Source organism: Lytechinus pictus, chromosome 11 (assembly GCF_037042905.1).
Source record: "Lytechinus pictus isolate F3 Inbred chromosome 11, Lp3.0, whole genome shotgun sequence".
Taxonomy (NCBI): Eukaryota; Metazoa; Echinodermata; class Echinoidea; order Temnopleuroida; family Toxopneustidae; genus Lytechinus; species Lytechinus pictus.
This window is the reverse complement of record NC_087255.1, coordinates 25,047,632-25,108,579: the sequence shown is the minus strand read 5'-3', so window position 1 is coordinate 25,108,579 and position 60,948 is coordinate 25,047,632. Positions and strand designations below refer to the sequence as shown.

At 36.0% G+C, this 60,948-nt stretch overlaps 1 protein-coding gene across 1 annotated transcript; it reads left to right on the top strand.

Annotated features, from left to right (window-relative positions):
- Positions 1-386: 386 nt before the first annotated feature.
- LOC129272016 (protein wntless homolog) lies at positions 387-23,526 on the top strand. Its single transcript, XM_064106203.1, has 11 exons — positions 387-646; positions 9,589-9,855; positions 11,286-11,416; positions 11,921-12,106; positions 13,394-13,530; positions 14,228-14,268; positions 15,460-15,587; positions 17,085-17,182; positions 17,724-17,787; positions 20,484-20,627; positions 21,407-23,526. The coding sequence occupies exons 1-11, from the start codon at positions 541-543 to the stop codon at positions 21,656-21,658; spliced, it is 1,554 nt and encodes a 517-aa protein (XP_063962273.1). The 5' UTR covers positions 387-540; the 3' UTR covers positions 21,659-23,526.
- The last annotated feature ends 37,422 nt before the right edge of the window (positions 23,527-60,948 follow it).

Here is a 60,948-nt window from a genome sequence, read left to right as displayed (position 1 = left end):
CAGGATGTGAATATAACTGTTTTGTGAAGCGAAAATTTAAAATGTCATAACTTTCTTATTTTGCATCCGATGTTGATGGATTTTTTTAGCGTATGCTAGTTGGATTTTTCTCTTTTATTCGAATCAACTTTTTGTTTTAAGGAGTAAATTATTTGATACTATGTTGGTATTGTGGAAACTTGTGTACAATGACAAACTAAAAGATATTGAATCAATGAAATTCAATGGAAATTTTTGAATGATTGACCAAAATCCGACTTTTGTTAACCGTGCAATTTTACACATTAAATTCAACAATTATCATGATTATATCATGTATAGGCCCTATAGGAGCAACAACCGAAATCAGATTCGTGGAAAAAAAATCCGAATTGTCGTAGAGGGCAGACATCCAATTGAATTGCCCGTCTTCATATCTCGAGCGGTCTGCTGATGTCTGAATTCACCCCCATTTAATTCCGAATTGTACTTTCTCCTTTCCAAAATCTGACAGTGAAATTGCCTGAGATCAGAGTGTTGGATAATACCTGAAGTTTCGTCATGGCGGGTGTTGTGATTGAAAACCTCAGCACAAAGAAATTGATGGGAATTGTTGTTCTCCTTCTGCTGCTGCAAATCATCTGTTTTCTTGTGGGTGGTCTTATCGGTGAGTCTATGCCGACGTTTCGGCCTGGATGCCTCGGTGTGTGTGTTGGCAGTTCACCCGCAGTTCTGCCATGCAAGTCTCTGTGCTGTGCAGCTGTAGTGGAACGGTCATTGACTTGTTTTGTCCATGTGTGGTGGTTTGCCAAGCGGAGCGTGAGTCACTGTTCTTACTTGGAATGAGTTCAGTTAGATTTGATGTGTGCTCTTTGTTAATTTCGAGACGTTCCAACGCTCACTTGAATTCTAATTTTTTTAAATAAAACATTTTTTTCTTTTGACTTTTGTTTTGAAACAAATGTTGATTAGGCTGTGGATGGAAGGATGCAAAGGTCAAGTCCACCCCAAGAAAATGTTCATTTGAAATTGAATAAATAGAGAAAATCGAAATAGCATAACGCTAAAAATTTCATCAAAATCAGATGTGAAGTAAGAAGACATTTTAAAGTTTCGCTTATTTTTCACAAAACAGTGATATGCAGAACACAGCGACATGCAAATGAGACAGTCGATGATGTCCCTCACTCACTATTTCTTTTGTTTTTTATTGTTTGAATTATACAATATTTCATTTTTTTACAGATTTGACAATGAGGACCAACTTGACTGAACCATATAGTATTAAACAATGCTAATTCCACATTTTCAGGGAGGAATTAATCGTTTCACTTGACAATCACAATGAGGGGAAAATTAGAATATTTCATATTTCAAATAATAAAATCCAAAAGAAATAGTGAGTGGATGACGTCATCAGTCTCCTCATTTGCATACCGACCAGGATGTCCATATAACTGTTTTGTGAAATTAAGCGAAACTTTAAAATGTCATAACTTATTTTACAACCGATTTTGATGAAATTTTCAGTGTTACTGTTATGCTTGTTGGATTTTTCTCTTTTTATTCAAATAAACTTCTTGCTTGGGTGGACTTGTCCTTTAAATTTCAAAGACAGTTGAAAGTGAGAGAGTGAAATGACCGAGCAATCTTGACATTAGGGTGCTTAAAGTGAAAAAGGATTTCGTGCACACTTTGGTGAATTTTGTAAAAAGTTTAAGTTACAAAATGTATGTTTTCAAAAATTTTAGGGGGCAATTGCCCCCTGGCCCTGCCACCCCCTTCCTGCGTATGGCCATATCTCTGTAATTATGAAAGCCTGTCATTAGCTTCATGGTAAATTCACACAAGTCTGTCACTACATGTACTCCAATAAATGGCTTACTTGATACATGTAGCATAATTTGAAAGTGGTGGATGTGATTTGACAACTGCATTTTGCAGGACTTATTTTGTGATTTTACATGAAAATTTATTTTGATCAGGTGTGTAATAAAAGTGATCTGTGTTTTTCTGTGTAGTATGAAATCTATTCCAAATATCAGCCAGATATATTTCTTTATAGTTTCCTACTTGTAATGTAAATCACTATTTTTTAAAAGGTAAATTGTCAAAGAGCCCCGTTTTACAAAAGAAATATAAAAAAAAAACATTGCAGAAGATGGTGCTAGAGTCTAGGCTAAAATACATACATGAATTTTAAGGAAAAAGAATGTAGTGGCTTCTAACATGTTCATGATCTTCAGTTTAATTTGCATTATTGATCCATCATCAAAGCTTTAGCTTTGATGATGGATCAGTAATTGGGTATCAGAGTTGCTTTTTGTTGCATTGATTGTTCATCGATGAAATTTGATGATGGATAAGTAATTTTGATAATTAATATGCAATGAGTTAATATTACAATCAAATTATCAAAATGTTTAAATTAAAAGAGATAGAGAAAAGTTTTCCATGGTCCCAAACTTGTAGCTTTTGAAAGCTCCTTGATTGATACGTGTATGTAAAACAGTAAGGGTTTATTTCCAATTCGTCTAATGCCAATTCGTCCAATTGCCAACTCGTCTACTATCATTTGGTCTACCATCAGTTCATCCACTCACCACATGGTCTACTTTATTAATGCCATTCCGTCTATTAAACAGTTGGAAAGTCAAAAGGGGCCTAAGCTTTCGATCCTAGCAGAATCTTCCTCGGAGGCAAAATGACAAACATATAAAGTGGAACAACCTTAAACAGTTGTTCCAATAGTCATTTGGTCCATATACCATGTGGTCTAATTAATCTAAAGTGTTAATTGTGCATGTAGCGGCATATTATGCATTATAGTATGGGAGTTAGAATTAGGACACTATTGTTTTAAGCACAGCATAGAGGCACGTGTATTATATGCATACCCCAAATTCCTGCACTCCAATGTTTACCAGTGTCTAATCAGGTATAAATATGTTTAGGTAGTGATAGATCCAATGACCAACGCAGTGACCAAGGGGGTAACTTTCTCATAATTCTCTTTGTGTGGAAGAAGATGCATTTATAGTGGGCTCAAGCAGGAGTATTATTCATTGTGTTCGAAGTCACTCTTAAGAGGAGAGGTTGGACTTAGAAAGAGAGAGCAATCCTGATTAAGCTGTTGTAAATAGGGTTCTAACAGTTGGTGAGTTATTTCATATTTATCTTTATGTATAAGAATTGTTACAGCACTATAGTTTATCAGAACTACTATAGAGTATAATTGAATACTTTTCTCATTTGTTATTGAGTTATATTAGGTATATTCATACTGTTTATTGATATTCATACATAATTATGTTTACCAAATTTAGATGGAGATACAGATAATTAAGATTTCATTTAGATATGTTGATAACAGTCAACTACATTAATTGCATTGGTATGAGTTGTATATAAATTGTATTTAATTGTTTACTCTGATATTTACTTAGTTGTTTATAATTAAGTACTAGTATCTTATTTCTTGTATTATATTCCATCTATCATTTATGTCATTTTCTCTGTTGTTTTCAGTCAAACCACTTGCGTTACACTTGAATTTCACTTGCACTACACTTGCTGAATTACACTGGCTGTAATAACATATTGGTGAAATCGTTGAGGTAGTCACAAGAGGTGATCTACAATTAAACGTTGTAAATACATCGCACATTTGGAACTGTTCAGTGTGTTTTGTAACTGTTCTCGCGTTGGCGAATGATTAGTGCGTTTGGCACCGAACCCCTAATGTTGAAGGATCAACATTAAAAAATGAATGAACAGAAAATGGGTATTAGACTATTAGACCAACTGGTTATTAGACAAAATGGTAATAGACGAACTGGTGATTAGATGAAGTGATGATTGGACCAAATAGTTGTTAGACGAAATGTTAATTTAATGGACGGAATGGCATTAGACTAAAATGAAGGTTGACCATGTGGTGAGTGGATGAGTTGGCAGTGGACGAATTGGCAATTTACCATATTTAAGTAATGCATGGAAGGGGGCAAAATCTTAAAATGATATCTTCATACATGTAGATAGTTTGATTGGATATTTTTTAGAATGTTGGTATGCAAAATATGCATTGTACATGTACATACATGTAGTCTGGAATCATGTGGCATATACATGTATAGTTCTTCATAATTCGCTATACATTATTCGTCCTTGGTGATTTTGTTGGACTCTGTTTCAGTATTAAATGGTCATTACCAAACAATAATTATTCTTTAATAAACACTATTCAAAGAATTGTGCAACTGGGTGATTCCATGCATGATCAGTCACATTACCCTTATCTGGTGAGCAGTTTTAAAAGAGTAAGACTTTCTGTCAAGTTTATACTGAGAATTCAACTTGACAATTACATGTATGTACTTGTACGGAAGCAAATCAAGCAATACATTGGTAAACGGCTGCTGTCTTTATTGTGAAAGCCACGGCAGTGGTCGCATTACTACACAAAAAGGACATGGCAAAAAGGCAAGTGATTACTCTTAAATGATTCTTTCAAATCAAAACTTTTTTTCTGATTTTATTACCAGTAAAAGATCGGACATTTCAATTTCGTATCACTGCAAATTTAATCCTTTCCACGCATACTTCACAACTAAATGTTAAACTTTTCTATGCCTACTCATGGTTTCATTAGTGACTTTCACAGCTTTGTTATCAGGGAACCAATTGGGCAAGCCTGGACATAGCCTATTGGGGCTCGTTGATGGTTATTACAATGTTGATGATGATGATGATTATAATTACAGTGTATGTATTATTATTATTATCATCACTATTATTTGTATTATTATTATTATTATTTATTATAATAATAATAATAATTATTATTATTATTATTGTTATTATATCCAATATCAAGACATCATGCACATGCTGGTACATATGCATGTATGCCTACAGGCTACAGTGTAAACTTGCAATACTACATTACACAAAGATGTTCACATGTACATGTACATACAGCAAAATAGCAAATACCACTGAAAATTACATCCCAGGGCCGCACACCCATACTTTTATGGTAGTTTGATGACAATGCCTTGTACTGAACCCCAATGAAAATGAACTACAAGGTCAAACCACTTAGCTCTACACAACTGCAAAATGGTTACTCTATACTGAAAGGAATAACTCTGATTGCCCAAAGGCAAGTCGATTTCCAATAATTGGAATCTCTGCACTTGAGGTTCAAGTTTATTACAAATACAATTGATTTTTGTTTGCGTAGAAATAGAGATACTTGTATGAACTTTTATATGTGTTATCAATTATTCCAAGCACAATATTGATGATTATTATTGGATAGAAAATGAAAGATAATGAAGGCATTGATGGTTGAAGTAATGATAATGATTAAAAATAAGATGAGAAATTAGGTTGGAATTTCAACTGTAAGCTTCAGTTTTATTGCACTGCAATTTCTTTTCAAAACAGTCGGTATTAAAGTATACTGCTTTTTACACTTATTCTGGTGGTGGAAAAAAGAGAGAGATGATGGTAAAGGATTTTTTTTCTTTTCTGATCAGGGGCTTCTATAGTTCTGTTCATATCATAATTATTATACTTTGTTACTAGTATGAACCTTAATATTAATAATCAAGGCGAAGTTTTTTCTTAGAAAATACATGTATGTGTACATGAAGGAGAACTGTTTGCATACAGGTGAAATCACAAAATTAAAGCTTTTATTCTTTGATGGAATTTTACCCAACTTTCATTGCTTCTCTATTTTTTCTCTGCTATATACAGTTACAGTATGGATGTACTTGTTACACGTTTAGGTAAATCTGAACTTCTGAAATAACTGATTGTCAGATTTTATAAATGAAAGTGAAAAACTTTGATGAAAATGCCTTAAATTCTTGAATTAATTGGATTGATCTATTGTGGATCGACTTATTCGTATTTATTTATTCATTCATTCATTCATTCTTTCATTCATTCATTCATTCATTTATTTATTTTTTATTTACAAATATATTTGATTGATTAATTGATATTGTATTTTGAATTCATCTATTGATTGTTACTCCATAATGTATTGTTGGAAATAGAAATCAGAAGTGTAAATCCTCCACAAACTATTTTTTGCCAATTTGAGGAATGCTAGGAGAATTAGTCTAAAAATACCTAATGAAAGCTGTGTACTTCTAGGCCTATATAGTGTGTGTTAATGCGATTCTGATAAAGAAAGTGTTGTACACACACTGTATCCCCTCAAATGAATCAAGCATTGAGAGACCCATCCCCACCAGCCCAAGTTTTCAAATCACAGTGCTCATGATTGACAAAATTATCCTGATCAGATCAATCCCAAAATGATTTGTTATTATCTTGAGATTGCAATCCTGAGTCAACGTTGGATTTTTTTCCTGGAAAATATACCCGGTAATGGTATTTAATGATAAGAATTTACAAATAATCATGGTAATTTATTCAATGGGACCATAGCACTTTATTCATGTTTCGCATTCCAAGGTCACATTCCAAGCTCAAGCGAGAATCCCTCCAGTTGAGTCAACGGAGATGTATTCTTGAAGGTTTGGGATCAATCCTACATATAAATCCTGCCGATTGGGTTTCACCTCAATAATTACTGGATATTAGCTGATATGCCCATTAGGCCCTACATATAATGCTCAAATTGGTATTAAATCCAATACATGTAGATCTAGAATATTGAGAAAAAAAGATTGAGAGGGAAGTGGATGAATAGCATTTCTGAATTTTGTAGAGTGGAGATATAGTCTTTCTAACACTCACATCTGCCATCAAGTGCACTTGTGGTTTGGTAGTAAAAGCATTCAAAGCTCTCTGCTGTGCTAACTAAGGGTGTGTAGCTCTTCCATTGCATAGAGAGAATCGGTGTTTCAATTGTCGTTTCAGAATGCTGATCGCAAACATGAGAGTGCTATTAAATGCTTAATTTTTTTAGGCGAAATTGTGATCTGCAGCTGGCATCGCATTTTGCCTTTATTGTGTTGAAATTGGATGGTCTGAGAATAGTAAATTTGTTATTAAACTTCATGTACATTTATGTAAGAAACCTGGCTGAATGTTCACTTTATCGGATATATGATGGTGGCTGGGCTTAATAGCAAGGAATATGGCAAGGAAACCGCGGCTGATGGAGCAGCAGTGAATAAAGCTGAGAGGGTTTACACACTAGGGGGGAAGTATTATTTCTGAGGACATGCCACAAGTAATACACTCTTCTTCTTTGATGTGCCGCTGATGGAGATCTGTAGTCTTCTCATTCAGACACAAGTAGTTCAAAATGGGATTCTGAGCTTGAAGGGTGCATGGGCTGGAGCCTGGATGACAATAGGGAGGGGGGGGGGGTCTTGCAAGTCTTTTGGGCTTTTGGAAAGTCAGATTTCTTCTAACAGACAAAATTGGACTAAATTGTATGCAGTGGTTTTGTCCATGCGATGCTACATGTAGACCTTTTTTAACGTAATAATGTAGCATGAAGTGCATGTAGGTGAATGTGGATAAAGTACAGCAGGGAGGGAGTGTGGCTATTGTAAAACGACCATTTAGCCGACATGGGTCCTCAGTTTTCAAATCGTGATGGTTAATAATAGGTGAATATATGGTTGTTGTGTTTCTTTTTGTCTGTCGTAAATATGTGTTCTTTCAAAACACAAATTGAAGTGCTGTAAAGGTGCTTTTGTATGTTCACTGAAAATGGTTTGAGAGCAACCGAGATCTTGATCATGATTTTGTTTCATCCCTACATTGGCCTGCTCCTGGCTTGGACGTTGGGTACCCTAGAGGTTGACCTTGATAAGTACATGTACATCCTAGGTCATGGTGCCCAAACGTTGCACAGTGGCATTTATAATGGGAAGGGGGATTAGATTAGAATTGAAAAAAAAATGGTTGAATGCTATCCTGCAGGAACAGTGTATTGAGTTGGCACTTATTTTGGTATTTTCTACATACCGAACATGTACATGTAGCTGACTGATATATATGAGAACACATTTTCCATAGACCTCCAGCCGCACATGAGTGGCAATGATGAATGATGAATTGCTATCATATCAGAATTGTGTTAAAGGCATTTTGATCTGTTGTACGTAGGCCCTACACATAATTCATCCCAGAGTCCTGCCAAAATGCTTCACACATTTTCCATTGATAGACCCCAAGCCTATTTCCTACATTTATGCCTACATTGGGAATCAGTATGTATAAAAAGTTGTTTTTATTCTGCTATCATCATACAGGAACTATTGTTGAGTTGGCATTTTAGTGTGTTATTCTTCATGTATCGATAGTGACCGCCTGATCATGCAACATATATATTTTCCAAAGACCCCAGGCTGCATACAATGTCAGTTATGCTTACAGTATAATGCAGGCTCAGTCACCAAGAAAGTTGGTTGTAAAAATGATATACAATATAATCCTGCATGTCTGGCAGTTGGCCACTATTGCGAGTCCTTCATAACACCAGTTGTACACTGTATGTCTCATCATAATTTGACAGATACTGTACTGTACTTGGATGATGATGGTACATCATACATTTTTGCCTACAGGTATATGTCCTTGTTGATATGTACATGTACACATCTAATACACATGTACATGCCCTGTAAATTCTGAAAGTGTGGAAAAAAGAAAAGGGCATAGACTGTGCAGTATGTAGTTTGCAAAATAAAGTTTCATTAAAGCATGACTGGCAGCAACTCGTACACCAATCAAGTTTTAATGGGTCAATTTCCTTTTGTTTGAAGTTGTTCCCTGCATATGCCAAAGGCGGTGTCGTGTGTAGCCTACTGTAGGACTTTCACATCGCATTTTATTCTATATAATGCTGCCCCCATCCCCGCCAGTTTTAACAGCTATCAGAGTGATTTTTTTTATTTTAATATTTTGCTCTTGGAGATTGACATCTGGTATTTGTCTACTGATGCCCATTGGATTTGGAGCTTTCACTTTATATTTTAGAACTTTAAAAAATATGCTGAATTTTTTAATTGAATACAGTACATGTATCTCTGCAGGGAAATGTATCATTTACACTTACATGTACTGGGGAAAAGTTTATGCATGGCTGGTCCATAAAAAGAGAACATAAAACGTGAAGTTATTGTGGGATTTCCACTTCAAGACAGTTTTATAGCATCTGAGTCATCTTGCATTGGAGGTCCAAATTAGAGCCTACTCAACTCTGTATTTGAAAATACACTACACTGCAGTGATTCGTGTACAAAAGCCTACAGGAGGATCTTTTCAGTTGTTAATGGGTTAAATCCTTGAAGTCTGTCAGGCAAATTGCAACTACTTATTTTGCTCATGTTACTCTACAAGTCTTATCCTACATATCACCTGCATTCAGCTTGTATATTAATGACAAAATACAGCATGAAATTTCAGTTTTATAAGGCATATAGTTAGCTGCATTGGTATTTCTCCGAATTCAACCAAATCTTATACATATTTTCTGTTTGCATAACATGAGCAGTCCATTACAAAGGGATAGTTCTCATGTTGCATAATAATAAAAATATTTAATGGCTCATGTCTGATACAAAATAATGTGATTCTTTTATTTTTTGTTTTATTTATACTGTGCAGCACCCTCGCCAACTTCTGCCCACACCCATCTGGCTACAAAGTGTGTTGACCCCGCCATCAGTCTTCAGAAGGCCTTTGTACCCCATGGACCCGATGCCTGCTCAAAGGTGTCCACATTCGCCGAGGCGACGGAAAAGAACATTGAGGCGGATTGGATCGTCTTTTCTATCCTGATGCCCCACCGTCCGAACAGGATGGACCGCAGTTTCCAGTACATGCTGGGTGTGATGTCGCTGGATATTGTTTATAAGGAGGATAATGATATGGGTAAGTTATGAGTAGTGCATAAAAAGAAACCGGGAAGAATGGTTGGGATGGAATGGAAAGGGATGACCTGGAAATGCAAAAAAAAATTTTTATTTTCATTAAAGTGGGGGGGGGGCAAAGCATTTTTATTTATCTGGTTGGGATTACTGTGAAGTCTCATTTCACCACTCAATTTGCTTTGTTTTATGCATTTTTTGGTAATAAGCCTGAACAGGGCCCCATGTTACAAAGAGTCACAATTGATCCAATCAACCTCAACTACTGGTGTATGGAAATCCATCAATGTCATATTTGTTTCTGCAGGAAACTTTGCACAATATTCTCTTAAAGGAGAATGAAACTCTTGGAGCAAGTTAGCTTTTGTGAAAGCAGAAAAATCAAAGAATAAGATCAACAAAAGTTTGAGTAAAATAGGACTAGCAATAGAAGAGTTATCCCAGCCATGGCGTAATTTCCTTCAGCAAGAAACTCATCCACATTGTGCTGCACTCAACCCAGGTGAGGTGAATGGGTACCCGGTAGGAAGAAATTCCTTGAATGCTTGAGCGCCTAGGCAGCTCAGCTATAAAAGCCGGGGTAATAATAATAGCAGGGCCTGCTGGTAGAACAGTTTTCGAAACTGAAGTGGCTACCCTGGGTAAATATACCTATATTATTATTATTATTATAGCATTTGAATGTCGAGATCACTAATGCTATGGAGATCCTCCTATTGGCAATGCGACCAAGATCTATGATGTCACAGATGAACAACTCTCCCCTTTTGGACACTGATAATATACCCCAAAACATCTCTTTTTGCTCATTCTAATCATATGACAAACGATTCATCAATGATATAATGTTGTGAAACCTCTGCTCTTGTCCTCTCATAAAGAGAACACCTCACTTTGTGATAGACTCTATAAAAGTGAAAATATAAGTGAAATAAGTACTAAAGTAATGAGGAGTTGTACGTGTGTGACATCACAGATCTTGGTCGCATTGCCATTGGGAGGATCTACATGGCATTAGTGATCTCAATATTCAAATGCTCATAACTTTCTTATTATTCATTCAATCTTCCTGAAACTTTCAACAATATGTTTCTTTGATTTTTCTCTTTGATATGGATTCAGCTGGTTTCAAAGGTTTCATTCTCCTTTAAACAAAGAGAAGCACACTTAATTTTCAAGAAAACAATGAATGTATGAATATAATTCATATCAAGAAGATATTTTGAAGAAACATGCAGTTTAAATGTTGACATTGCTTGATTTCCATATGGTTGATCGGACCAATCACAACTCTTTGTAAGACGAGGCCCCGAACTTCTGTATGCTGGTCAGGATTGTATGTCCCAACTCAAATTTCATCTCACCACACTCAATTCTGTTTTTGTATAATACCCCAAAGTTTCATTTCTTCCTGTGTGCTTTATTCATTTGAAGGTGACGAGCCTGAACTGACCCTCCTTGTTGAGATGATGTATAATAACAATGACAATGCTCAAGGTGAATGGAAAAAAATGTACAGTATCAATGAGACCAGGAAACTCAAGTGTGAATTCTATCATCAGAAGGTAAGTACTATATGGCTTGGAGGGGGTGGGGGCAGTGTGTGTGGGGGTTGGGGAGGGGTGGGTTGCAGGAACATACACCTGTTGTGATTCATTGCAAATATTTGTTATGAATTTACATATGCAGTAGGTTGGATTAAGTGATGCCAAGTCAATTCATACTTATACTCATGTTCAGCTTTAATAAGAAAAAGGCTCTTTTTCTCGATTAACTTGTATATCAGTCGTTGACAAGCATGCACTGAATAATTTACGAATATGAATGTAATGATGAATTTGGCAGATACAGTTGTGCTTGGCATAATAGTTACATATCTATCGCTCATTGTCAGAAATGTTGTTACTGTAGTGTTTTTTTAACTTTTGAAATAGAAAACTATTTTGATCAGCAGTGTGTATAAATGCAGAAGAAAGCGTTGAACTAAAAAAAAACAAGAATTAAAAAACCTTGGCTTAAAATGCTACATTTTGAGTGAATCTGTTTCCCCTTTCTTCTTTCACCCTTAGACTCCTGAAGCAGAAGGATATAGCTATGACTGTGAGCCCATCCCCCTCTTTGAGCTTGGTACAGTGCATCACAAGTACTACCTCCTCAACGTCAGGTTACCCGTCTGGGAAGTCGACCCTGATACACAGGAAGTCATCAGAGAACTCAACACCAATCTTGGAGCAGTCCAGGAACTCTCTGTTGTTGTGAGTAATTAGACATACGTTTTTTTTACAAGACCCACCTTAACAACATTAGGCTTTCCGTCTGCGAGGTAGACCCTGATATCAGAAAGTCATCAGAGAACTCAACACCAATCTTGGAGCAGTCCAGGAACTCTCTGTTGTTGTGAGTAATTAGACATAGGTTGTTATTACAAGTCCTCCCTTCTCGACATTAGATTTTCCATCTGGGATGTAGACCCTGATAACAGAAAGTCATCAGAGAGCTCAACACCAATCTTGGAGCGGTCCAGGAACTCTCTGTTGTTGTGAGTAAAATAGACATAGGTTGTTGTAGTTCTTCCTTCTTGACATTAGATTTTCTGTCTGCGAGGTAGACCCAGATACACATGAGGTCATCTGAGAACTCAGCACCAATCTTGGAGCAGTCTAGGAGGTGTCTGTTTTTGTAAGTAATTAAAATAGGCTGTTCTCACAAGTCCTGCCTTCTCAACATTAGGCTTTCTGTCTGCGAGGTAGACCCTGATTCACATGAGGTCATCTGAGAACCCAACACCAATCTTGGAGCAGTCTAGGAGGTGTCTGTTTTTGTAAGTAAGTATAGGTTGTTATTACAAGTCCTTCCTTTCTCGACATTAGATTTTCCATTCCGTGTGGGAGGTAGACCCTGATACACATGAGGTCATCAGAGAACTCAACACCTATCTTGGAGCAGTCCAGGAATTCTCTGTTGTTGTGAGTAATTAGACATAGGCTGTTTTCAGAAGTCCTTCCTTCTCGACATTAGATTTTCCTTTCTGTGTGGGAGGTAGACCCTGATACACATGAGGTCATCTGAGAACTCAACACCAATCATGGAGCAGTCCAGGAACTCTCTGTTGTTGTGAGTAATTAGACATATTTTGTTATTACAAGTCCTTTCTTCTCGACATTAGATTTTCCGTCTGGGAGGTAGACCCATATACACATGAGGTCATCAGAGAACTCAACACCCGTCTTGGAGCAGTCCAGGAACTCTCTGTTGTTGTACTTGTAAGTAATTAAGAATAGAAGGGTGGGAGTGAGACATATTCCATTTCCCTCACCTCTGGGATCATCGCATATGGTATAAAGTAATTGAGTGAAATCATTCAAGACTTTATAGATATTCATCATTCCATAAATGCTATGTATAGGTATCAAGAATATTTCTTATTGATTTTTACAATGATTTGGGCCACTTGGAACGCTTTGTGGAAAAGGGTGACAAAATATGAGATGAATCTGCTGATAAAATCTTTTGCCTCTTGGTTTCTACATGTATGCATTCAGGAGATTCATCAGAATGGTGGATTCACGCTGGTGTGGTTAACGTTGAAGACGGCCCTGTTCCCACTGGTTATCCTAGCTATGATCTGGTTCTGGAAGAGGATTGTTCAGCTGGCAAGGCCACCAGTGCTTCTTGAGAGGTAAGTTCATGTACAGTATCAAGCAGGCACGGATCTAGCCACCATAACCTTGGAGGGGGGACTATTGTGTTCAACCTGGCCATACATGTATCTGCCACTGGTATCAGGGAGGAAAAGAAATGTACTTTTCAAGGGCAATTTTCTTTCACTTTTGGGCGATTGCTGCATTATTTTTGCTATTTGTTTTACAGCCAGCAATTGTATGATGAATGTGAATATCCCTATTTCTGCCATATTTAGCTTATTGATCTTGTAATTATTCTTCAATAGATCTTGGGTTGAAGCTGGAAAAAATGGTCACCCCAAAGCATTCAATTTGGAGAAGTTTAGGGGTAATTTGGCTGTGATTAGGATGAAATAAACCATCCCCCTTTATTTCCGATACTGGAGGTATGTACAATGGTGCTAAAAAATTTAGTGAACATCACCAGAAAATGCACTACTTCATGCTGAGTGCTGAATGGAGAAAATAACACTACAATATTTGGCGAGCCCAGATAAATGAACTTTATTGTATGTAATACTTTATCAAATGACTTCATAATAAAACATCTTAAACATGGCAGAACTATGTTTTTTATTGGGCTCTTTTCATTGAGCAGAATGATGCTGGTGTCAACTTTGTTTTAATGTAGTCCCTGAAATATGTTCTTATATATTCATTTGTATTTTGTCTTCTTTTTTTTTCATTTTGTAGAACAATCCTAGCTCTGGCCATCACAATTAGCATTCTAAATTGTAAGTATACACACATGATATGACTACATTTCCCAATCCTTGTTATCCTGGAGGGTTGATCATAATGTATTGTCATCTCACTTTATGTATGTAGTCTTTGGCTAGACATAATATGGAGTTTTGGACAAGAACAGCATCTCAGTCCACTGATAATGTGTGTCCATGTAATTGAGTTGGCCTGTGGACTAGAGATGAATACATGTTAGATCTCACGGGAGGCATACAACCACCTTCTTTTGCCTTTGGCATATGTTTATTGTATAGCAACGTTTTACAGAGAGCAATATAGAAAACTGCACACAATCATTTCCTGGGAAGCATTTCATGATAGTCAGTGATTTTCAATGAATATTTTGATAAGTTACTGCAACTCTTTGCATCAGACTGGCTGTGAGCAAATTTTTCAGCGGAGATAAACAGTGTCAGACCTAGCCAAGGAGAATGCGCTCCACAAAACTAATGGCCCGAATTCACGAAGGTGGTTTTTGAAACAATCGGTTGAACCCATAGTTTATGCAGAGTTCCTGTATAAAGTACGTTTATTTACCACGTATATTAATAAATGTCCAATGCTGATGAGCCCTTTTGTCACAGTGCGTGAAATTGATGCCTGTTGCCATTGCTAAGTACGCTATTATATTAATGAGTCCTCTGTTTGAAGAGTGGACTCATTAATTCAAAACAGTGGACTCGGGAATAAAATAGCATGGATAATTTCGCACACTCTGACAAGAGCACACATCAACATTGGACATTTATCAATATACGCGGTAAATACATGTACTGTAATTCATACAGAAAATCTGCATAACCATGGGTTCAACCGATGGTTTTAAAAACCACCTTTGTGAATTTGGGCCATTGTGTCTGATCCTGCTAGACCTGTGCCTAAATATTAATGATAATGAAAGGCTCCACTGAACAACCAAAAAATAAATTACATTTATTCATGGTACATATATGCATTAGTTTGCAATTCATTGCAACACTATTCTTCTCACAAACACATTATTCTGGATAGTCCCATATTGCTTTGATATGTTTTATAACCGTAGTAGCTTTTTGTCCATAGTCCGAAAGATAAATAAATGTGTTCTTTATCCCTGTACTTTGTAAGTGGCTAATATTCTCTTACGGCATAGTATTGCAGATAGTCCTATATATGTATTACATTGTTATGTTTTCATACAGTACCTTTAGAGTGGCTAACATTCTTCCATGACATGCCCTATATGTTATTACTAAGTGACATCCGACAAGGGGCCTGCTATGCTATGCTCTTTTCATTCTGGATCATCTTTGTTGGAGAGCACATGATGGTAGGTCTACAGTGGGTGATTTCAAGTCCGGTGTTGACCTTTTGGTGTTGGTGTTAGGTCAATTTTTACACGATTTTAACACCAAACATAACATGAAGATGGTCCCGAAAAGTCACTCACTAGTTGTTGAGATGTCAATAATGGGATCTGGATCAGTTTTACAAAATCTGAATGAGTCTTGGAGCTAGGGGAAGCAATCCAAATTCCAACACTAACACCAACACCAAGGCCAACACCGGACTTGAAATCACCCAGTGTGTTTTCACCTTGTATGAAGGATGCATTGTTCACTAGTTACTTTCACAATAATTAATGAATAGGCATGCGCAATAGCTCAGACTGTAGACTTCTGGTTTTGCAATGTTGTTACTTGGGGACAATTCCTACTTGGTGTGCTAGACCCATTCGTTAAGGAAGCTATCCTCATTACCAGGTCTTTCTGGGAGTATCACTTTAAAACAAAACGAGTTGTAGTACAATTTATACAATGGATATGTGAACTTATGAATACGTGCCATCTGTTCCCATTAAAATAGGAATATTCCTATTATGGGGAAAGGAAAATTGCCATTTTAACCAGCTGGTTCCTATTTTTGCAAAAACATTTAGGTACAATTTGATTGGAGATTTAAAAATGTTCTTATTTCTGGAAAGTTTCTCAGTATCTATTTTCCTATTTCTTGACTCGTAGTTGGTAAGTATGTATTTTCCTTTTATATCTTCCAAAGAACTTAATTTTTCAAGCCAATCAATCTTTTGATATTTTTTTTCATCACAATTTTTAGTATAATTTAACTTTTTTCATTACTAAAAATATCATTTAATGTTTAATAATTATAAATAGTGATAATAATGGTATATTTACCCAGGTTAGCCACTTTAGTTCCAATACTATTCTCCCAGCTGGCCATGGTATTATTATTACCCTGGCTTTAGCTCGGCTAATTCAAGAAATTTCTTCCGACCGGGTACCGGTATCCATTAACCTCATCTGGGTTGAGTTCAGCACAATGTGGGTAAATCTCATGCTGAAGGAAAACATGCCATGGCTAGGAATAAAACCCATGTTCCTCAGATTGATAGACAAGAGTCATAACCACTAACAAATAAACGAAAGTATAAATTGAAAATAAATGATTCAATAGCCTATTCTTTGATAATTGTTGCCAGAAAATGTATTTTTGTGCCTGAAAGAATGACACATTTTTTTAATAGCCAGAATCTGATTCTGTCTCATTCACGTCTGACATTTGATGATGATGGTGGTGATGATGATGGTGATGATGATGATGATGATATGATGATGGTGATGATGATGAACAGCATTTGTATAGCAACATTTATCTGTAGTCTAGTGTTTATGACTGGTGTTTTGATGTTGAAAGGAAATAAATTTTTATTTGAAAATTGAAATTTTAATTGTTATTAATACTTTATACATTGCATGTCATGAAGAGAACCATATTCATTCCTTTTCTAACTTTTTTTCTCTTGTAGGATCAACAAGAGAGGAATCGATTGAAAGTTTACTGGAGACAAGTCGGTTCTATGACTCTGGGCTGCATGTGTCTCTTTGTTTTTGACGTTGTAGAAAGGTGAGCTTAAACATGGATCATTTGCAATTGTACTGGGTCAGGTTTGGGTCTCATGTCATCAAAGTGAATATGTATGACCCACAATGTACACCTTGTAACTGAAGTATCCTATTTTTCAAGTTGAGCAAAAGGGGCTCAAAATGTACATTGAAATGAATTATTATAATATTTATTCTTGGATCATTTTGCCAGAAATTTTATTTCAGTACCTATAAGAATGACACATTTTTGTTAACTTTGTCAGAATTTGATTCTGTCTCACTAAAGTCTTACAGTTACACATTGATTGCAGTTTGAATCAACTTGAAGTGATCTTTCAGAGGCAAGAAAAAAGGGATATTCTTCAGTTTCTTGGTAATTTTCAACCATCAAAATACTTTCAAGGAAATATGGATATTTAGTTGATGCAATTGTGTGCACTGTGAACTCTAAAGCAACATTTTATGAAATATTGGTTGGATTCTCTGAATATTCATTTCATAATTGTCAACTTCCGCTAGAATTTTATTTTTGTTTAATTTCATTTCCTTTGAAATTGTAGGGGTGTTCAGTTGACGAATCCTTTCTACTCTTTGTGGAACACTGAGACGGGCAGACGTCTAGCTGTATCCTTAAATCCACACCAATTTATTTGCAATGTGATTTCAAACGATTTTCGATGATAAGTGACATGAAATAGCATATGAAAAATACACATCATTGAGGCCATTAGTATGCGTTACAGGCTCGAGATAACTTTGGAATGGCATTTGGACTGTTTCAATGGTAACAAGTGTGGGTAATCATTCCAATGCCCAAGCAAAGTGATGTGTATGAATATATGTTTTATAAGATATTGATGTGAATCCTTGTTATTTGACATACCATCCTCATCTCAAAACCATGAATAGAACTAAGGGGAACCCAGCCAGGTCATAAATGTTATGTTGGAATGGAGAAAAATAGCTTAGACATAAGGGTGAAAATTTGAAAGAAATCGGACAAGCAACAAGAAAGTTATGGCTGTTTTAGAATTGAGATCCCTATAAGGCTATGTAGATATCAAATTGGAAACTCGGTAAGTAAAGTATGACAAGGGACAAGGACAACTTTCTCATAGGCCATGTACTTAATTATTAGGGATTTGTGTTTTTCTGCTGTACCTATACCCCTGGGGCCCGTTTCTCAACACCGTCATAAGTCTAACTTCTTGACTAAATCGGAGATAGTGAGCTACTTGTCCGCTAACCGTTTCACGAAGCCCTCTTTACCAAGATCGGGTACAACAACCTCACTAAATATTTATGACACCTCCGAACCTGTCATAACTTCTTTCTTAATGACGTAGTGGCATCACGTGGGTAGACTATGACATACAAAATTGCCTCGAAATTTGAAAATTGTAATCTTACGTAATCATTCATAGAAATTGAAATTACATTGCAAAACAGGTGTGATAGATCATTCAATAGTAATTGTTATGCACAGAAACTATCAAAACTGTTGGTAAAACGCAACAAAACCACTCATTTTAAAATAGTAAAGTAATTGAATCGATAAAGATTCTACCACGGCAGGTCATCCATAACTGGACTCGTATTCGTCGTTTTCAAACACTTATCAACATTTTTGATAAATTCTATCTCTAATTTATGCAAAGAATTTGTCAAATCGTGTGTTTCGGTATGTAAAAAAATTAAAAAAAATTAATTTAAACTATATTTTGATGATGTTTGGAACCATAAATAAACGTATAATTATCATTATTTTGCAAAGATAACAATTGTGGTTTACTTTCGTAAACTATCAAAATTTACTATCCCGGGGATACCCATCTCATTGTCCCCATGTGATTTTTTAGTCATGAAATGATATATTCATAATTTGATTTTCTCAGCAATTAGATGCTCAAGTCTTCATGGTTTAAGTATGCATGGTTCATATTTTGCCTCTGCTATTATTTTTATTAGATGTATTTCCAAATCAATCACAATAATTGCAGTTTTATCACATTTTTGCTTTTCAAAAATTATGCTATTTTGTGACTAAGGCTACGTCTCGTCTGCTCTTTCTACCGATAGTATCGATATCAAGGGATTCTAGTTAGGAAGCCCTTCGTGAAACGGGTTTAGTAAGATTGGAACTAACTCCGTGGTTGGTGGATAAAGATATGACTAACTTGTCCAGGTGTTGAGAAACGGGCCCCTGGGGCAGTAATAACCCAGTTAATATATTGTTTTATGTTCTCATGAAAGAAAAACACAATTTGAAGTAAAACGTTTGAATAAAATGACATTTTAGCCATTTCATGTATTGGAGTACATGGAAGAGCCGTCCTTGCCTTTAACTATGACATCACATATGCGGCCAATTTTAAGTCTCCATGTGTATAGTGATTACCAATATTTACAACTTTAAAAAGTTCAAAACTTATTGTTTGTCCAATATTGTTCAAACTTTCACCTACCAACTTGTCTGATTTTTCTTTTTCCTCTAGAAACAAAGTTTTTATTTTGGTGGGATTCTCCTTTAATACTACAAGTCATTAGCAAATTTGCCTACTTGCTGAAATAAATAACTGGTCACATGATATATATGTTTCTACCAATCATTTGATTAGTACCCATTTCGCCATTTTTTGATAAGGTTTATTTACTGCTTAAATGACATGGTACATGTAGATGACAAATACAACAAACATCATGAAGATGTACTGAGTATAAACATATTGTGCATAATATAGGCACAACATTGTTTCAATGATTACTTGAATTATAGAAGGTAGATTTACATAATGTATGCATAAATCATGGTATCTTGTGTTTCTGTACACTGAATTATTGTAAACAAAGCAGGGAATAGTTTCGCTCTACATCTTTGAATAGCATTTTTGGTCATTAGAGAAAAGCTCTGAACTAAGTAATGTACAGTCCTAAGTAAAAATATGCTATACAAAAGACTTTATGCATAGCAGTCTTTCAAAAATGTGGTGCAAATTGCAATGCGATACCAGGAAAATTATTCCCTGCGAAGCATCAAACAGTTGAACTTTTGGGGCTGCATTAAATTGACTTTACCCTACAAACATTTTACTTCAAACAATGACTTCATAATATTCATTTTTGGTACTTTCAGTGATAAAAATAAACTTCTTTCAAAATGCAAAAATTAAACCGAAGGGCGATTCTGAAGAAGCATGGCCATTAAATATTGATTGAATACAAAACAGATCCTAATCATGATTCTACAACAATTTCAAGACAACAGTCACAAGACTATTAAGAACAAACAGAAAAGCAATAACCTTGACCAAACTGATCAGATGATCTTTGTGGTACTTGCTGGTATCTGTGGCTTCCTATATACCATCTTCCTTGTCTTCATGGTCTGGGGTGTCTTCAAGAATATCAGCATGAAAAGAGCTGCCCTTCCACATATGGTAGCTGCTAGGAGACTGCATTATGAGGTAAGAGATGCGGATGTGCCTTGGAAAAGGGGGTTAGGGAGAGGGATGGGATTCTGGTTGTGATATCTTCTGTGTCTTCAAGAATGTCAATAGGGAGAGAGATGTTCTCCCACACATGGTGGCCACTAGGGGAATACATGTACTTAATGAGTTAAGAAATGCAGGATGTGCATATGAAAATGGGATGAGGGATTGGGGGTTGTGACATCTTCCTTGTATTCATGGTGTGGGGGGGAATCTTCAAGAATATCAGCATAAAAACAAGCAGCCCTTCCACATATGGTAGCTGCTAGGAGGCTGCATTATGAGGTAAATGATTGGGATGCACTGGGGGGAAAAAAGGGGTACATGTTGTGGAAGTTTGGGTGGGACAGCCATTTAATTATGCTGTTTATAGAGAGTCTTCAAAATAGAACTTTTCTCCCAAACATTGTGGCTGCTAGTAGATAAACATTAGGTAAATGATCAGGATGTATGAGGAGGAAGGTGGTAAGGAATTGGAAGGGGGGTGTAGTAAATGAGGTTGGGGTAGCAGTTGCATGATACTGTCCAATAGGTTTGTATAAGAACATCAGTATGCAAAGAGCTGCTCTCTCTCACATGCTAGTAATTAGGAGAGACTTATCTTTAAAATTCAATAACTTTGTTATTTTCAATCATATTTTGATGAAATTTTCAGCGTTTTGCTAAGTGAATTTTATTCCATTTATTTAGATATAATTATTTTGAGCTCGAAGTTCCAATTTAATAGCTTGTCTAATTTGTTTTATTCATGGCAGGGACTGATCTACCGTTTTCGCTTCTTCATGTTATTCACCCTCGTCTGCGCCGTCATGACGGCCATCTTCTTTATCTTCTCCCAAATCAATGAGGGCAACTGGAAGTGGGGGGAGGACAAGCACAACATCCAGTACAGTAGCGCTTTCTTCACAGGGGTGTACGGCATGTGGAACATCTACGTTCTGGCAGTGCTCATTCTCTATGCTCCGTCACACAAGAACAAACCTTTAAGTTTCCAGAATGGTAAGTGAGGCTTTAGCTGTTTGTTTGAAATCTTGGGGGGTGTTTCGTCGTCATCGTGCACCGACAACTGTCAGTTGACAAGGCTGATAATTGACTGAGAATGAATGGCTTCAGACCGTTACTATGACAACTGTCAGTGATTGACTATTTGTTAGTGCTCTCAATTTTCATAAAACAGTGCCCTGGGCTTCTTGGGATCCCTTCAATTCAAATTTACCCTATAAACAAGGTTTTTAAAAACATTTAGTTAAATAAAACAGACTTATTCAGTCAGCTTTTCATCAGTCATAAAAATAAACTTCTTTCAAAATGCAAATATCAAAGGCTGAACATTTTGGAAAGAGATTTTGCGGAAGGAGAAAGTGAATGAAACACAACAGAGGTCTTGGTCATTCTCCAACAGGACTTTTGGTTCAAACATGTATTGCATATACTACAAGGTTGACCTTGACTTCCAGGTTCAAGCTCCATTATCTGCATTGTGTGGTGGGTGGGCTTAAAAAAGAGGGAAAGACCTGAAACTGAACATCCTCCCCAATTAATCATGATTTGTGCGTTTATTTCATTGGTGATTCCCGTTTGTTATCTTAATCTAGACTAGTATACTTTAATAATGCACACCACCCCTGTATGCTGTGAGCAAGAAGAAATTGTAGGAAGAATGCCTACCTGTATAACTGGTATTTCTTATAGTATTGATAAAAGGGGAATCCATGTTTAGGAATAATATGGTGTGTATGAGAGGAAAATCAAAACATAGCCGTGGAAACTTTAAAGAAATTGCAAAAGTAATAATTAAGTTATGACTCAATTAGTATTGGATCACTAAGTCTTGATATATCAAATTGGCAACGTGGTAAGTAAGTAATGACAAGTGATAGGGATAAAATTCTTAATTGCTGTGTATTATCAGGAATTTACACCTTTCTCAGTTCCTATTCCCATTGGCCAGTAATCAACATGTATTAAAGTTTATGCTCTTGTAAATCAAAAATATTATTTGATGTGTAAATCATTGAACAAATGACTAACTGCTTGTCTTATTTGTCTCTATCCTCCCAAAACACCTTTCCATTTTGGTTGGATGGAAGTCTGAAGTCTCCCATAGGCATTTGAGAAAGAGCGCCATCTCTTGTTTATGCTAAGATAATACTAACTTGTTGTGCCTGGCACTTCTACACTGCTGCATAATAAGAAAAAAATTGAAGTAATTTGAATTCATCAAATACCAAACTGTTACTCAATTAAAATGCTGCTTCCTTTCTGACTACACCTGTTGAGTTGTAAACTTACATGTATTACCCCCATACATTTTTTTTAAAGGGATGATACATGTGTGAAACAGTCTGCCAGAAAAGGTACTTTAATACTGCTTCTTCAATGTATTTGAAGATAGACTTGATAAGCATTGGGAGACGATTGCCGATGATTATGAGTGATTTTTTTAAAAGTGATTTCATGTATTTTTTTAGTTTGCTTTTGCTGTCCACCGTACCCCTGCCACCCCTCCCTGCAAACACAGGTAGTACATTTAAAAGGAGAGCAGCAATGGACATTTCTACTTTGATCGGTCCTATGTAATAATAATAATGATAATGATAATGATAATGATAATGATAATGATAATGATAATGATAATGATAATGATAATGATAATGATATTGATATTGATAATGATAATATAGGATTCGTATAGTGCACATATCCACCTTGCTAGGTGCTCAGGGCGCTCCTATGATACCCTGGCTAAGCTAGTCTACCGATTTTGGTGCGCACAGCTTTTTGAGGAATGTACAATATGTACAACATTGTTGGAGTAAAGTAAAGTTAAGCAAAGTGAAGTAAGTAAGTAAGTAAAGTGAAGTAAAGTAAAGTGAAGAAAAGTAAGTAGAAATGACTTTGCCAATAGTAGAAAATTTACCCCTAATGGAAAGAGATTTATATACAATAGGAGGAGGGGTTAGGGGGTGTGGGGAGGAGAAGAGGAGGAAGAGGAGATTAAATCTTGTTCTGAGAAGCCCTGTTAAAATAGGTTGAAGGTACCTCACAAAACTAAAGAATTGCTGCCCCCTGCTGGCAGCTTTATACGAATTTATGTGGAATGGCTCCATTGTATGTGCGTTTTCCTCTGCTTTACTAGTCTAAACATCTTTTCCTTTTTTTCAGTTTTGTGTCCTTTTTGTCTCGATTTGCTGTTAATACTATAATGTTGTAAAACAAAACTTTGATTTTACCATTTGTAGGAGGGAAAAAGAGAGTTTAAAGAGGGAGAGTGAAAGAAAGAGAGTTACTGAAGCGATTGATAGATCAGAAAGAGAGAGAGAGAGATTTTAATATGGAAGGTGATGAAGGATATTTAGAAAAAAAAACACCTTGAAATGCAGCATGGCAAATGGGAGTATGTATGTGGAATGATAATGAGGAGAGAGAGGGAGAGAGTGAGAAAGGGGTGATGAGATGCAGAGGGGAAACAGGAAAGTAACACTACATGTACCTGTATTAAAGGCAACGAAAGACGGAGAGGGAGACAAAGAGAAAGAGGGAGAGGATAGAGGTACAGTAATGGTGGGTGACAGTTTTGTAAAGAGAGAATGCTAAAATGAAGCATGACAAATGGGGAAATGCAATCGGTCATCAGGAAAAGTGGACTGATAAATGGCTCTCCAAATTTATTGATTTGATGATGTTTGTATTCGGCCAGGCATACAGTTTGTGCTCCCATTCCATTTTCCATTGATATAATAGTTACCCCAAGCCTTCACAAATTTATTTGAGTTTCTGTTTTTTCTCAGCCTCCAGACATTTGATTGGGTCCCAGTTATTAGTTCATTCACAGCAAACCAAAAGGCACTCTGCTTCCAGCAATTTGATAGTAAAGACCATTGATTTTGTTTTATCTTTGGATGCCTACCCCGCTCACCTAAAGTTTAGTCTGCTGTGCAAACCCTTCATTAGAGTAAAGAGAGTCTGAATGTGCAGCCTACTATGACTTTTATATTGGAGGCCCTCTCACTCTGAAATTGAAACAGCAAGTTTTTTTAAGTGCTATTCTTTTCTGAAGACCCACTTGTTGATCAAAGTTTCAATCAGGGTTTGTTCCTGCAGACTAGCTTCAGTTTGCTTTTTACACTGTTGTCAATGCCTCAAGACAATTCATTGGTCAGTTTGTTTGGGACAGTAAACTTGGTTCAAGCAAATTTGATTTTAAAAAATCAATGCCTTCCTTGTAGATGAGATCTCTCTGTGAGCCTGAAGACTTATGTTTTCCAGAAATACAAAAGAAGAAAAAATACAAAGTGAGCAATCTAAAGTATTATATTGAAATTGTATATTTTAAAATTTCACAGTTGATATTGATAATCTTACTGTACATGTTTGTTGGCCAAATGTTGATATACAGTTAAGGAAATAATTTTCCTGGTATTGCATTCAATTTGCTCTACATTTTTGAAAGACTGCTATGCATAAAACTCTTTTGTATAGCATATTTTTACATAGGACTCTACATTACTTAGTTGAGAGCTTTTCTCTTTTGACCAAAAATGCTATTCAAATTTGTAAAGCAAAATTATTCCCTGCTATACATTTTGAATGATTTGATTTGCATGGACGGGAGTGACAATGATGGAGTTTGGTCAGGTCACAGGAGGTCATTTTTTTGAAAATATTAGATGTTATGTACATGTCATTTATTTGTGAAAATAATTTAGTTTGACAGTGGAAACCCCACTTAGTGTAGTGCAAACCAAATGACCATTATTCCAAATTGACAGCAGACTGATTACGGTAGATGTTAGACTATTAGAAGTAGACCAAATGCTTGTCAAGCAAAAAAAAAATTTTTTTTTTTGTATTCGGGAACTTTTTCAAAACTTACTGTCTATATATAGTCTGCAACATTTATAAGCTTTAACATTGAGATGAATGGAGATTTCTAGGGTTCCTTTATTAGATTCCAGGAGGCCGTTTCATAAAGCTGTTCGTAAGTTTTGAGAGACTTTAAGGACTGGTGATCCTTTCTTGTGGTAAATGATATTCACCATTAAATGTTCATTGGTGATTTAGTGCATAAGAAAGGTTCACCAGTCATTCTTAAAGTTGCTCTTACATGTAACTTACAAACAGCTTTATGAATCACCCACCCAGGGCCCGTTTCATAAAGAGTTACAACAGTTGCAACTTTGCCATTATGGCAACGACCATGGTAACAGGGCTCAACAGCCAATCAGAATCAAGGTTACCATGGTAGATGCCATAATGTCAAAGTTACAACAGTTGCAAACTTGTCCTTTATGAAACGGGGCCCCAGTGCTCTTTTTGAGCATTTTATGGGCTAAATCGCCCCCAGCCCCTGTGCTGCTTGTAGAGCAAGTGAATGTAACCGCTGGAGAGAGAACAAGATGAGTATGATGTGAGACAACTTGGGATGGCAATCACTGCTTATCACCTGGTGGGTGTTTCATAAAGCTGTTCGTAAGTTAAGAGCGACTTTAAGAACAACTGGTGATCCTTTCTTGTGGTGAATGGTATGCGTGAAAATGTTCATTGACCATGGTTTAGCGCATAAGAAAGGATCACCAGGGGCCTGTTGCATAAAACTTTTGACCTGAGAAAACTCTGGTAAAAACTGAAAACTAAGGTTAGTCTGATTTCTGCCATTGATTTTAACACAGGGCAAAAACTCAGGTAAAAACAACCTGAGTTTTCTCAGATAAAAAGTTATATGCAACGGGCCCCAGTCGTTCTTAAAGTCACTCTTAACTTACGAACAGCTTTATGAAACGGGCCCCTGTGCCGCTGCAGCAGATTACCAATGCGAGACTGCAGGTCGAGACTAGGTAAATGTCAACTGACCCTTTGTGGTGATTTTTCCTCTACTGGACCAACGAGGTGTCAGAGGATCAATACATGCCTGACCTAGTTCCAACAGTAGATTCTGAAATCATCTTAATGAGCCACTTGTGTTGATTGTATCAAGGATGGCTTCAGAGTGTGAAATGGATAGTGTGATCATCACACGTGCTAGGAAAGGGGGGGGGGTGGAGGTTCTTGATAGATTTGACCACCCAGTACAAAACCTACAATATTATGCATTTCACACTGCATTTTCTTAACTTCATACTATCCTTAACCCCGGACTATCCTTAACCCGGACTATCCTTAACCCCATACTGTCTTTTTTTGTTTGTTTCACACTCTTTTTCTTAACCCCGTACTATTTGCTGAGCTTGGTTGAGGATTTTCATCACGTTTCACACTGTACATGTACATGCCTTAACCCTGGACTATCGCAAAACTCATGAATATTGATGACTTAACCAATTATTTTCCCCATATATAATTGATTACCACTGTTTTACTGCGTTAATTTTTATTGATTGATTGATGAAAATATGGCTGATGATACATTTGTGAATTATAATTTTCATATTTTTTAGTATTTATCAACTAATTTTTTATGTTATCGATTTTTAATAATCACCTTTGCCTCGTAAGTTAGTCGTGAAATATAACGCCACATATTCATGTGTTACATACATGTAAAGCTATTAATTCTTTCAAAAAATTCTTTCAAAAAGCAGTGGCAAAAATATTCATTTTGGTTGCCAGCCAAACCAAACAAAGAAGAAGCTACATGTACATATTCATGACTTCCTGCCACATTTTCTGTGATTGTTTAATGCTTAATAGCCCAATTTTCTTTAGCCTGGTTTGGTTTCACACTGCAGCTCTTAGCAACGCGATTGCGGTGCTATCACAGCAATAAGCCAGCCAACCCTGCTTTGAAGCAGGGCCAGATAGTACTGTTCTGCATGTATTTTCCTTGCTAGCCCACTTTCATTAAATGTAGTGTGAAACCAAAGAGGGCTAAGCTTAACCCCGGAAAATAAGTGGGGCTAAGGGGAGTCTTAGCCCCATCTATTTTCCAGGGTTAAGGAAATTTGTGCAATGTGAAAAGCATATAAGTTGGCAAAAAACAAAATTTTGAATTTTTAAAAAAAAAAACCTGGTTCCATTAAAGCAAAAGAATGATTTAGGGAGAGATTCATAGAATTTGGAGAAAAAGGAGGTTAAGTGCTCCTGGTTTACACAAGCATGTGATGTAAAAACTTGCTGTAGTACTTTGGAAGAATTGTTGAAACTTCCTGAAAGAAATGGTCTGTATGTTTATAGAAGTAATGGTATAATTTCATCTATACAGAGGGAGGGGGGGCAGTCTAAATACTTGTACAATTTCATAATTAATTGATAAACTACTGATGCTTTCTTGGAGGAGCAATAAATGCCTGACCTAGTTTTAATAGTAGATTCTCAAATCATCTTAATGAGCCACTTGTGTTGATTGTATCAAGGATGGCTTCAGAGTGTGAAATGGATAGTGTGATCATCACACGTGCTAGGAAAGGGGGGGGGGGGGGTGGGTAGACGTTGGGGGTACTTCACAGATATGACTGCCAGCACAAAACCTACATATATATAGTTTGAAGAAAAAAAATTCAGGTCCTACAGTGGATGGCAGTGTTTGGGCCCAACCGGCACAGAAGATTTCTTTCTGACCACCACTCTTCGTGAAAACTCTGCTTCCGTCCACCACTAATTTCCAATGAAAAGTGATTAAAAACTAATCCCTTGCAAAGATAAATTTGCACAGTTTTTCGCACTTGTGTTCATTTCCATCTTTAATCTTTTTTTTTTGCATGATTTACATTAGATATTCTTGTGTTTGATAAATGATAGTTTATTTCCAAAGATCTGCAAAGATTTGCTAATGTCAGATTGTTATTATATTGATGTTCCTTCACTTTTGGCCTTAAGAATATTAACTCAGCCTGAAAAAAAACTTTGTTATGCCCTGAAATAGCGACCGCAACTAAAATGAGTCTAGCTAGAATACTGGTATATAGGCAGAGAATTTTGGAAAAAATGACTCTTTTTGAGGTTCAGTGCTCAAGGTTTACACAAGCATGTACTGTGCAAACTAGTTGTAATAGTACTTTGGAAGATTTGTTGAAACTTTAAAAAGGAAATGGTCTGAAATCCAACTACTTTTATCTTTTTTTTTGTTCAACATTACAAGTTAACTTTTTTTTCAGTATGTAGAAACAGTAGTATGGTTTCATCTATACAAAGGGGGGGGGGGAATGGAAATGGAAATCCATGTACAGTACAATTTCATAGGGCGTTGAATAATTATTTTTATTTGATAAACTAATGACTCACTTTCTTGGAGGATGAATGAATTCCTGATGTAGATTCTCAAATCATCTTAATGAGCCACTTGTGTAGATGGTATGAAAGATGGCTTCAGAGCGTGAAATGGATTGTGTGGTCATCACACCGTTCAGCTCATACCCCACAATTAGTCAGCCAAAACTACCTCACAATTAGTCAGCCAAAACTACCCCACAATTAGTCAGCCAAAACTACCTCACAATTAGTAAGTCAAAACTACCCCACAATTAGTCAGCCAAAACTACCTCACAATTAGTAAGTCAAAACTACCCCACAATTAGTAAGTCAAAACTACCCCACAATTAGTCAGCCAAAACTACTTCACAATTAATAAGTCAAAACTACCCCACAATTAGTACATGTAAGTCAAAAGTACCCCACAATTAGTCAGCCAAAACTACCTCACGATTAGTAAGTCAAAACTACCCCACAATTAGTCAGCCAAAACTACCTCACAATTAGTAAGTCAAAACTACCCCACAATTAGTCAGCCAATACTACCTCACAATTAGTAAGTCAAAACTACTAGTAATTATGAGGTATGACTTTTATATACATGTAGTTTGAATAACAAAACACCAAAACCCCAAGCTTATACCTCGGTCACATTTACTCTACGGCAGTACGGCAAGTTGAAAACAGCCTTTTAAACATTTTTTGTACAAGCTATACATAGGTGGTTTAAAATTGAATAAAAATGGACAAAACGGCTGTTTTCGACTCGCCGCAAGGCCACCGTAGAGCAAATGTGACCGAGGTATTACACCATAACTCAAGTTGTACATAGCAAGCAACAATGTCATGAAACAGGCTTGTAATTGAAAGTTGATTATTACAATGTCAACATCGATCTTGATCTACATGTAATAAAGTTTTTTGCAAATTAAACATTTTTTGTGAGCTTTCGCTGAAACATCAGCACAATGAAGTTTATGATAACACATGTATATAAGAGCATGTGGGGATGTGTTGTATTGCTAGGAAAAAAGGGCAAAACGCTATTTTGCTCATTTCTCAGCGATTGCAAATTTTCTGTCCGTATCATCGACCCTGCATCCACAAATTCATGAAAGGAGTATTAATGAGAACATGATACATTCTGAGCACATGCATGTAAAGTCAATGACACTAGTTTTGTCGAGGGGTTAACGCATCCCTTGTGAAATCATGTGGTGTCACATTCCCATTCATGATGTGAGGAGCTGTCAAGGCGTTTGTGTTCGGAATGTGATAAGCCTCGTTCACATGTACCATTAACTCTTTGTCCGCCGTGCACGGAATCCCCTATTGCCGGATTTATTCTGTGAACACCAGAAATGGGTGCTCTGGATTTGCATGCGTAGTTTACATGGCTGTAACTTTTTTATGCTTTTTCCTACAGAAAAATGTTCTACAGTAACAGTTGTAGAGTATGAAATTAGCTTTCTATTGATGTATATTTTATAAATATTTACTTCTGTTTAGAAGATATATCACTGATCAATGGAAACCTTCAAGTTTCAATTGGCAAACTATAAGTGTACACCCTATTCATTCCCAGATTTTTACAAAATATGAGAACTTTGGTGAACATCACGTAAGATGATGCAAAAGTTCAGATTATAGCTTTCTATACATACCAAATACATGGGTGAAAATAAACAAGCTACTTATAACCCCTTTGTCAAAGAATAATAGTACAGGCCCAATACTCTAAGCCTAGGCTATTTTTTTTTCAATGGCAAGGCAGGAAGTGCAGCTTTAATAGGGAGCTTAGCTTTTGTGATTGAAAGCATTGTTTTTTGCTCTTATTGTGACCCCCTGATAGAAATGTAATGAAAAATCAATATGCCTTCTTGGGTATATGTGGTGATGATAATGTATTGCAATGCTGTAGATGAATAGACTGTTTGACACCTCTCCCTGTGACTGTGACATGTATTTTCAAAGTAGTTTGTAGACTCAATAAAAGTAATTTCCCTCGGAATCAGAATCACTGCCTTCGGAATCCGTGTCAGCCGCTGGAAGTTAAGCCATAATCAAATCTCAAACTTCATCGGGAGAGAAAAGTTGCTGTCTCCTTCGACCAGAGGCCATCTCAAAACTTTTGGAAACAGTCCAAAAAATGTCACTTTTCTCAAAAAAGTCGAATGGGAACGATATGTAATCAACTAATGTCAGGGAGCGTGCGAGTGTTTAGAAAGCGATGCGAATATAAACACAATGGCGTGTGTGTACACAATGCAATATAAATCAATGTAATCGGATTGTCGTGAGATTTGTGCCGATCGGCGTACTTGGCGAAGCAGCAAGTGTGCCAATCGGCGAACTTGGCGGACAAATAGTTAAACATGGTTCAAGGAATTGTACACTTTTGGAAAAAGTAGGCGTACCATCATTTTCCCCGTTATGCATGTACTTCTCACTGTCCGGGCGTATGTTTGGAGTAAAATAACCTTCTTCATAATGTAACATTAATTTGGGTTGAATATAATCTATAATGTTTGAAAAGGTAGACATGAAATCATGTGCGACTACGGAATTCCCAATTATGATATTTGTCACTTTCAGGGCATACATGTATACATAGAAAATGATAGAATAATAAACCTTGTTCAGAATGTATTAGGTCCTAGAGATATGAATTCCCGTGTTCTAGATATTTGACGCTGTCAGGGCTACGTGTTTGGAATAAGACAAGCTTGGCCATGTATGCCAAGGGATTAGCACTGCAAAATATTTGTAACTTGTAACAAATAAATATTGATCACATGTAACATTAATGTTGGTTCAGGAGATGGTACATGCATGAAATTTGTTCTTGTATTCCTGTGTAACATCATGAGACATTGGAAATATTTATGGTTTGCATCATGCATTTGGTTTAATACCTATCAAATGTGAACAGACCGTCTTTCTCTGACACCTTCCTGTCTGTAACGTCAATTGAAATCAACCCAGTGAGCCTATATGGTGCCAACATTGGAACTCATGCACGTGTTTAGCGCCTCAAAGTTTTAACTTTTAATTTCACTCATTCGTTGGCTAGGTGTGATTTGCTTGCACTAGCAGTCCCAGTTCATCATGTGCATGCTCATTGTATTCACTAAAAACTGTGGTGTGTCATGTATGTTTTGTACGTTTTCTGAGCACTGAAATGGTGTTTTATTGATACATGTACATTCAGGCCCAAGGTTCACAACAATGTGATATTTGAATATCCCTTTACTTTTATAGAATGATCATATCTACATGTTAGATATCAGCATACGCTGTAGTGAAATCATGATAACATATCCATGATTTATACTTTATCGAAATATGCAAAAAGAATTGAGGGTTCCCACTCATTCTGAAGAGCTATAGTGAATTTCAATAGGCATGTTTTTGCCCATATAAAGCCTATGGAAAGAGCTTGCACGCACACGTGCTGCAAATTTTGAAATATGAAATTCTCAAAATGAACATACTCAAAATTAATTACATGTATAGGCCATTTTGAGCAATTTTTAATTTTGACGTGCACGTACGCACACGTCTTGACCTCTGCATGACCTTTGATGACATTGACAGTTGATTTTTGACCTAAAGTTTATATGCCGTAAAAATGATTGATTATTGATGATCCGTTATGTAGATATGATCAAATAAAGAATTTTACAAAATGGTGCCTAGATGATGTCATCATGACCTGATGACCTTGAAAAGCTTATTACAGCATGGCTTAGACTATAGATGATATGAAATTCAAAGAAATTGACCAGATAGATTTTGAGAAAACATGGCGACAAACATTGTCTATGAAAATGAATAATAAAAATTAAAAAATTCTGACGAAATTAATAGGTGATCTGTCACAGACAGACCACCTAATAAGCTTAAATAAATCAGCAATTTTTGTTCTTCATACTGTAAAAAATTGAAGGTGTAAAGCTGAATGATTTTAATAAGAAAAGATAGAAGAGTTTCTGTAACACCATTTTTCTTGGACTGCTTGCGAGTTTTACCGGGATTACACAGTGTGCACATCTCATGTTTGAGGGGACCCCCAACTTAAAACCTTGTTTTCTTCTTATTTTTTTTAAGCTCTCACTGAATTTCCCCTGGTTTGGATCAAATAATTGTGAGCTTGATTGTGGATCCATTTTGACCAGTTATATATCATTTTAAAGCTTAGGATGGGTTTTTTTTTTCAAACCTAATACAAACCTAAAAATTTATTTTTTGGTGACTGATTGTTGGTTTGGGGGTGGTTGGTCACGAATGTGGTCCTCTTTGAATACCAATTGGTGCTGTCCTTAACGCCATAACTTTTCATACAGTGAACACATTATAGTGTTGAAGGCTGGTCTTCAAGGCACGGTGCTCGTAGCATTTCTTTGTATAAATCCTCTACACCTGGATGGAGAGAGGCAAATGTACATTAAAGTTCAAGTCTATCCCAACAGCACAGTCTTGAAACTTTCACTACAATCAGAAGTGAAATAAGAAAAGTACAACATTTTGAAGTTCTGCTTAACAACAGGCACAAGACAAGTGAGATAATATATTGCTCACTATTTCTTTTTTAGTTGTTGAGTTATCAAATATATTTTACTAGATTTTTCTTGATTGAATTATAACAGCAATGTGACATGTTCATGGAACTGTTAATGCATGTTTTACATTATACAAGGGATTATATAATGATTTTTTTTTGCAACAGCAATGTCTCATAATGATAATACAGGTATAATTTTCTTATGTAGTGCTTTCATGTAACTTGATGATTGGGAACTTTTATGGAAATATATGTTTCATACCGTCTTCACACTGGCCACAAACACCGCTATAGTACCGGGTCTGTCCCAAGACTGTAGCAGTGTTGCCTTTAGTGTGAATTCTCAGACCCACAGAAAACTACCCCGGGATAACCTCGCCTTGCTATAACTCCGCAACACACTATGAAATTTAATAATAATAGCGGTATATTCACCCAGGGTAGCCACTTCAGTTCCGAAAACTCTCCTCCCAGCGGGCCCTGCTATTATTACCCCGGCTTTAGCTAGGCTGCCTAGGCGCTGAAAGCATTGAAGGAATTAATCCTGCTGGGTACGCATTCACCTCACCTGGGTCGAGTGCAGCACAGTGTGGATGAATTTCTTGCTAAAGGAAAACACGCTATGGCTAGGATTGGAACCCACGACCCTCTGTTTGAAAGGCAAGAGTCAGAACCACTAGACCACGACGCGCCCACACTATCGCTCGGCAAGCCATAGTAATAGCAGTGGGAAGGCACACCGCTACAACACTGGGATAAACCACTTGTGATATATGTTTACGATAATGTGGGGCATCGTGGTCTAGTGGTTATGACTCTCTTTCAATCTGAAGGATGTGGGTTTAATTGCCTGCCCTCAAGTATTTCCGGTGTATCAGAGATCAGGTCAATCACGCGGTCACAAGCCTACACTTCTTTGGTTACGGAGGTCATTAAATCACCTGCTGCAGTGTGAATGGGGATAGATTTAATGAATACATGAAATTCATCTCGGGACTGTGCCAGGATAACTTTTCTTCTTTGAATGCATTTATAGCGGTGTCGCCTCCCGTGACAGCACCGGGATACATTTGAAAACCAGTGTGAAGACGGTATCAGTGACTTTTTCGAAATTTCTGAGCTGACAAAAGCTTGCAGGAGTAAAGTGTTGACATTCTCACTGCCCCAGTTCTACATTTATGTAGGAATCAGAGGGTTCCATCATTACTGATTGTGTACACAATGTACTGGCATACGTAGGAACTTTTTTAGGAAGCAGATTTGAATAAGAATCAAAACTTTGAATTATCAGAAGACAAGTTAAGTTCCAAATACTATTGAATGTGAATGTTATATTAAAGTGCCATGGGATTGCCTTTTTATGTTTTGACTTCTGACGTACGTGTTCGCTGCTTGAAATAGTTTCATTATTATATCATTATGGCTCATCTTGATTTGTGTCATTGTGAATCTGTTACATTGATTATAATGACACCTGTATTTGGACTGTATTTATTCATACATGTGTCTTTACAAGCTTGATGGATCTTCCAAGGAATCTATGCTCCTTTTGATATTTCTAAGTGTTCTCTTATCTGTTGGAGTAACTTTTAGTCACAGATTTATTCAATGACACACACATGCAGATAATGTGAAGAAATAATAGAATAAAAGTTTAAAGAGATAGCCTTGGAATACTGAAAAGATATCATCAAGTCAGCTGCATATTAGTTTGCTTTTCCACCTCTACTGGCAAAGCAGTGCTTTCATTAGGTCTTCAAGCGATGTCTTCACACCATTGCATTCATGTCACATATGCGCAATAAATCTTATCCTTTCATTTCGTGCTTTGATCATATTGCTAGAGTTGTGGCAGGCTCTCTTAAACCAGATGCATGCATATTGACAAAACAGAGATGTCTGTTTGGCAGAAGTGCACTAAATTTCATTGATTTTGAGAGCCCTTTATTAATTTAACATCAATCGGACTGTTCTTTATCATTCGTATTTCCCACTTTGTTTGATCAAGTGGGAATGATTTCCAGTCACTCTACAATTATTCTTCCAAGAAACAATTTTTTATCAAACTTAAGAATGATTTCTTGCAGTATTTTCTGTATCTTCCTCTTTTTTTAAAAACCTGCATCACATATCCTGCCATATGCCGTGTCAATACAAGACCAAAATTTGAGAGGTCCTCTTGTATTCTTTGGAATTGACTGGAATCTGCCAGAATAAGCTTGAATTTTTTGATTCTCTTCAAAAACCCCAAGAAGGAGCTACAATTACACTATGAAAGGTGCTGCAGTTGGAATTAACAGATAGCTTAACTCAGAATTAAACTCAAAATTTAACTTTTGACAAAGATTAGACATGAATTACAAAACCAAACCGCTGATGATTTATTTAAGAATAAGATGCTTTTTGCCATGATGCTATCCTCACTGAAATGTGTCTGGTACATGCTCATGTCATTTAGTCACTAAGCACCATGTGTAATACAACCCCTTTGCCTATTTTATGAATGTATTACATGGTCATGGAGAGGTCCTCCAAAAGGCGCCCAATAATGTGCGGTAATTACTTCAGCGTAAATGCTGTTCCCCCAAGTACATCTCAGCCCCTTTATTTCACGGTCTTCTCGTCAGGTCGCTGAACTTGTGGTTTCCTGTGCATGAGGAAACCATAGTCTTTGGTGAAGTACATCAGTGCAGGGATCTACTCAGAAAATCACATCATGAGGCTGACAGTCAGTAGCAAAGTACATTGATTCAGGGATATGTCCACACCAGAGAAGTGTTAAACAACACCAGTTTCGGTTTGGTCTAACACCAGAAAAGTGTTTATACAACACCAATTAGTATTAAAACAGCATCGGTTTGATTCCAAACTGGTGTTGTTTCAATACTTCTCTGGTGTGGACATATATAGATTCTGGGCTGGTGTTAAATCAACACCGGAGTTTTTGCGGTGTAAGAACAGCAGAGACACTTTCTGGGCAGATGAAAGTCATTTATATTTCACTCGCAAACTCTTGATCTACAGGGATATGGTCATTTCTCTAGCATATTTTAATTTAAGGGCCAGTGGGATGTTAAAAGGGGAAAATGCAGTGATTGAGATGAAAAAGAAAAGAATCATGACTTAACATTCTAAAGTTATGAATTAAAAAGGATATTGCCGAAAATGAAAAATGAAGAAAAACAAAGGGGATCAAAAAACGAAAAAAGGAAGTCCATCTCTGACACCATTGTGATAAAATATGGTTGGAAGGAAAGAAAACTCAAAGAATACATGTATTTCAAATTAATTTGGACCTGAGTGATGAAATAGGAGAGAAGGAATAGATTGTGTTGGAGATTGAGTGTAGGAGAGAAATAAGGGATGAATTCAGATGGAGAGAGAAAGATAGGATGAGCCTCCCTCAGATCCCATGGTATTAGGAGAGTTTGCATGTTGCTTGAGCAAATTTATCCAGACATATATGCCCTTACTGGTGAAGGGGGAAGAGGAAAAGCGTGTGAGGCAATCAAGTACAGGGGGGCTCGCACGATGAGCCTTTTTTTTTTCACCGGAAGTTTGCACGTGATGTTGGCAGGCCTTGGGGAGAATGAGGTCTTAGATAACACAACATTGATTTAGTTGGGAAGAACAGGAGAGGGTGAAATCGAGGCTCTTTGCCTGCATGGGATTGACGTGGGTGAAGGCAGGCTGAAAGCCCGGGGCAATGTCGTCTGGAGTTAAAGCAGGGCGTTCAGCGCTGGGTTTCAGGGAATGAACTCCGGAGGGCTTGGTTGCGGGCATTGTACGCATGTAATGATGTATTGCGTGTCGTAATTTAATAAAGACGTTTATGTTCCCCTTACAGACGAAAAGGAGTATGAAATAAATTGAGGGCGAACAAGGACAGGCGAGGACAAAATACAAAGAAAGGGAGACTATTGTACAAAAAATGGTAGTGAGGGGAAAGAAAGAGAGTCACAGGGGTAGAAAAGAAATAGAGACATGGAGACAGGTTCCAAAAAATAAAGATCATCTAAGAAATAATTTATTTTAGAATTAAAAGAAGCTTTTCTAGGCATATTATGAATCATATACAGTGATATTTCTTGTAGGCCTGGTCATTGGATGCTACCTTGCATCTACAATGTTATGCATTTTCTCCTCTCCCTCTGGACCATTCATGGAAGGGATTAAACCTTCAGATTCCAGGCATACAATACTGGGTAACAATTTAGCACCTGGGTAGAGAGTGGCAAAATGAATATACTGATGCTTTGCCAAGATGCTCCTGCTACAGTGGAGTTCAAACACATAAGCTGCAATATTACAAGGAAAAAGTCAAACTCTCTACATCTTGAGGTTTCCATATTTGGTATCTAAATGATAGGAATTCCTGGTTTAATGTTCAGGTATACATGTATTGTTGTACTTGAGAATTATTTCATGTGTTGCAAGAGTGATAAAAAACAATTAGTTATGCCATAATTTTATGAAACATAGACCTCATTGAAGATTTCCAAAGATTTTTTTTTCTTTTATTATTAATATTTAGACATGATTTTTATGGAATATAGGAATCCACACATGTGTATAAACATTTGCCATGGACAAAATCTACTTTTTTATGAAAAAAACCTAAAGTTGCAACTTAAAGTCACTCTTGAAATAATTTTTCTACCAAAGAAAAATCGATTGCAACTTGCATTTTTAAACGTCTTCCATCTATCAGTTTTGTTGGATATCATCACTGTACATGTATGCTATAGAAAAATCTACCTTGAATACAAAGAGATTTGAATAGCTACTATCATGTCTGTATATAACACAAAAACTAGGGGGAATTATGAGTGAAGGTGTAAGAATTGTTTTTGTTTCACTCGATTTCAGAGAGACAACCGGAAAGTCTCTAAAATCAATCTGCAGTCTTCACTCAAAATGCAGCTGCCATCATAAAATATGATTTTGGATACATGAAAGATTGGCAAGGTGAAATACAGAGAGAGAGATGGGGAAGACCCAGGGGGGAGGGGGGCAGACAAAGCAAATAGACAAAGATAGAGATTTAGAGAGAGAAAAAGGGGAGAAATTGTTTGTGTTTATTATTATAGAAAAAAAAAAGATAATATCTTATCTTCTTTATATCTTATCTACATGTATCTTATAATATGCCTATATTATAGAGGGTACAATAAGTGGAGGAAAAGGGGGAAAAAAGAATGTGACAAAATAGAGAAGTTGAATGAATATAGAGAAAAGAGTAAATAATGCACGACTACTTTAATAAGGGGGGGGGGTTGCAGGAACGTGCATTTGTATTTTTGGGATGGGGTGCTTAGGTAGTTGCAAGTTTGAGAATGGTGTCCTAAGCATGATGTTTCCCTCGTGGGGGCTGTCCTATGGGGGACTTGTCATGTGGTTAACTGTAAATACTACATGTAGAGGCAGAATTGCAAAGTGAGATGTTAATATCTAATGTAGATACTGGCCCCGTTGCATAAAAAGTTACCATTATGGTAACTTTGCCATCCAATGGTAACTACCATGGTAACGATGCTAAGCAGTCAATCAAAATCAAGGATTTCAGGGAAGTTACCATTGGATGGCAAAGTTACCATAATAGTAACTATTATGCAACGGGGCCCAGTTGTGTGAAGGGAGATGGAGAGAAGCGAGAACAGTGGTTTTGGCTCTCCTCTTTCAAACAGAAGGTCTTGGGTTCAAATCTTAGCCTTGATATGTTTTCCCTCAGCAAGAAATTTGTCCACATTGCGCTGTACCCATCCCAGCACTGAGCACTGCTGAAGAAGTGGCAGCTTTCAAGATTAAGCGGGTTAATAAGTGTAGTTGTGCTTTGAAAATGACAATATATATCTAGTTGTTATTTAATCTAGCTACATAGTAAAAACATTGTTTATTAAAAATGATGCTGTTAACCATATGAATCTTTATACAATAGTGGTAAAAATGGTTTAAACAAATACTTAAAATCTTCGACAGCAAGGTTTAATTCTTAATATGTAATTCTCAATAAATTATTAAAGTGGATGGTTTGAACTACATTATGTATCAAACAATTACTTTCAGGTTCATTTTAATCACAGTATTGTATATACAATTTTAAACAGTATGTTTTCTGTGTATTATTAGAGAGGGAGAGAGAAAGAGCAAGCAAAGACTTGCAGTCCTGGCATGGTTGCGGAAATCAAATCATAAAATTATGCATGGCATTCATGTTCATATAATGTCCAAAGCAGGAAATGTCTGCTGCATCATATTGCTTTTAATCAAACAAGATTCATGTTACATGTATGTATTTAATATGACAGTTTATATATGGCAAGTCCGGATATTCACTTTCCCCTTGTAAGATGCTTTTAATTCATTTCAGATCTCCTTTCTTTTTCCATATGCAATATAGATGTAAAAATCAATGAATATTGACAGATATGAATGCTAGATTTGATTGCAGTATAAGATCATTGTTTAATAGATTAAGCTGTCATCCATCCTCCATACTTACTATTTTATAAAGGGAAGTTTTTGTGCAATATAACTTGCGTTTTAACGGTATGCTCAACTTTTTGGGGCCGGAATAGGCATTTTAATACCAATTCAGGATGTTTCCTTTCCTTTTTTGAGGGGGGGGGGGAGGATATGTACATTATACAAGGAGGTCAAGAAATGCTGACTGCAACCAAAAAAAAGTTGCATACAAAAAATGTTTTGAAACATTTAAGCCATGGTGTTATTTCCTTCAGCAAGAAATTTATCCACATTGTGTTGCACTCAACCCAGGTGAGGTTTAATGTACCTGGCGGGAATTGATTCCTTGAATGCTTCAAGCGCCTTTTTATTTGCAGCTGGAGCTACAGTTGGGGTAATATGTACATGTATGATGTAGTGTGCCATTGAATCTCTAGGCAACTTGATAATCAGTGCATCATAAGTACACTCTCTGCCTATTATGAATATTACACTGTAAACATGAGAGGATAAACAAAGGGTGAACATCACCCTTAAAGGAGTCAAGGAACAATTTTTGTATTTCACATTAGCTCTTTGCCACCCTTTTCCATCACTTTTTGCTTAAATTGAGCTTCTGAGTATATATTGTGTGCTTTCTTCAAATACATATACAATCCCCCATCAATAGATTGCACAAGTGTGCAATCTGATTTAAACCATTCTTGGTTTACAAATTTTGATGTATGGAAATGTCATCATATCCGGATGGATGGTTGGTACCTGGCGAAATTTCAGTTGTAAATCTTTTATTATTTTTTTTTCAGCATTTCCACATTTCAAATCTCTCATTCTACCTTTGGAAAAACATTGGCATTCCCTCTAGATATATATGTAAATCTTTTAAAAAATAGTGGAGATGTACGATATGCCCTTGTTCCATAGCAATTAGCAATTTTCTGGTTGTTTGAACTCCTAAATTTACTATGGGTTTATAATGTAAAGCAAAATACAGTCAAATCCACCTATTAAACTCACCCAAGGGAAATATAAAAAGTGTTCACTGTATACAGGGGGCCATTATAAAAGAGTTCTTTGAAACATATTCCTACCTAGTGGGGTGCAATTTGGTTGTCTCGAAAGGCAGGTTTTCAATAAAGATAGGTGGCTGCTATCTGATCATATTTTGATCATTTCTCCATGAGTGGTTGGAGAACCCATTTTCTACTGTCAATATTAGAAGCATGGATATTTTTATGATAAAATGATTGTTGACTTATGGCCATAAGTGGGTCAGATGTCATGCAACCCTTGTAATAGCAAAATCTTCTCACATCTAAATGTGTAAACCAGAAGAAGCTTGAGATTTATGACTCATGCGTTTGAAAATGAAACAAACATAACATTCCAGATGTGAGTAGTAATAATGATACTTCGTTGAAATGAAAATGTAGATTTGCAAACTAAAAAAAATATGTAATCAGGTATGTATCAATGGAAGGGGGAGGCATTTACCCCCCCACCCACTGACCTATTTACCACAATTGTGCATTTTGACCTTAATTTTTTGTGAGGATTCCCCCCCCCCCTCCTTTCTGAAGAGATATTTTTTTGAATGCCAGTGGATGCTATTGCTAATGCATTCATTTTACTCTCCCCACTTTGCAATCTTTTGCAAACATGACTCTTACCCCTCTTGCTTGTATATCGTGGGTAACTTCTGATTTCAAATAAAGTTATTCAAAAGACTAAATTTTATAATTTTTAGATGTTGTTTCAAGTAGGGAGTTCAAAATGATATGTTCTCTCTACATGGGCCAGTATTATCAGAATTTAATATGTGAGAGAACATACAGCTACTCTGCGCTGTTACAGCATTTAGGCATACCCCTTGGTTTTGATACCCTTGGGGATTTCCCTTTGAGTATGAAACTTTAGATTTTTCCTACAAATTCGTCATTTCCATTGATTTTATGCAGTGTGTGCACTTTGCCTATCAGTTACGCTATTAAAATGTCATTTCAAGCAGAAATACTGTGGGGACTCGCATTTAGTGAGAAAAAGCCTCGCAATTGGTCACGTGTTCATCTCACATCCTAACATTTCTTTGGTTACACTTTACGAAAGTTCACTGAATTAGGAAACCAGCAGAAGAGAGCGATTGGATACATTTGACCCCATTCAAGGTGCTCTTATGCCTTCTAATCGGACATGGTTGAAATAAAAAAAGGGTGTTACAGGTGTCTCTGGATTTTAGTGGAGGACCCGACGGACTTTGTCCGGAAATGGAACAATATGAAGAGAGATATGAATAATGGACAAAAATTATTGACTCATTTATCGATATAGATTTAAGGATTAGGAAACCAGATATTTCCGTTGCATGAAATTCATAAACCAGTTTAAAATAATCCAAAAGAGAGATGATTATAAGTATTAACTGGAAATAGATGAATCCTCATCCTGACGGGAAGATTATGACATTTGTGTTAGCATTTGGGTCATTCCATGGTAACTCGCATTACAAATAATGGGTACATTTTGGGGATAATGTGCACATATCTCTGTAAATCTTAGGATTTATGAGACAAGTTTGTTATCATGGCTTAAGTAGACATACACCAATTAAATGAATCCAAAAAGAAAAATAAAGAATGAACATGTCTGAATTCTGGAATCGTTGAGTTTCGGTAACTCGCATTACATAAAAAGGACATGGCAGTTGTACAAAAGCATATTTTGGGAAAGTCTCCTCATACTAGACAATCTTGATGAAAGTTTTCCTAGCTTGAATCGATAGTGGGTTATGAAAGATGTCAAAGTTGTGAAACAATCACCCTGTAAAATGTTGTGAGATGTAGACTTGGTAACTCGCGTTACATTATGTCCATTCAAATAAATTTGACATTTTCTTACCCTTCCTGCAGCATATTTTTGCATATTTTCTTTTAATTTGATGTTAAACGATGGCCTTCAAATTATCCAACTGGAAAATTTGACGAAACGCACAACAGTTTGCTGTCAAATTGAGAATAAGTTCAAAAATATATGTAGTCCTATACATATAATTTTGTGTATGGTTCGGATTCTCCTGTAAGGAGATGCGTTAGACATATTCTTTGAGGTTATTGAGGAACCCCCTTTTTATTCATGAAATTCCATATGAGTTTTAATCCAAAATTTTTATTTAGATTTGAAATTTTGGAAAATGTCCACTTTTGCGTCGAATGGCCCATTTGGTTATTTTAATCTAGTTTTATCTATTGTTATTTTGTCTGATATTCATGAAAGCTTGAAAAATTTTGGTAAGGCCAGTGCCCTGTAAAACAAAGGTTTATGGCGATTAATCGCTAATTTGATTGAAAGAAAAATTCTGATTGGTTCCTATTCCGTCTACTGAGCAACATGCACGTGCGACGACGATGATCTTGGTATGTAGGCCATTTCATAAGGCGATTAATTGCTATAAAACCTCTGTGTTATGGCACCCAGGTGACCAGAAGCTATGAAGTGAGGATTTCAATTTTTTATCACCATGGAATGTATTATGTTAATACTTGTCCTGCAATTTGTAACCAATTTTGATGCAACCTATAGATTTGAAACTGATCTCAACCCCCCTTATTTATTTAGTATTTTGTATGATTCCCCCTATTTTTTTTTAATCTGGAAGAATCAGCAGTGAATATTATTGTCTTGGGATTAAAAAAAACCACAGATCATGTTGAATTTTTCTGGGATAAAATTGCTTTGAGGGAAAAAGATATACAAGTCCCTTTGTTGGCTTATATCATTTATTGCTTATTCTCTGCTTAACATAACGTTGCTTATTTGAATACATTAACACTTCATATTGACTGGATATTATAATTGCACATGGAAAGAAACACTCTTTATTATTAAGTTCTTTGTTTTAATAAGTAATGCATCTAAACATATATTGCCATTTTATCTGATTTTATTTATGTATATTTGTAAACCCCGACTAGTGAGGAGAGCTTCATAACAGAAACTAGTTTTTCTTTTAGTCATCCTCAGGCACTAGTCGGTGGTTATTTATTCCTCTTGTATATATTCTTATTGTCTTTTGCCTGGAAATAAAATAAATAAAAAATAAAAATAAATAAATTATAAAAAGTGCATGAATTTTATGTATTGTGTACTGTTAAGGAAGGTAAATTGAAGAGATTGAAAGTTTATCATTGAACATCATTAAAAATTGAAAACAACTGGAAATAAAGTGCAAGGCAAAAACATCTTTGTGAATATTGATCAGTTTCACAACAGATTGTTGTGGTAATTTGTCTCTGGGGACTCGGTATTATGGAGGGATGGGGATGTGTATTAAAACAGTAATTTTCATTGTGTGAATGTCACTGCAAGTACATTAGCTTTAATAGATGGGCTTGCTCCATGCGAAGGGAAGCACAAAAGTGCAATATCATGAATGGATGCGATGCTAGCTACTTTTTCATTCTGAAGGCCATGCAAGGGATGGACAAAGCTGATCTCTCTGGGGGAAGGGCAGTACATACATACTAATATCAGCGGATAACCCCTCCCCCAAGGGGGAAATAGCTTGTTGGTGTCGATGGTCATTATGATGATTAGTTTGATTGGAAAAAAGCTATCTTATTGTTGATGAGTCTAATTAGCTTCCGATTGCCTTGGTTGCCCTCATGGAAAAAATCATCACTATATGTTCCTGTCCTATTTTTTTCGTTTTTCTGATAACTGTTAGATCACAGATCCTTAAATTTTATCTCTGTTGTAACAAGTGTGACCTTCTTTCTTGAGGAAATTATATTTCTTTGCTGGAATATCGCTTTGAGCGTTCCTTTTACTTGTTTATAAAATACATCATTGTTGATTTCATTATGACTGAGGGATGTGAAGGAAATGAAAGTTTCTTTATTTGACTTTTTTGGCTTTTTTTTGGCCTTCTTTCCCTCTTTTTTTTCAATTATCTGATCACTGTTAGATCTTAGATCTTTAAGATTTTATCTCTTTATCTCTGGACATTACATGAATTGACCTGGAATACTATTGAGTTTCTTTTTTTTTAAATAAGAAACAAATACGTATTGTTTGACTATAAGGTTATTTTTAGTTTCTTTTCCATTTTATTATCATGTGCAATTATGAAATTTCATTCCTGACAATAACAATGAAATCGTAATATTCATCTATCCATTTTCTCTTCATTTCCCTTTTTTCAGGTGATGCCAGCGAGGGGAGTCAGGTCGAGTTTGAGATGTCCACCAATGTGTCTTCCACCGGTCCATCCACCTCCGCTGCCGCCCATGCCACCTCCGGTGCCGCTGCCCAGGCTGGCACCTCCGAGGTCTACCAGCTCCTTGGGAAGGTGGCTAACGACTAGAAACAGGGATAAGTATGAGATGTGTATCACTGTGCCACACCCAAGTGATTCCTGTTGTCCTGATATCTGTCATGATGGAGAGTAATCATGTTCCAGTATTTGTGCTCGTTTGTTTTGCCATGAGTAAACCAATGCTAGAGGTTACCGCACACTTTTACTTAATAAAAAGCTTAGCCAGAGGTCGCAGCACACCTAACGTAATAAAAAGGTTAGCGATTGATCAGAAAGTTGATGTATATGCTTGATTGCACACATGATCACTGTTATCAACTGCAAATTCAGCCCAGCAGTTGTGTTACGAGGCCCAGGATCCACAATTCAATTTTGGAATGAATCACATATTTGGTTTATTTTCTTAAAATGTAAATGAATAAAGTCTTCATATTTGAGGTACACTTAAAAAAAAGGCCTATTGCAAGCCTTCCATCATCCGGATTAAGAACTAAGTAGTTTCAACTCATAACCGAGCACACAATTGCATTGATGCTATAATGACTAAATGGTGAAATCACCTTATACATATAAAGAGAATCATCATAGTTGTGAACTCGCTTTTCACTATTTATTTTTAAGGATTTAAAACTTTGTACAGTAGGATGTTCCATGTTTCAGTGTTAACATCAAAAGCTATATAAAGTTTGATTGCACAATTGGGTTACAGACCAAATGTAAGGTGTGCAGTGGTCTTATCTCAGAACATGCCTAAGAGATGGCAGTTCTATGGGATTCATGTGTATAATGATGCAAATTGGTGATCTCAAGTGTTAATAATTTCTAGTTGTACCCTTATTTATCTTGTTCTCCTCTGGACTTGCCTCTGGGAATTACAGGATTTAGTTAGGACTGGGTATAAACAAAATGAGTCATTAAAAACAGGAATATAGGAGTTGATGGGTGTTTCTTTAATGATAATTATAAAGATGAGAATGATAATAAGGACAATAATTATGATAATAATGATAACTGATTATAATGATGATAATCATGAATATAATGATAACAATCAAGATGAATATAATGATAATGATTACAATGATAATGATAGTGATCATGACAATAATGACAATGACTATGATTATTATAAGGATAATGATGATGAAGATGAATATAATGATAAAAGACAAAATCACAAATATAGCAAGGAAGAAAATCAGAAACTGACCTTCAAGGTTTACAATTTTTACGCATATGACTTTACTAGCCTCAATGATATAACAACAATCAATTGAATATACAAGGCTGAAGATGAGAAAGAGAACCTTCTGCCCTCATTAGTGAATCATCCCTAGGCTATCTAATGAAATACACAGCCCATTGTGTAAGAAGATCTTATTAATTGTCGGCCTCTTTTATGTTTGAATTAAGCCCAAAGGCATCATACCTCATTATACGAGCAGCTTGAAAATGAAGAAAGTGAGAGACGTGTTAAGCATTTGAAAGTAGTGCGAATAGATTAATTTCATTCTCCTTGAATCACGGACAAGTTCTCTTGTTTTATGTAAAAGAGGTCAGAGGATTCCTAGAAATGATGAACTGAAGAGAATCGTTACAGATCTCCAGAGAAAGAAAAGAAAGGTTGTAGTATGACAGTTTATGAAAAGGCAATTGAACTATTCTGTTCTGTATTGACAAAAAAAGATGAAAGGTCCTTATTAAGTAAATAGAATTTGCGCTACCCTCTATACAGCCAGTGGGCTAGATTAGGAGTATTAATTACGATACTTTGGGCAACATATAATCCTGTTCAGTATTCTTGCAATACTCTTTGCATTGCGAATGCGTGTAGGGGAATACCAGTCTCGGAGCCATTCTTCATGAATGGGTATTGTGCAGAGAACTCTATTGGCATGAGGAGAACACTGGGAAGACTCTGAAATTGATCCAATTACGTCTTAGGGGTAATAATGGAAATTAAAAGCAGACATAATGAAAGCAAACTCCAACCAGATCAACTCCTGGATCGACCCAAGACAGTCTAGCATGACAGTCCAGCTCAGGAACACGCATACATACATAATGTACATACAGCCAATTGTGGGATGAAATAAAATATATTTAAAAAATTCAGTATATATAGGAAGCCCAAACTGGTATTCATCTATTAAAGCTTTATTGCTAATCTGCTTTGCTTGATATTATCCAAACAGGTATGGGATGAGTAAGGCAAGACATAAACAACTTTTCTATTTTCCAGTGAGGAAATTGCTTTTTAACTTGCTCTTTCTCACAATGCTTTGCTATTCTTTAAATTCAAACTAAATTTTGCAAATTGGTTGCAGATACTGCTTTGTATTTTAAACTGATTTTGTGTCTTTCCTCTGGCAAGGCACTCTGTGTTGGTTAAGAATTTATCCTGTTTCCTGGATTTAAATTCTTTGTGTTTGGCCTTTTCTCCTTTGACTCCCAAATCCTCCATTTTAAGGGGGAGGGGTTGGTTACACGAAAAGGTGCAAATAGAATTTACAAATGATTGTAACTTATCTGTACATGATTTGTCACAAAGGTTCAATTATGCCTAATTGTATGCTTGAATGTATATATACTTTGTGTAACAGGGCCTTTGCAGCCACCAATATAATCAAGCCATATGCATTTGCAATGACACTTTGAAAAAAAGATGACATCGTTGTAGAGGGGTCCCTAAAATCTTCTTTAATATGTGGGATTAATTTCCAGACTTAAACAAGCCTTTAGCTCATCCTTTATATAACTTTTTAAGCAATGTTAAAGATAATGTCAAATTAGCCGTTTTTGATTTCCCTAGAAAGGGGAGCAAAATCCTCATTTGGTTTTAGTTTTAGCATAATTTTTGTTGAAAGGTTTGGTAAATGAAAGCTATAAAGTGATTCTAGTTTAATAACTGGTTTGCAGCATCACTGAGCCAAAATTGAGGAAAAAAAAGTGAGAACAAGACTGAAATTCACCAAATTATTATTGTTTAATATTGAACCTTCCTTTTTTACATTCAATTCTTTTTTTTTCTAAAGCTAGAGTCACAAATCAAAACAGCAACTCCAAACAATTTCAAGTCTGACATGCACTAATGAAATGTTGGTGACTTTTGAACCAAGAAGTCTTGGCATGACAAATATGGCCTCAAAACTGTGACAGTTAAAAGAAAGAAAAAATTAATAGACTTCAAGCTTTTGATGTTACAGATTAATTCCATTAATGTTGGAATGAGGGGGCTAGGCTGTTTAAGTGATATTACCATGCATATCCAAATCAGAAGTATAGGTGACCATAATGACTGAATGCATGGAATAGATTATTAAAATCTTTGGTGCATTCGATCGATATTCAGTCCCCTTGGTTTCGCAGAATCTTTTTCTGCATCTCATGTTTACATTTTCCAATGTAACCATGCATTTTGAAGAATAAAATGCCTTTGGTACAAGAAATTCCAGGAATGTTATTAAGAGCAAGCTATTCCTTTCAATTCTCAATGTCTTGCCTAGTGTTCACATGCATATTATAGCCCAGAAGAAGAGTATTTTTGTAGATAATGTTTCAATTTTTTTTAGAAATTTGTTTAAAACAAGTATTCACATTTTGCTACCTTGGTAAGAATGAAGACCTATATTTTATCCATTTCAAATAAACACCTTATCACTTCGAAACCTAAACCCCCACCAGTATTCTTAAAGTAAGTATTCGTTAATTTGTATTCAGTTTATATAAATTTTATGCATTATGGTGTTGGAGATAATGAATGTGTGTATTAAGGAAATACAATACTATTGTGACAGAAAAGAGCTACGCATGTTTTAGAAATTATTGTATTAATTCTCTTTTAGGATTGGATTTGCCACTAATCAATTACATGATATGATATTAAAAATAGATGCACAGTTTTCAGAATTTTCTTTTGAAAGTTCTGATTTGTTTGAAGGGAACATTCACGCTGGCACTCTGAAAAAAGTAGACATAATTATATCTGTGAAGGTTTGATGAAAATTTGTCAGATAATATGAACGTTATGAATTTATAAAGTTTTGATTTAATAACAGTGTTGTGTGATATAAATTTTTCAAAGTGTCATTTTCTAAAAAAAGAAATTAAAGTGATTTTATTTGTGAGGAGATTTTTCAGACACATCATTTCATATCCCCTTTTATAAGAATTTATATCTTATGATATATACATATATTTATATTTATATTCATATATGATATGAAATCACAAATTGATTAAAAACTTTAGAAATTCAAAGCTCTCCTATTCTTTGACAGATTTTTATCAAACCTTCACCAAAATGTTACTTTCATGTTTTCTGCTTTTATTAAAACCCACTTATCCCCAGTGTGAACTTTCCTTTAAAAAATTGATGTTGAGAGATCTTCTTTAACTTCAGCATTACACTACTGTAATTGATTTATACAAGCTAGTTGTGTTTTGATTTTTCTGTATTGAAAGTCTTGTGAGAAAAGGCATGTTGTTGATTAATAGTGGAATTTTTGGCTATCTAAACTATCTTTCCCTTACTATCGCCTTGATGTAACACTCGTATGAAATGACAAATTTGATCCACTCTTTTGAATTGCAACTGCTTCCTTTGAAACTATTACAAAATAAGCTTGAATCCATAGTAGGTGAATTTATTGCCACATATGTAATTTGATCTGATTGCATTATTATTATTATAAATCTAATGAACCAATATAGCTCTGAAGATGAATAAACGAGCCATGTTCCACCACATGAGGTGTTGCACAAAATTATCATTTTTTTATTCTCATTTGATCTTGGTGGTAAAAAATGATGTGGAAAATATAGCGTGGAATTTAATTCCTGTTGATTATTGATGTAAGTTTTGGACATGTCTGTTTCCCTCCTTTCTTTGACAAAGATATTGAATTTGTTTTGAGTATTATATCTAAATATCTTGACATGTATAATTGTTTTTGACGGTGGAAAGATTCTTTTGATAGTTTCTGCTTAAAGTCGTAGTAACATTTATAATGTAGTTGAGGTATATTTATATATTTTTATTTGCTTTGATAGTTTGTATATTTGTGCCTTAGGTGCTATATTTATATGCTTTTTGCTTATTAGTAGTCCAACTATGCAAGATTTGAAAATTCATGGCTATATTCTGTTTTGTATGATATATATATACATGTAAAGGCAAGTGAGTTGTTGATAGTACATGAATTTATGTAGTAATATTGTGAAAACTGTGGGTTTGTTTGTATTTTATGCATGTAGATCATGACCAAAATATTGCAAGGCGAAGAGGGGACATTTTCCTTTAGCGTTGCGCTTTTCTGTATGCCACTCAAAGCTTGCATGATAATTGATGGGGGTTTTTTTGTGGGGGGGGGGGGTTCAAAAATGTAAAAATGCTAGTCTTTTAATTTATGTGAGAGTATTATTAAAGAAAACAAAAGGTAACAGATATTGTGAAAATATGCAGTAATTGATAGGCTAGCAGTGCAGTCAACAGTGGATTGTTTCAAATTTGGTGTTTGTATAATTTGGCTAATAACATCAGCTTTAGCGCCAAGGATGGAAAATACCAATAAATGACAATTTAACTAGCAAACAGCACTTTCACTTCAGGTCCTGTGTTGTGGATAGTGATAAATTTTATGTTTACGCTGACTACTAAATTTAACTCTGAACCTGAAATCACCAAGTGCTAATGAAACCTTTAGGTTTTGTGCTTTTGCTGGTGCCAATATTTTCCTTACACCAACACCTAATTTATTTTCAACACTGAACCATGAAAGCTTTATTACAGGCTCACTGCTGTGTCGGGTGCTATTAAAGTTTGCCCAACACCAAAACTAAATTTCAACACAGAATCTGTAATCACCCTTGCCTGGTTGCAGTTTCCTCAATATCCATAATGTTAGTACATGTATCTGATTTCAATTGTATGATGTCTAATTTAGTACCAGCTTTATATCAACTGCAGTGTTCAAGCTATTGTTAATTTGTTTCTACCGCCAATCATGCCATCCTATTTTTCTAAGCGCTAAGACAAGTTTAGCCTTTCGAAAAGGCCTTGTAACTTAGAATACTCTTACATGTATCTTCTTGCCATGCAGGGACTGAAATGAGACTAGCTGGCATTACTGTCTCACCAATGTTCAACCATGTTTGGGTAATATCTCTTTTTACAAGTCACTAAATTTCTAATGTACACATATCGGACACAGGGCCTTGTATAAAGGGTAAGGCAATATCAAGAAAGAAAATGTTTGGGAAATTAAAAAAAGATGTGATTGTTTTTGCATTCTGCTTGGCCAGTTTGTCATTTTGATGAGGGAAAACTGTGGCGGACCTAGTTGTCAGAGGCTGTTAAACATGAATGTTTGTAATATGTAGCTGTTTAATTGTTGACAGTGATGTAAACATGCCATTAGAGAGAAGTAAAAGGGATTTGAAACACCAAATCAAGAAATTTAATCATACATGACTAATCATGGTAAGTGTGGTTTATTGATTTAGGCAGAAATCCGCTCTGGTTTTCTGCAATTTTAGAGATCTCGAGCACTTTCTTGTTGCCGCACACTATGAGGAATATATATATCCCTCAACGGACGAGTTATGTTATGCAGAATTTCAAATTATTTTTATGAGTTTTATTAAGACTTATACAAGAAAATAAAGTGAAGCATGATATTGAGGAGATGTAGAGAACGCAATATGAAAACCGCCGCCAATTAGTTGATATTTATTACAAGGAAACCACAAAACCAAATGTGCTACTTTGTATTCATGCATGGACTGTAAAAGTATATAATAACTTCTGAAATGTACTCTCTTTTTTTTTTCATTTTGTAGATTTTCTGTCATGCCATGTTCTGCTGTAAAAAATGCTTCAATTTGTATTCATTATTTTGAGTAGTTTATAAAGCTGTGTATTCTGTATTGGGAATAATTTCTTGATTTTGTGACCATATTATGTATTCATTAGGTGTGTATTCCTGCGTTTCAAAAAAAAAATATGAAAACATTGATTAAGTAATAATTAGAATGAAATTATACATATGAAATGAAATAGCGATAGATTCATTTTCCAATTTTGAAAAATTTATGGCGATGCAAAGTTAAATAACTATCATCTTGTTGATGTCTTCCCAGATAATTGTTGTTACTTGATGAATGTGATTCATAGATATGTAGTTCACATACCTAAAAGGCAAAATAAAAATATAAGAGGTCGATGATTATGTATTCTATGTGTATTTTTATTTTTGTGAAGAGAAAAGTCCTGGGAAAAAGCATTAGAAGAAAAAGGGGCCTGTTTGTCACATAAGTAGTATTTGTAGTAGTAGTGGTTGTTTTAGTAGTAGTTTATTATTAGTGGCGAAGATTCATTATTTGAAATTGTCATTTGTGGTGGTGTTGCTGGTGATGACAGCAGTGGTAGTCGTCCCGATGCCGCTGGGTGCTTCTCTTTTTCTTTTTATTTACCTCCATTCCTGAATCATATTAGTGAAAACGAGACAATGGTCCCTGCTTACAGGATTAATTCATCATGGAGAGGCGAAGAAGAAAGTCCTCAAGGATAGGCAGAGGGTGTAATTACGTCATTTAGATATTATTTCAAATGTCCATTCCCCTCAATTTCCTTGGCATATCTAATTCATCATTATCAACTTGGAATAAAGTGACTGAAAATCAATAAAAAAAAACCAACTAAATACCTTCAATCATATTAGTCTATCAAGAGCCTATATAGTCTTCAATATCAATGACGTTTTCAATTTCAAAGTCAAAATGAGTTTGCTTTTCAAACTTAATACAAGACTTGTATATGTCCATGCCATTCATGTATTTCACCTGTCTTATCACCTGTTGGCAATATACATGAATAAGAGGGCGTTTTGAAGTGGAAAATGGGGGTTGGGGCAACCTTGTCCGCACACATCAATATTCTTGTTGAGTAGGTAATAACGTGACCTCTATTTATCTTATTTTTCATACATCATCGCACCAAATTTTCATAGAATTCCTTCATAATACAGAGGCTTCAGCTGCGTTTTTATTTAAAAAGTGGAATAGAATATCAAGCCTTGGAAAAGAATATCAAGAAAAACAAGTTATATCAACGGAGATCATGGAAAACAAGACACAAAACATAAGAGCGTAGTTTTTAATATTTTTGTTTAAATGATGAATTACTGTATTATATTCATTTATCATTTAATTTTTATTTATTTATTTATTCATTTATTTTTCTATTAATTTATTCAATAGTTGTTGTTTTTTTTTTTTTTTTTTTTTGGGGGGGGGGGCATGGCTTCAAGTCTGCAATCCTCTTAATATTGATATAAACCATGAGAATAATACATGAATTAATCATTAAAAAGTAATTACCCTCAATTGAATAACCAGTTTAGAATATGAAAGCTATGGAATGTGCAAACTCAGTTAATAAATAAAACTTAATAACGCTGCATAGTTTAATAGTTAAAAATAAGCGAACCCAAGAATTTTCGCGTGATTGTCTCCAGACAAATGTGTTGGGGGTTGAGAAAGAGACACGTGACACCATTTTATTGTCTTCAAAGAGGAGTGTCTATGCCTCTGAGAACATTCCTATTCGAACCATTTTTTTTTTCAGCATAGACCGCCTTGACCATGAATGTTGTTGGTCATGCCGGTAACATTGAAGGGAGTTTAACCAGACACTTCATAAATCACACCTCTATTATAATGATTTATGTGCAAAATAAAGGGCGGCTTGCTGCAAAATGAGGTAAAAGCTTTCTCGTGTACAAAGATGCATTTTTTTGCCCTCGCTGTATTCTTTTTCTTTCCCTTTATTCTTCGAGGATTCGTTTCTTTATAGAGTAGCAACATCATATTCTTGATGAAGAAAAAGAAGATAAAAAAAGAGGAGAAGAAAAAGTACAAGTTTCAGTTTAGGTTAATTCAACCAATCATACAAAAACATACAAACCAAGCAAACACTAACAAAACATTTCAACAAATAAAATTAAATAGCAGGTTTGGACTCCTGGTAAGCTATGCTTTTGAATAATATGAATTATGAATACAATGTATCTCTTAAAAACAAACAATACATTCATCAAGAAACGGCATGTGGTTCGTTTGGTTAACTGAAACCTTGTCGTTGGCTCACCACGAAAGACAGAGAGAAAGACTAAATGAAATTGACATTGATTTTTGCTTTAAGACAGCTGTATCATTACGAACTTCTGCCTAAAACACATATAGGTTATAGTAGAATCTGACGTAAACAACTTTCTTGCAGGTGAGCTATTATTAAAGCATAAAATAAGGGATAATTCGAATTTTACAGGGAATTGAGAATTTCCGACAGTTTTCAAGAACATAATTAGTTTCTTTTTAATATTTCAGCATGTCTCAAGAATAAATAAAAAAAACATCCGCGCACTTCTATCACCGTCATGTACGTGATGAACACCTCACTCATCCACACACATACATACACACCCACACCCAAACACGCACATCCACTCCACAGGCACTTTACGTACGTGTATACGCATTCTCTTTTTCTCCCCCTTTCCCATCTCCCCTCCTGTTATTTACACACACACACTCTCTCCCAGCCCATCTCTCTCTCACACACACACACACACCAACACACACACCCTCGCTCTCACCCACACACATCCTGCCTCTTCTCAACCTTCCCAATCTTCCCTCCCTTCTCTCTTGTTAAATCCTCTGGTACCCACTTTCTTTTTCACCGAACCCACCCCTCTCGCCATCGCTCTCTCTTTCAAACACACACCCACACCGTATCCGAAAGAACAGAATACAATATAATGTAAACAAAATATATAGAACAAGATATAGAACCAATAAAAAATATAGAACAATACATACAAAAATTATGTTATTTCTCTATCGCTTTGATGGGTTTTAATTTCAAAAGGTAAGTTGCCCCCGATGTACCCTTTGCAATATGCGGACATTTCTACCGGATTACCCCATGCACCCTCGTTTTGGGCATCATGATTCGTATGCATGAACTTGTGCAATAGACAGCAGTTCGGATACATGTATGTCCATCTTCGAAAAGTGGAAGGGATCGAGAATAGGTTAACGCCTCTTTCAGAAGAGGTAATTTTGAAAGTCAAGTAGTGATTGCCGGGTCAGATTCCAAGACGAAGTGACAATTCCTGGCTAGTTTATCCACTCGAATGAGGTTTGGGGAAGAAAGCCATTTCCGACCATCTTATCAGCTGACGTTCTATTCTAGGCTGAAAATAAGAGCGTTTGTGTGTAATTTCAGCCTTTTTGTATGTCCGTCTGCGCGTTTTTTGCAAGGACGTGAAGTCACATGATAATGGGAGACTGATGTTGGCGGATTACTTGTGTAGAGTCGATTCCTTATAGGAGGAGGATTTTGTGGCATTGGGATGCCGTACAGGGCAAGCGCGTTGAGCTGTAAGGGCCTTTTTATGGAGCGGGAACCATTGGGCATGTTGGGAGGGTGCCATTAAAAAGCAACTCGCAATCGATGTTTTGGAAAGTTTGTACTGGATGCAAGTTTTTGGTAGAACTTGACCTGTTTATGGTGCATGGAAACGTCACGGGATATTGAATGATTTTGACCACGACCCCTTTCCTTTTCAAATCCATTAATATTTATAACACAATGGACCAACATCCCCCTTCAAAATAGCTTGGCGTCATCATTGTATTGCTGCATTAGACATGAGTATACTTTGCCACATAAAACGATTAAAACGATTGGTCAAAAAAGCCAGGTTATCTCTTTTTTGTTCTGTCTCTCCATAGTTTTTTACGACGGTTAGTTAATCAGTTCATTATCATTCTCATGACTAGTATCCCCTCGCTTTTACTAGAAGTGCTTTACGATCACTATAACATTTGTACATTTTGGTAAGCACTACATATTACACTGTTGTTAAGATTTTCCAGGAAACATAGGCCTTTGTGGGGTATATTTTTTTGTTCAATTTACCAAAATTTCTCAGAGCTGCATCACCGACAAGGGAATAAAACCGCCCTCCTTTTTTAAGTATAGGCCTGTGCACTGGGTATCGGTATACCTGTTCAGAGCTTTAGATGAACTTCGACACCCATCCGCGATCATGCAGATGATGAGGTTTGTACATATGAGAAGGAATACAAGGCTAGAAAGTCTTTTAAAGAAGGACACCCTTCTCGTTTCACTGGTCGCTCTTTAGCCTGTCCATGATTAGGATATGTAACAGGTACAGTCCAAACCAGCCACTAGTGTGAAAACATCGGACGCTTCATTCCGATACGACTCTCAAAGACTATCATTCGGCAAGAAATGAATGTAACTGAAGATCGGCTGAAGATATTTTGAAGTGGCAACAAAAACTGGGCAGTTTTCTCCGGACGCAACAATTCAGTTCGTTTACTTTGCCCTAGAGGCATGCAACATTATGATTATAGCAATATACGTAAAGTATATGAGAGCTTGTAGCTCGTAAACAAAATATGGATACTTTTTTTTCTGGAGAAAACTTACGCTTTCTCCCGCTGACAATATATGTTTCAAATATGTCTTATATCTCTGGTCGCATTGGCCAAGAAAATTTTGTTTGTGTCCTCTGTGTTATTTTTAAAAAACTGGAAGGGGGAAGGGTGGGTCATTTTTGTAACTTGAAAGTTTTGTGCATGGACAACTTGTTTGGACGATATTTATCGTCGTTACCGTTTCAGAAGAGAGGAACGGTATTGCCATGACTGACAATTTTGTCAGACAGTACTTTCTAGATCCCACAGTTTTCCAACGGTGTGGCGATGGTCTGATACAAAGTCGTAACAGATTTGTTACAATTACTGTCGTTAGTCTTTTATTACAGCACCTTAATCTCGATTCTATCGTCACAGTCTACCTCTTGCGTCCTTTACCAAAAGTTTGCACCCCTTCCCATCTCCCTTTCTCTCCCCTCCCTAATTTCCCCTCATCTCTCTTATTGCTCACCCCTTTTCTGTCTTTATCTCCCTCTCCGCCCCCTCTCTCTACCTCTATTTTCCTTATAATAATAATAATAATAAATAAAAATAATAATAACAATAATAACTAGATTTTAATTCGTCATGCGGACGAATTAGGTGGTCTGTCCTTATTCTCGCCATCATGATCACTATTACCATGTTCAAGCAGATCAATATGATCTTCATGATGACAACGGAATGTTCATTATGGATGGAATACTTGTGAAAGACGGGAGATGATAAAGCACTGTGAAAAGGGTCTCTTTGATATATGAAAATACAAGTGATATGAAAAAAAGTTATTATAATCTGTTAAATCTTGCTAAATTTTAACTTTCATACCTTTTAATTATCATAACGGATCATGTACGAGGTGGTAAAAAGAAAAAAAAAATGAAAAAAAAAATCATCTTGTTCACCCCCAGGACTCGAACCTGCGCCCCCGAGAACTCAAGTCAAGTGCGTTATCCATTGAGCCACGATATTCCCCATAGAGATTACACGTTCCCATAGAGATTACACGTAAGCAAATTTGAGAATTACAAATCCAATTTTGGAAGCGAAAAACGGGCATGATCCTGACTTCTGATCGAAAAATGGAGGGCACACTTCCGACAGCTTAGAATCTCAGCTACAGCATACCAAAAGCTCAGGGATAACTAACAAGAAAAAATGGAGATATAGCTCACGAAATAGAGGAATGTAGAATCTAGTTTTGAGAAAAAGTCATGTCCCATAGAGATTACACGTAAAATGAGGAAAAATGACATACCTCTTTTCATCGCAATTTTACACCATGATGCGTTTTTCAAAATGAAAATTCATGTTAACTGACGAGAAAGAGTACATTCTAAACTACAACATGTTGAAATCTGGGCGACAAATAATCAATATTCACGGAGTTATGATCAAATTTGCATAAATTTGATGACGTCATTTTTGAAAAAATGAAATTTTCAGTTTAGGCGCAATTTTGATGACGTCATGATCAAATTGAGGGACAATGGTGACATGAAATCAAATTTACAACTCATACTCTATCGATATATGAAAAAAAAATTGGGGGTCAACAGACTATTTAAAGAGCTACAGTGAATTTTTAATAGGTATGTTTTTGCCCATATATGGCCTATAGTAAGAGCTCGCGCGCACACGTGCTGCAAAGTTTAACGGGTGTTAATTTCGTTATTAATGGTCGTAGAAGGTTGATCAAGGTATCAAATTGCTCAGAATTATATTATCAATGCAAGGATATAAAAAAAACGGCGTTTCTGCGTTGCGTTGAAGGCGTTACGCGCGGAAACGCGCGCGCATACCTGTGCGTGCGCAAATTTTTGAAATGCTTAAAATGACCTAAAACGTACTTTAATTTGGTCAAAAAGTGATTTTGAGCATTTTAAAAATTTGACGAGCGCGTACGCGCGCGTCGTGACCTCCAGGTGACCTTTGATGACATGACCTGTTGACCCTTGACCTGAAATTGATGTGATGTTAATTTGATTGATTTTTGATAATTGATAATGGAGATATGATCGACAATGTGATTTTACAAAATGGCGCCTGGATGACGTCATCATGACCTGATGACCTTGAAAAAGTTGATTTTACTTGAAATCATAGGGCTTAATGACTGACAGAAATTTGAAGGAAATTGACCATGTCGATTTCGAGTGAACGTGTGTACAAAAAAGTGTACGGAAGAAATAAAAATAAACTAGATTTTAATTCGTCATGCGGACGAATTAGGTGGTCTGTCCTTATTCTCGCCATCATGATCACTATTACCATGTTCAAGCAGATCAATATGATCTTCATGATGACAACGGAATGTTCATTATGGATGGAATACTTGTGAAAGACGGGAGATGATAAAGCACTGTGAAAAGGGTCTCTTTGATATATGAAAATACAAGTGATATGAAAAAAGTTATTATAATCTGTTAAATCTTGCTAAATTTTAACTTTCATACCTTTTAATTATCATAACGGATCATGTACGAGGTGGTAAAAAGAAAAAAAAAAGGGAAAAAAATCATCATGTTCACCCCCAGGACTCGAACCTGCGCCCCCGAGAACTCAAGTCAAGTGCGTTATCCATTGAGCCACGATATTCCCCATAGAGATTACACGTTCCCATAGAGATTACACGTAAGCAAATTTGAGAATTACAAATCCAATTTTGGAAGCGAAAAACGGGCATGATCCTGACATCTGATCGAAAAATGGAGGGCACATTTCCGAAAGCTTAGAATCTCAGCTACATCATACCAAAAGCTCAGGGATAACTAATAAGAAAAAATGGAGATATAGCTCACGAAATAGAGGAATGTAGAATCTAGTTTTGAGAAAAAGTCATGTCCCATAGAGATTACACGTAAAATGAGGAAAAATGACATGCCTCTTTTCATCGCAATTTTACACCATGATGCGTTTTTCAAAATGAAAATTCATGCTAACAGACGAGAAAGAGTACATTCTAAACTACAACATATTGAAATCTGGGCGACAAATGATCAATATTCACGGAGTTATGATCAAATTTGCATAAATTTGATGACGTCATTTTTGAAAAAATGAAATTTTCAGTTTAGGCGCAATTTTGATGACGTCATGATCAAATTGAGGGACAATGGTGACATGAAATTAAATCTACAACTCATACTCTATCGATATATGAAAAAAAAATTGGGGTCAACGGACTATTTAAAGAGCTACAGTGAATTTTCAATAGACATGTTTTTGCCCATATATGGCCTGTAGTGAGAGCTCGCACGCACACGTGCTGCAAAGTATAACGGGTGATAATTTCGTTATTACTTGTAGTAGAAGGTTGATCAAGGTATCAAATTGTTCAGAATTATATTATCGGTGCATTGATATAAAAAAAAATGGCGATTCTATGTTGGAAGATGCAATTACGCGCGAAAACGCGCGCGCATGTGCGTGCGCGTTTTTTTTGCAAAATGCTTAAAATGGCCTAAAACGTATGGAAAATTAATTTGGAACGAATTTGAGCATTTTAAAATTTTAATGCGCGCGTACGTGCGCGTCGAGGTGCCCGCGCGGAATTTGATGAATTTTTTAGTTGACCGTTGACCTGAAGTTGATGTATACCAAATATAGTTGATTTTTGATGACTCGTTATCGAGATATGATAATGACCTGATTTTTACAAAATGGCGCCTGGATGAAGTCACGATGACCTAATGACTTTGAAAAAAGGAGGGCACACTTCCGAAAGCTTAGAATCTCAGCTACATCTTATTAAAAGCTCAAGGATAACAAACAAGAAAAATTGGAGATATAGCTCACGAAGTAGAGGAATGTAGAATCTAGTTTTGAGAAAAAGTCATGTCCCATAGAGATTACACGTAAAATGAGGAAAAATGACATGCCTCTTTTCATCGCAATTTTACACCATGATGCGTTTTTCAAAATGAAAATTTATGTTAACTGACGAGAAAGAGTACATTCTAAACTACAACATTTTGAAATCTGGGCGAAAAATGATCAATATTCACGGAGTTATGATCAAATTTGCATAAATTTGATGACGTCATTTTTGAAAAAATGAAATTTTCAGTTTAGGCGCAATTTTGATGACGTCATGATCAAATTGAGGGACAATGGTGACATGAAATCAAATCTACAACTCATACTCTATTGATATATGAAAAAAAATTGGGGGTCAACGGACTATTTTAAGAGCTACAGTGAATTTTCAATAGACATGTTTTTGCCCATATATGGCCTGTAGTGAGAGCTCGCGCGCA

What these genes read in the sequence shown, in the direction of transcription:
- LOC129272016 (XM_064106203.1), top strand. Translation starts at nt 541, where the DNA reads ATGGCGGGTGTTGTGATTGAAAACCTCAGCACAAAGAAATTGATGGGA. An exon ending in TCTTGTGGGTGGTCTTATCG is followed by an intron (nt 647 to 9,588) that starts GTGAGTCTATGC and finishes TATACTGTGCAG; the next exon opens with CACCCTCGCCAACTTCTGCC. An exon ending in CACAATTAGCATTCTAAATT is followed by an intron (nt 14,269 to 15,459) that starts GTAAGTATACAC and finishes GTTTTCATACAG; the next exon opens with TACCTTTAGAGTGGCTAACA.